This window comes from Theropithecus gelada, chromosome 2 (genome assembly GCF_003255815.1).
Source record: "Theropithecus gelada isolate Dixy chromosome 2, Tgel_1.0, whole genome shotgun sequence".
NCBI classification, from domain to species: Eukaryota; Metazoa; Chordata; class Mammalia; order Primates; family Cercopithecidae; genus Theropithecus; species Theropithecus gelada.
Genome location: NC_037669.1, coordinates 39,477,173 through 39,547,823, shown reverse-complemented (window position 1 = coordinate 39,547,823; position 70,651 = coordinate 39,477,173). Strand labels below are relative to the sequence as shown.

General features: G+C 44.7%; 3 protein-coding genes and 1 pseudogene across 9 annotated transcripts in view; 2 read left to right on the top strand and 2 right to left on the bottom strand.

The window, feature by feature from the left end:
- Positions 1 to 2,701, top strand: part of POPDC2 (popeye domain containing 2) — a 35,816-nt gene extending 33,115 nt beyond the window's left edge. Inside the window, exon 7 of the mRNA XM_025377195.1 lies at positions 2,192 to 2,701. Within this exon, the coding sequence (XP_025232980.1) occupies positions 2,192 to 2,277 (86 nt within the window). The 3' untranslated portion in view covers positions 2,278 to 2,701. The remainder of the gene's footprint in view (positions 1 to 2,191) is intronic.
- A 3,192-nt stretch (positions 2,702 to 5,893) lies between these two features.
- Positions 5,894 to 8,027, top strand: LOC112618456 (annotated as a pseudogene).
- A 5,688-nt stretch (positions 8,028 to 13,715) lies between these two features.
- PLA1A (phospholipase A1 member A) lies at positions 13,716 to 46,598 on the bottom strand. Of its 5 annotated transcripts, none has more exons than XR_003118105.1 (11): positions 46,460 to 46,598; positions 37,498 to 37,699; positions 35,503 to 35,680; positions 34,874 to 34,982; positions 31,335 to 31,436; positions 28,330 to 28,419; positions 26,239 to 26,406; positions 24,651 to 24,740; positions 18,652 to 18,764; positions 14,651 to 14,815; positions 13,716 to 14,133 (listed from the first exon to the last, which is right to left on the bottom strand). XR_003118105.1 is itself a non-coding variant. In XM_025375873.1 (11 exons), exons 1-11 carry the CDS (start codon positions 46,530 to 46,532, stop codon positions 14,049 to 14,051), a joined length of 1,371 nt encoding a protein of 456 aa, XP_025231658.1. In that variant the 5' UTR covers positions 46,533 to 46,598; the 3' UTR covers positions 13,716 to 14,048. The 5 variants fall into 5 exon arrangements, 4 of the variants coding, with proteins under 4 accessions (XP_025231658.1, XP_025231659.1, XP_025231661.1 ...); XM_025375873.1 differs by having other exon boundaries at positions 18,656 to 18,764; XM_025375874.1 differs by having other exon boundaries at positions 18,656 to 18,764; positions 35,551 to 35,680; positions 46,460 to 46,592.
- A 7,827-nt stretch (positions 46,599 to 54,425) lies between these two features.
- On the bottom strand, positions 54,426 to 65,257 carry ADPRH (ADP-ribosylarginine hydrolase). Of its 3 annotated transcripts, XM_025377835.1 has the most exons (5): positions 64,633 to 65,051; positions 63,873 to 63,958; positions 62,026 to 62,359; positions 57,711 to 58,071; positions 54,426 to 56,886 (listed from the first exon to the last, which is right to left on the bottom strand). In XM_025377835.1, the coding sequence occupies exons 3-5, from the start codon at positions 62,321 to 62,323 to the stop codon at positions 56,472 to 56,474; spliced, it is 1,074 nt and encodes a 357-aa protein (XP_025233620.1). In that variant the 5' UTR covers positions 62,324 to 62,359; positions 63,873 to 63,958; positions 64,633 to 65,051; the 3' UTR covers positions 54,426 to 56,471. The 3 variants fall into 3 exon arrangements, with proteins under 3 accessions (XP_025233620.1, XP_025233619.1, XP_025233621.1); XM_025377834.1 differs by lacking the exon at positions 63,873 to 63,958 and having other exon boundaries at positions 64,633 to 65,257; XM_025377836.1 differs by lacking the exon at positions 64,633 to 65,051 and having other exon boundaries at positions 63,873 to 64,015.
- Between the last annotated feature and the right edge of the window lie 5,394 nt (positions 65,258 to 70,651).

The following is a 70,651-nucleotide window of genomic DNA, read 5'->3' as shown; positions in this document are numbered from 1 at the left end:
CATCCCATCACAGCACTTATATGAGAGGCATGAAGCTGGCTGAATTCTGCATCATTAGGGATGACACAGTCTCCTTACATTGATACCAGCGCTTGTCTCTCACACCAATCCAAATTAAGACCAACTGAAAATAGCCAAAGTTTCCTCTTGAACTCCTTGTTGAAGACACATATGTGTTTTAGTCTGGTGGTACCCAAAATTGAACAAAAAAATGGGTGCTGCTTCTCTTAACAGTCAAAATTATGCTGCAGGATAATGTATTCATGCAGGGTCTTCCAGTCAGACCCCAAATTATCACTGCCTTCACTAGAATTTTTCTGTTTAATTCTATGGCCACTCTCCACAGGAATCCATTCTGTGTCTTACTTATAGGAGATGCTCAGTGAATGAAGGATTTATCTTCTAGAAATGCAGCTCCGATGTAGTCTGTTGAGTGAAATAATGAATCCATTATCACAGACTAAATTGAAAGATGTCTGACATCTGGAGGATTTTAATTTTGTTTCACATTGTTCTGAAAACTCTGTGGCCTGGAAAGCGAAAACTGTACTGTTTCTTTTCTCCCTATTATTTAAATAAACAAATGATGAACAGATTACAAAATGGAGGACGCTCGAGGTAAGGGAAGGAGCCCCTCGACAGGAGGATCAGGACATAGTACCAAGGGCCAGAGAAATGATTCGATAAACACTTACTATTTACCATATATTTCAGGCATGGTTCTAGGTAATCACGTGATAAGTAGTTGAAAGAACTGAAAATGTTTAATCTGCAAGAAAAGGGCAAATGTAATATCTTCAAATTTTGAAAAGAATGTGAATTAGAACTTGACTTAATTTGGTGTAGTTTTTGTGGGCAGAAATTGAATGGCTGAAAGTTACAAGAAGGATTTTAGCTTAGTATTGATACTGGATTGTTCATGGGTAGTGAGAGTTACTCATCACTGGAAGAGTTCAAGCAGGGGCCAAAAGAAATCTCAGAGATTTTATAAGGTGATTCACGCTCTGGGGAAAGGATGCCTTGGATTATTGCTGTTAGAGTACCTTCTAACTCTAGGATTCTGTGGTTCTAAGATCTGGACTCTAGCCTTGCCATTCACCTGCCATCAAGAGCAGGTTCCTCATCTGAAGGACAGGACCAAGATGTCTCTGTCTACCTTACCGGGTTGCTGTGAGGAGCGATTGTGATAAAATACATAAAGGCAGTTTTTAAGCTGTGAAGCACTAGTTAAATGTGTAGCGTATTTTAAGATTCTGTTGTATGTACAATTATTTAGCAGTCTCTCTCTCTCTTTCTCTTTCTTTTATCAGAGATAGATGATTTTCCCTCTTATTTCCCCCAGTTTGGCTTTTCAGGGAAGGTGGCAGCTGGCAGAATCCCCTGACAACAAAAGGTACAGCAAAAAGTGGAGGCCTAAAGAAAACATGTGCTAGCCCCTTAGCCTCTGAATAACGAAGTCACACCCCAGTCTGCTCTCCTTCATCTGTTTGGGAGGAGGCAGATTAGAGTCATCAGGCTCTTCCCCTCAGAAGCAGCTGTAAGGTATTTGGTAGCTGTCAGTGCTAGCAAACAGCACTTTTCTCACAGAACTACTGGAAAGAGTCCTGGCACAGAAAACTTGCTCTTGAAAGTGACACGGCCAGAGCAGTGGTCTCTAGAGGGTTGTGCCACCTCTACCTGCCACAGGTTCCATTGTCAGTCAAGTAAGTTAGAGGCAGCAGGTCCTCACCTGCCCTCTGGATCACAGCAGCCTGGGGCTGCTCCCAACTCATGTTTCCACTTCTGCCTTACAGGCCTCATTTTCCTACCCATCTTTCTGTAAAAATGAAAGTCAGGAGTCTTATGAAACTTACCATTATTCAATACAGGCTTTTGGTTTTTTTCTTTAAATTAGATAGGGTTAGGTAAGAAGTAGAGTTCTGTAGAATGTTCATAGGAAGCAACAAAAGTTGATCTCTTGATCTCTACAATAGGAGAGGATTGGGCTAGATAACTTCAAAGCTGACTTGCCCTAATATTCTAGTACGAAATGATTCAAAGGTACACCTGCCCCTCTCATGTCAGGCAGTGAGTACAGCTAAAACACTGGGAATTGATAGAGGAAAAGAAAAAAATTGAAAAGAACCCTTTGAAGTTAGACAAACGGTCCAGAGACATAGTGCTAAAATCCTCCCGCTTTTTCTTTCCACAGCTTCTAGAATTCCTCTCCAGAGCTACTCTCCAGTTATATCCAGGGGACAGGCCCCTTTGGCTCCAACCCACACGCCTGAACTTTAAGGATCATTGGACTATCTTCTCTGTGGCCGGCACAGCTCCCTTCTGTGTTCACAGAATGGCCACTGATAGGCACGCCTCTTTCCCCACCCACTGGAAGGCTCACAGGCAAGGTGAGAGAGGACACAGAAGGTGCCAACACTGTCGCTATAGTAAGGACCTTGAGTGACTTTGAGAAATTCACCCTCACAAGCCTTCCTTCAGGAGCAGGCATTGGAAGTGCAGAGGCGCAGATTCCATTCTTTACCAGCTGCAGAATCTTGGGCAAGTTGCACGGCCTCTGTGAGCCTCATCGGTAAACAGTGAGGGTAATGAAACCCACCTCACAGGGTTGTTGTGAGGATCCGATGAGTTGATTTAGGTCAGCACCTAGCACATGGCGTGGCACCAAGTAAGCACTCAATAAATCACTCAATTCCTTTCCCTATGTTGTTTCTTTGCATTGTCTGAAAGGATCAGTGGAGTCAAAGATCCAGCTTTTCACTGGTGATTATTTTTTATTTTTCAATTAAGATTCAAATTTATGGAAGTCGAAATTTAAAAACCTCGTTTTCCCTTAGACTGTGACATTTAACTTATATCTCTTTTTCTATTGATGAACCTAGTATTAAACAATAGTTTTTAGAGGAACTTCTACAAACTTAGTTTATTAGGTTTTCTTAAACATCTTAAAGTAGGTTTATAAATTTAATATATTCTATTTTCCTTTTTCTTTAAACACTTCAACAATATTTCAGTTATCTATTGCTGTGTAATATCAATTCCTAAAATAGTGACTTAAAATAGTCCTAATAATTTGTTGTGCCCATGAGTGTGGGGCCTGACTGGGCTCAGCTAGGCGGTTCTCACTCAGGGTTTCTCATGTTGTTTCAGTCAGATGGTGGTTCAGTCTAGAATCATCTCTAAGGCTTCTTCACTCACCTGTCTGGGAAGACTCAAACAGCTGAGAGCTGAAACAGCTGGGAATCCTTGGACATCTCTCCCTCTCAGTAGCTTTTTCGTTTTTGTTGCTGTGTACTTTTTGTATCACTATACCACAATTTATTTATCCAATCTACAATTGATGGGCATTTGGATAGTTTCCAGCTTGGGGCAATTACAAATAGTGCTGCTATGAACATTCTTGTACATGTCTTTCGGTATACATGTGTATACATATCTTGGATATATACCTAGGAATGGAATTACTCAGGCATTGGGTAACCCTAGAGGGCTGTTGTGGAGAGTAACCAAAGCAATAAACAAACAACAAAAAAGTACACTGGGCCAGGTGCAGTGGCTCACACCTATAGACCCAGCACTTTGGGAGACCGAGGCAGGTGGCTCACTTGAGGTCAGGAGTTCAAGACCAGCCTGACCAACACGGTGAAACCCCGTCTGTACTAAAAAAATACAAAAGGTAGCTGGGCGCGGTGGCAGGCACCTATAATCCCAGTTACTTGGGAGGCTGAGGCAGGAGAATTGCTTGAATAAGCTGAGAGGCAGAGGTTGCAGTGAGCCAAGATTTGCACCATTGCACTCCAGCCTGGGCAACAGAGCAAGACTCCGTTTCAAAAAAAAAGTACACTGTACACTGTAAATTGAGAGTCAACATAACCTGGATGTGGTGCCACTGCCCAACCTGGAGGATCACCAAGGCAGGGCTGTCATTACACACCTATGGCATATAGCAGTGGTTTCTCAAGATGAGGACCTCTTTAATCCCTTTTCTCCGCCAAAGAATCAGACCTTACATTGTCGAAGTTGTGCTTTTATTATCTAATGGTGTATGTAAGGCAAAAGACATTTGGATTTCAGTAGGATTTTTAGATAAATTTACAGGTTTTAAAAATTCGCCACAACAGTCTCTTTATATATTTGAAAAATAGCATTACATATAAGTATAAAGCAAAAACCCGTGAGAGACCATGGGGAGAAGAATTGCCTGGAGGGGGAAACTAAGTCCATCTCCAATGTTCAGTACCTCTTCTCTTTCTGTTTTTCTTTTTTTGAGACGGAGTCTTGCTCTGTTGCCCAGGCTGGAGTACAGTGGCACAATCTTGGCTCACTACAAGCTCTGCCTCCTGGGTTCACGCCATTCTCCTGCCTCAGCCTCCTGAGTAGCTGGGACTACAGGCACCCACCACCACATCTGGCTAATTTTTTGTATTTTTTAGTAGAGACGGGGTTTCACCGTGTTAGCCAGGATGGTCTTAATCTCCTGACCTGGTGATCCGCCCGCCTCGGCCTCCCAAAGTGCTGGGATTACAGGCGTGAGCCACCGCGCCCGGCCGCACCTCTTCTCTTTCTATTTTTGACACCCTGGTTTTCTGTAGACACCCATACAAATCTTGAGGTAGAAGTGAAAACAATACTGTCAGCAGTTTTATGTCTGTCGTTGTCTTTGATTTCATGCACTGACATGTGCCTCCTACTCGGAAATTTATCTGGTGATTATACTTTATTTCACTGTGGTTCACTTCTGTGATATCATCCTTCCTGAAAGTGTCTTCACCCAGCACATGATCACCAACTGTCACATGATTGCGTCACTGCCACAGGGGAGCCCAGGACACAGCACAGAAATCAGCTTAGTCCAGCCTGTAAACTGAGCCTTTGCTTAATAGCCTGGAATTGCCCTCCACCCCTCAGCCCTCAGGCTTGAAATCCTATTCACCCCTTAAACCTAATACACATGTCCTCTCCCTATGCACACTCTCCTGGCCTTCACCTCGCCCTCAGCATTGACCAATCCCCTTCAGGACTCGCAGAGTCCTCTGGGGCCACCCCCCTCAGCTCTCATCCCTTGCTAGGCACTTGAGGGCTGGGGAAGTCTTACTTATTTGCTGTGGCCCCAGCACTTCACACAGGGCCACTTGTGTGACATTTAGTTGGTAATGCTTAAATGTTGGTTAAACTCAGCTGTTAACTGCTAGTAGGACAATTCATGTGCGCATTTCGGCAAGGGTAAGGTTAACACTTGGAGTTTTAGAGATTTCTAGTTCCACTTTCCAGTTTTCTTTTCTTCTTTCCCTATTCAAACCAGCAGGAAAAGAGAGTAGTAGTTCAGGGGTTGGTGCCAAAATCCAGAGCCTTATCAGGGGGAATACACAAGAAGGGACAGATCTCAGATGCATTTTAAGATATTGAGAGACAGAGTCTGAGTATAAATTGGGGGAAGGAGGCAAACGGCTTTAAAAAAAATTTTTTTTTAGCACTGTGATGTTCTGAGTCAAAGATGACTCAGGCTTCAAGCCTGGATGATTGGATCGTGGTGGCAGCTATTACCATAAAAAGTGGAGGAATAACTGGGGAAGATGTTGATTTCCTTTTGGATGGATTGAGTTTTGACTCTTGTCAGGACACTAAGTGGACACAGAAATGCAAACAGTTGTTTTCATAGATGAGGGTAAATGCTAAGGATCAGAGAGGATTCCAAGGCCTTCTTAGGGCCTAGGAAGACTCAGGCACTGGATACTCTCATCACCCCCATGTTCTTCTTAAGGGTACGAAACCTACCTCCTCTGAGATGGTGGGGCAGGGGGGAGTTGTGATGGTCATCCCAGGGCTTGGGGTGTGCCCAAGAGTGAGATCAGATATGTGTTTGTGGCTGTGGGGAGCAGCATATGTCACTTTCAGAATGTCAGACTTGGGACCACTCAACCAGGAGATCAAGGGCTGGGTGAGAATTCAGCAATTACAGAAGATTTATGTTTCAATGTAATATCCTTTTTCCTACAGAGATTTAAAACTTTTAAAAGTTTACACATACAATTTTAAAACAAGATGAGTACATGAAGGCCATTCCTGACACTTATGAAAAGACATTAAGCCCTCCTTTAAAGTTAAGCCTCTCTGTGCCTGACTTTCTCTCCCTGCCTTTGTCTATACCACTAAGATTACTGCCTTTAATTCAATTCACGGAGCTTTTATTGTATGCTTACAATGAATTACAGTGTTTTGGGGACACAGCGAAAGAGAAAACATAGTCCCTGCTTTTAAAGACCTTACAATCTCATCATAGAGGCGTGACATACATGCAGTAAGCTATTAACCACCATTGCAAGGCAGCATAGTTACTGACTGATAGAACATATGGGTGACCAGGTTCCCTGGGGAAGATAGAAATGGAAGTGGACCCTGAATTATTGGTAGAATATAAAAGTGCGGGGGTGGGAAGGAGAAGGAACAAAAAGACATGGAGATGACATTGACCATAGTATGTTTTAGGGGAATACTGGCTTCAGCACACTGGGGAAAGTGGCAGATAATTTTAGTTAGGCAGAGTAGGGCCAGACTGAAGAACCCTATTGAGCTAATACATCTTGGTTGCAAGTGCTAGAAACCAACGTGAACAGGCTAAACTGTACAAAAACATGGTGGTTAGAGCTCAGATTCTGAAGTCAGATGGCCTTGATGTGAATCCTGATTTTATCCATTGCTAACTATAGTGGACAAGTTACTTAATTTCCTTGTCCCTGTTTCCTCATATGTAAAATGAAGTAATACATAGATTTATTGGGAATATTAAATAAGATAATTTGTGTAAGCTAACTGAAACTTTACCTAGCATATACTAACTGCTCAGGAAGTTTTATCTTTTTTGTTGATAATGTTGACGATGTTGATAATTATGATGACGAAGCGAAGGAGAACTTAAAAGGACACGGGGGTGCCTTATAGAATTCAAAGACAGAAATGCCTCCAGATTTTAATATGGGACTAGATCAGAAAGCCATCAGGGAAAGCAGAAGCCGTCAGGGACCCAGTCACCATCTTCTGTTTCTGTTTCTCTTAGGAGAACTGCAACATGTTTCTGTTTTCCAACAGAGCAGTCTTTCCTGTTTCTCTGTTCTCACAGTGGAATATGTTCGCCCTCAGCTCCTGAGTTCATATGGAACAATTCCAACTACCAGAAGACAAGTATGGCAGCCTCTTAGTTGTAATTTCAGACTTTCAGGAAGGAAATCTACCTTGTCCAGATTCAGTCATGTGTCTACTTCTGGTCCACTCACCTGGGCCTGAGGACCAGGTCATGCAGTACAATTGGGGCTGCCCATCTTCTAGATGGAGGTCAGTTCTTAGAGAAAGGAATGACTCTTAAGTTCAAAAGACGCTCAAGCTCTTTCCCTTCGGCGTGCCACTGAAGATTCTGGTGTCACCATGGGCCGCCGCCCCACTGGTGTTATCATTATTGTAAGAACAACCCAAAGCCTCTCTTCTCGCGAGGTATTCCTGATGCCAAAATTCTCATCTTTGACCTGGGGCAGAAGAGGGCAAAAGTGGTTGAGTTTCCACTCTGTGGCCACATGGTATCAGATGAATGGAGCCCTGGAGGCTGCCCGAATTTGTGCCAATAAGTACATGATAAAAAGTTGTGGCAAAGATGGCTTTCACATCTGAGTGCGGCTCCACCCCTTCCATGTTATGCACATCAACAAGACGTTGTCCTGTGCTGGGCTGACAGGCTCCAAACAGGTATATGAGGTACCTCTGAAAAGCCCCAGGGCACTGTGGCCAGGGTTCACACTGGTCAAGTCATCGAGTCAATCAGCACCAAGCTGCAGAACAAGGAGTATGCGATTGAGGCCCTGCACAGGGCCAAGGCCGAGCTCCCTGGCCACCAGAGGATCCACATCTCAAAGAAGTGGGGCATTACCAAGTTCAATGTGAATGAATGTGAAGACATGGTGGCTGAGAAACAGCTCATTCCAGATGACTGCGGAGTCAAGTACATCCCCAATCGTGGCCCTCTGAACAAGTGGTGGGCCTGAACTCATGAGGGCTTCCACTATGCTGCCCCTCCTAATGCCCAACAATAAATCCTACTTTCTGTCCACCTGAAAAAAAAAAAAAAAAAGACACCTCAAACTGACTAGGTATCTACTACTCAGTGGTCTCCAACCTTTTTGGCACCAGGGACTGGTTTTGTGGAAGACAGTTTTTCCACAGACCAGTGCAGTGCGGGGACGGTGGGGAGGGGGATGGTTTCAGGATGAAACTGTTCCACCTCAGATCATCAGGCATTAGTTAGGTTCTCATAAGGAAAGCACAATCTGGATCCCTTGCATGAGCAATTCCTAGAATCCAGTGCCACAGCTGACCTGACAGGAGATGGAGCTCCCGTGGTAATGTTCACTCACCCAGGGGTTGAGGACTCCTGTACTAGAGCACTCTAGCCTTCTGACCTGAGGAACATGATTTTTAAGATAATGTTATTCATTTAGGAATTCCAATGTCTGATAAATGACCACCGAGGTCTCAGGATCTGAGTGAGAAAATGAGTATATTCTGTACTTCAGGCTCTATTGAGGATAATGTTAAGGAAAATTCCATTCCAAATTTGTCTCTGAAATAGATCTTTGTGGTCCAAGAGTGAAGATAAGTTAGGCATATGTAGCAGAACATCTTTTTGATATAGTAACCAATGTAAATTTTTCCAAGAATTGCCTGTGATCCTATGACGCTATCCTTTTTGGGCAATAGATCATGAAAGATCTGGTGCCTCAAGGAAGACTGACAGAGCAGAAGCAAAAACAAAAGGGTCAAGGCAGATTTGTGGCTTTAGCTATTTTTCAAAGTGATGTGGAATAATATCTAATCGAGAAAGACAATAAAGATTAGAGTAGCAATTATCACACTAGAGAATAGAAAACCAAAGTTGATTCCTTGAAAAGATCAATGAAATTGTCAAATCTTTATCTAGACTTACCAAGAAAAAAAGAGAGAAGACTTAAATTACTAAAATCAGGAATAAGAGAGAAGACATCATTACTGACCTTATAGAAATAAAAAGAATCACAAGAGAATACAGCAAACAATTGTGTACCAACAAATTAGATAAATAAAATGGACAATTTTTACAAAGGTACAAATTACTGAAATAGACTCAAGAGAAAAAGAAAATCTGAATACATCTATAACAAGTGAAGAGATTAAATTATTGAAAAACTACTCGGCAAGAAAAGCCAACACTGAGATAGCTTCACTGGTGAATTCTGCCAATAATGAAGCCTTAGACATGAAAATACTTCCTGGGACCACTTATTTATTCATTTTCTAACAAATATTTGAGAACTTACTGTATGCTAGGGACTTGGAGTACAACAGTAGACAAGACAAAGTCCCTGCTGCCCAAGGGCTTGATTTGTCATGAGAAGAGTTTTAATCAAGGCACAGTTTGTGAGCTACAAGGGAAACTATTGTGAACTCACGGAGTCTGCATAGGACTTTATGGAATGCTGGGTTTGTGTGCAAACAACTGTTTATCTGACTGCAGTCACCTCTATCCATGCTTCCATATCCTCTCTCCTCTCCCCTATCCTTCTGCTCCCACCTTTTTCTCCCTCTGTTGAAGCAGCCAGCCCTGCTATTCAGAAGTGAGTACACATGTCTTCTTTGCTGTTAACCACTCTGCAGTTGCTAGACAATCTCACCTGTAGACACAGGAGTGGAAGGTCTTTCCTACGTCTATTCTCAAAGTGTGGATCATCAGACCTCGAAAGAGGATAGGAAGTCATTTTCTCCCTTATCAACCCATCCCAATCTCTCCCTGGCATCTTGTGCTCCAGATGTTGGGGACAGCATTCCAAAATGCTGCTGGAGATGGGCTCTCTCCTACATGTCACCAAGCCGTGCAGTGGAAACCAAGCTCCCACAGCCTCTAGTGTAGAGGAACCTTAAATAACATTCATCTGAAAATCTAGTGATGGTTAATACAGGAACGTCCCCTGTATTATTTTTTTCTTTTCTTTTTTTCTTTTTTTTTTTTTGAGATAGAGTTTCACTCTTGTTGCCCAGGCTGGAGTGCAATGGCACAGTCTCGGCCCAGTGCAACCTCTACCTCTCAGGTTCAAGCGATTCTCCTGCCTCAGCCTCCCAAGTAGCTAGGATTACAGGTGCTCACCACCATGCCTGGCTAATTTTTGTATTTTTAGTAGAGACAGGGTTTCACCATGTTGGCCAAGCTGGTCTCGAACTCCTGACCTCAGGTAATCTGCCCGCCTCAGCCTCCCAAAATGCTGGGATTACAGGCATGAGCCGCCGCGCCCGACCGGGGCTGAATATTTTCTGTAAGAAACGCTAGCACCCCTCTCAAAGGCCCTATAACCTTTTTTTCATCCTTCACAACTTTCTTCCTTAGCCACCTGGGGTTTGTCTGAGTTCACAGTCAGCGGCACTACACAAGCTCGGCTGGAATGCCTGGCTCTGGGGATTGACAGTGTGGCTCACCTGGCTGCAGGGCTGGCTTCCTGGGCATGCGACCTGTACACTTGGGCACAGGGCTCCACTCAGGCCCCACACTTGGTTTCATGCTCTGCTGTCACCATCTTGAAATTCTCAACTTTTTAAATAAGGAGGCCGCATTTTTATCTTGCACTGGACCCTGCGAATTATGTATCCAGTCCCACAGGGTTGCACTTTGGACCTTCAGGGGGGACTTCTCTGTCGTGTTTCTGAGTCTGGTTAGAGTGGTGATTAATCACCTGGCTCTGGGGCGGACAGCTGGCATTTGAATCCTGGCTCCTTTACTTACTAGACCCGTGATCTTGAAAGTTCCTCAGCCTCTTGATTTCTTTATCAGTAAAGTAGGATAATAATAGCATGTATCTCATAGGCTCGCTGAGAGGATAAAATATGTTAATACATATGACACACTCAGAATGGTGCCTGGAACATAGTAAAAAGCTGTGCAATGTTGGATGTTTTTGTTGCGCGGCTATTCCAAGGTCACGTTGCTCTGTATCTTTCAGCAGTGTATCTCGCACTTCGTGGTGAATCTGCCTGTTGGATTTAATTAGCTCTGTAATAGTCTCTGTTCATGAAAAGACTGCAGCAGAGTGCGCAAAGTGGGTGTGGAAGGGAGACCCAAGCTCTGCTTTTGCTCTGCCATGGAGCAGAATTCCATGTTAGCTCTCCCTTTTCCTGACCCCACAGACATCCCATCTACTTAAAGCCATGTTTCCCAAAGTGTGGGCCACGTACCCGTGGACAGGATGATTTTAGGTACCACATAGACCCAGCATTAAACAACATTCCATCTCATAGACAATTATACATTTCTTATATCCTTTCCATCCGGTGATTATATATAGAAAAATGTCTCCACTCAGTGTTAATACTTTTTTTTTTGGAGACAGAGTTTTGCTCTTGTTGCCCAGGCTGGAGTGCAATGGCTCGATCTCGGCTCACTGCAACCTCCGCCCCCTAGGTTCAAGCGATTCTTCTGCCTCAGCCTCCTGAGTAGTTGGGATTACAGGCGCCTGCCACCATGCCCGGCTAATGTTTTGTATTTTTAGTAGAGACAGGGTTTCACCATGTTGGCCAGGCTTGTCTTGAACTCCAGACCTCAGGTGATCCACCTGCCTCGGCCTCCCAAAGTGCTGGGATTACAGGCATGAGCCGCCGCAGCTGGCCAGTGTTGATAAATTTTTAACATCTCTCACATACTTGCAAATTTTCCCTTTTTAGTAAAGAAAAAATTTTGTCTCCTGAACATGAAAGGAAAAAAAAAAAAAGGAAAAAACTGGCCCGGGACTTTGAGCCTGCATCGGACCACAGTATCTAGTTGGAATGTTAAACATTATAATGTTCTCATTATATTTCTTTCTAGGATTAATTTATGAGTAGAGAAACTGGTTTTTCCATGTAAGGTAGTAATCCAAAGTTTCTAACTAGGGGCAAAATAACATGTGAGAAAGTCTAACAGTGTTTAAAAATAAGAAAATATTCCCAAAGAAACCCAGGGCTATGGCCAAAAGCAGAATGAAAGTGTGAGGCCACTGCAGAACAGATTGAGTCAGTTTAACACCAGTTAGCATCAACATCACAAAACATGATTTGTTGTTGTTATTGTTGTTTTTGAGACGGAGTCTCACTCTGTCTGTTAGGCTGGAGTACAGTGGCATGATCTCAGCTCACTGCAACCGCTGCTTCCTGGGTTGAAGCAATTCTTGTGCCTTGGCCTCCTGAGTAGCTGGAATTACAGGAGTGTGCCACCATACTAATTTACAGCTAATTTTTTTTTTTTTTTTTTTGTATTTTTAGTAGAGATGGGATTTCATCATGTTGGTCAGGCTGGTCTTGAACTCCTGACCTCAAGTGATCCACCCGGCTTGGCCTCCCAAAGTGCTGGGATTATAGATGTGAACCACCGTGCCCGGCCCACAATATGATTTTCATCACAGAAATGTAATACACATTTGGAAATGAAGCAACGAGCAGTGGGGAAAACTAAGGAAGAAGTATGTGCTAAGCAGTGTCTCCCAGGATGGCAAATGGAAGTGCAGCGTAATACAGCTCAGGGTAAGACTGTCTCCAGGGAGGAACCTGCGTGGAGTAAAGAGAGGGAAAAGGAAAGGAGGGTTTTTGGTTTGAGGAAAAATAGAAAATTGAAAGCCTACGCAGTAGGGAACATGTGTATTCTTTAGACATGACTGTGATCATGCAGACAGTTAAACATCTTTGTGAGCCTCACCTGTCCTTTTGGTGGCATTTCCAAGGCCTGGACGAAGGCCGAAGCTCTCAGTGCCCTGGCTGACTTGGCCCAGATGGAGTAATTGCAGCCTGTTGCTTCCATCATTCTCCCAGTCTTTCTTGTGGAGAGCAAATCAGCAAGTCAGCAGTTTCCTTTTAAAGCTCATTTATTTATGTTTTTAAAAAAGTGAATTTAAAGAATAAAAGAATCCAGGGGAAACCTGGATTTAGGAAAGTGGTGAGGGCGTGTGCCATATCTGTTAGTTCCCCACCCCCTTCCCATCCACTCTGCACCCTTCTCTGTCCTGCTGTATATGCCCCAGGCCTGTTTAGGCCATGTCAATGTGTTATTTGCCCTCTGGCTTCTGTTGGGGGTCCTTAATGGGGAGCACTAGTAGGAAAATGGGGGAGGAGGAACAGTGAAGTCAGAGAATCTGCTCCTGCTCCCTCCCTGCGGGGTTGCTGCTGGCTGACTGTGTCCCTGTACTGCAGGTCTGCAGCCCCCGGTGCTTCCCCTCCTCTGGCCTCTTCAAGGGTAGCGTAGTAGCAGCTTCTACTGCCAGTAGCTTCAGGGAACTACATTATCCCTGTGGTTTCCCCACAAAAGACTACGGCAAATAGTCCTTTTCTTAAATTCTCCCAACACAGATTGAGCGCACCATCTGTTTTTGGCTGGGCTGCGGCTGATACAAGGTTATTTACAAAGATCAAAGTTTGGGAAACAGTAACCCAGAGGAAATCCACCTGTATTCCCCAAGATCTCTCTGATCCCTCAAACCTTCCAGATATCCAAAGGAGGTAATGGTAAGGGTTAGTAAATGGTGCCATCTTCCTCCCCACCCTTCATCCCCTCTCTTGTTCCAAGTACTTCTTTTAGTTGCTATTTTAATACAGATAATGCAATACTATTTTCTGCAATCCTACGGAGTATAAATCTCAACTTTTTGTAGGTAACAGAATTCCATTCAAGTAAAACAGTTCAATGATTCAGGTACTCCATGAAGTTTTATTTTTAAAAAATTGTTTACTCTGTACATGTTTCTATTGAATCCTAAGTACAGATATACAAGGAGCTAAAGCAAGTGCAGTTAAGTATGCATGGGAGAGTTAAAATGGGTATGTACATAAGATCAGCAGCAGAAACCAAGCTCTGTAAAATGAGTTCTCCCTCCCCTCCAGGGTGGCTCATTATGGAGAAAATAAGAGCTTTGCCTTTCTCCGTAGCAGTAATGGTCTACAATAAGCTGCACACACACATCCCTCATCACACCTCCCTCCAAAAAAAAAAATGCAGGGAGATGTGTCCTGCCCAGGTTAAACTATACGCAGGCTATCTTCAGGTCATGAGAAGCAGTCACACTTGCTTGTAAGTTCACCGGTTCGGGTAAGCAGATCACCTTTTCTCTGGAAGAGAAGAGCAATAAGAGAGCAGTGGCTGGTGAGCAGACAGGGCTTGGCATTCTGTGGCTTTTGAATTTCCATGATGTCTGATGAAAGAAGTCTGCAGTCACCTACAATTAAGAGCCAGTTCATGTGGTCCAAGGGCCGGGGGTGGTAAGGTTAATGACATAAATGCCTTTAGAGGAAGGGAAAGGGGATGTGGATTCTGGATCCACACCCATGAATGTGACCCATGATATGTTTGGAGTGGAGGCCACAGAGGAGAAAATATGCAATGAGAAAACTTTGTTCTAATGAAATCTTACATAGAAACTAAATATGTAGAACAAACACAGTCGAATTTCCCCAACCCAAGATGGTCCCACAGGAGGTTCTGGAAAGCTGGGTCTCTGTCATTTCTGCTTCTAAGATGGTAATCACTATGATGAGCTTGAATCTCAACAGGCAGCACATCTAAGGCCAGGACTGATCTTTGATGTGTGTGTGCGTCTGGCGGGGGGAAGTGGATACTGGGGCTTACCTGTGATTGACAGGCAAAAGGGCAGTGCAGAACTTCCCAATAATAGTAGTCCGGTCTTTTTTCCAAACTCGGTTGGAAGACTGAAACTTGAATTTCACTTGCTTTATCTGGCACTGTGGGGTGGCATGAGCTATGATTCCTTTCCCGTGAAGTTGCCGCTTAGGTCTGCAAGGAAAGGGGCAAGGGAAAGTAAAGGACTGCAGCCCTTATGGCCTGTACTTTCCCTTTGGCTCCAATCAGGCTCTGCTGGTGGCACTGGTTGGCTGTCATGCACCAAGGGGTTAGCTCCTTACCACAGTCCTTTGTGTCACCCTCACCAGCCCCTCTGCCCACACCTCCAGCTTTGAATATGACCAAGAAAGTAGTTGTTGATTTTTTAGAGTGAACAAGTGGACACTGCAACAAAATAGTAGCTCCTGGATTTTCATATCTGGAAAAACTGTTCCTCATTCTTGGATTCCCAGCTGGAGGAGACCTTCACCTTCACATCCAATTACCCAGAAGTAGAAACCCTCTTTTAGAACATTCCTTTTCAAAGAATTCTGTGTAAGGACTTTTCTGTTTTAGGCTAAGTATGAATGTGTGGGTGGGAACAGCGACAAGAAAACAGATCATGAGGCACAGACAGAGCTGGGTGGAACCCAGGTTTTGTCTTCCCAGCTGTGTGGCTTTGGAAAAGTTACCTAACCTGGCAAGGTGGCTGTGGAGTCACTAGCAACTAGGTGTAAGTCCCAGCTTCCCTACATGCTGCTATGAACTTGAACCACAGGGTTTGGTTCATACTGACTTAGGCCTAGGAGGCTCAGAGTGAAAACAGTATCCAGTTCTGTCTTAACCCACCCTCTTGGCTTTGCCCCTCAGATTCCCTATCTGTTTAAAGATTCAAGCACCACTTTGGACTGAGACAAAGATGAGGGAGGAGTATGAAGTGATCAACCTAGCAGCGTGCTTCCAAAAGGGCTGTGGTACCCCCTAGGTACTAGGTACTGGAGACAAAAGCAAAAAATCGTGAGATTCAATGAGGACAGTCTTCATGCTGAGTGCAAGGCACAGCCCAGCCAGCAGAGCCTGAGGGTGGTGAGCAGGGGATCAGGGAGAGCGCCCAGCAGGGCTGCACCACCCAACTAGGGAAGGAATTTGATTTGTGGGGCCCTTTGTGATCCTCCCTGGCCTCTGAGGGGAACTCTGAGAAAGAGGAAAGAAGGAGGGCGCTGCGTTCCTCTCGGCGGGGGGCGGGGGCCAGGGGCCAGGGGGTGTGGGGAGCCACCCCTGCCAACTGGGTTTCCTGTTCGTTTCTGGCCTTCACAGAGTGATGACAAGGCTTCTTTGTGTTCTTTTTGGTCCAGGGTTAGTCATATATCTTGTTTTTTCCTTCTAAGAGAAGATCATTATAATTTTGTTTAAAAACCAGTCCCTCTTTTTTTTAATTCACAAGTCTTTTGAAATACCTCAGAGGAAAAAATAAGATTGTTTCCTTTAAGAAACAGCTTAGATTGAAGAGTTTGTAAAATTCAAGGAATATGAAAAATCTTTTAAGTGAGTGATTTGGGGACTTGGCCCAGGTTAATTCTCCAATTAGAAGAAAATCTTAGAGTTGCGTAAAGCTATAGAAATTTGGAGAAAGACCACACGTAACCTTTTCCCCATTTTTCCCCCAGTTTCTGATCTGCAAGAAGTGAATCATGTTCTGGTGCCTTCTTCAAAAGAGTTATGTGAACCCGCTCGGGGAGGAAGAAGCGCTAATCTGTGGATGTTGACTGGAACTCTTCGGGGAGCTTTTGAAGTGTAGCTGTGGAGCCTGTGCCCAGAGACCCTGATGTGATTGTTCTGGGGTGGGGGGCTTGGCATCAATTTTTTTTTTTTTTTTTTTTTTTTTTTTTTTTGAGACAGAGTTTCACTCTGTCCCCCAGGCTGGAGTGCAGTAACGCAATCTCGGCTCACTGCAAGCTCCACCTCCCGGGTTTACGCCATTCTCCTGCCTCAGCCTCCCGAGTAGCTAGGACTACAGGCCCCCGCCACCTCGCCCGGCTAATTTTTTTTTTTCGTATTTTTTTAGTAGAGGGAGGGTTTCACCGTGTTAGCCAGGATGGTCTCGATCTCCTGACCTCGTGATCGGCCCGTCTCGGCCTCCCAAAGTGCTGGGATTATAGGCTTGAGCCACCGCTCCCGGCCGGCATCAATATTTTTTAAAGCTCTCCAGGTGATTCTAATGTGCAGCCAGAGGTGTGGGTCATTTTCATGACTCCTGCCAGTGTTTTTGGACCTACCAATGGGCTAGAAGATGATGAAAACACCCTTCTAGAAGTAGCACAACCTTGAGCGGGTCTAATGAAAGGTATTTGACTTACTGATACATAGCCACAGTCTGCAAGGCCCTGTGGGCACCTGCAGGCCTGTGTTGGAATCCTGATGGCTGTATGTAGCTGTGTGACCTTGGGTGAGCCAGAAGGAACACCAGCTAGTGGCCAGGGATTTGGGAGCGAAGAAGTGCGCTCCTTCCAGCAGAAACTTGTAGTGCCTCTTAGCAGAGTTCACGTCCAACATCCCAGCCTGAGAAACATCTCCAAACTCACATCTGATCTCATCACTGTCCTGTTTAAAACTCCCAGTGGCTCTCCAAACTATCTCAGGATAAAAAAACTTGTCCTTCAAGGCCTGGCAGGGTCTGACCCTGACTTGCCTCTCCAGCCCCACACCATCCCCGTAACCCTAAATCTGTGCTCCATACACATCAGAAGTGTCACTTTCTCCCTAAGCCTGGCCTGGGTAGCTCCTGGAAAGCCTCCAAATCTCTGCTCATCATTTCCTTAGACTCGGTCAGGCTCCGTCTTCCATGCTTTCACTCTCAGGGCATTGCTGACACATTTAAGTGTGTATGCACCGGTCATTTCCCTGTTTGCTCTGGATTGATCTGTTCCCCTGCAGGTTCCCCCACCAGCAGGTTCCAGTGAGGTCTAACCCAGTGGAAGCACGCTCAGGTGGGTGGCTGCTTTGGGCAGGGATTCCAGACGGGCTGCACTTCCCATGGGTTCAGCTCCTGCCAAGCAGCCTTCCCTGTGGACCCAGCTTTGCCAGTGCCACTCCTGCTTTGTCTCTCTAGCTTAGGTGGTAGTGGCTCCTGTTGTGAGTAATCTCTGCATTGTGTCCCCATCTCTCAGTTTTTCAGCTCATCCAACACACTTGTAATGAGTTCGCCGTGCTAAATTCCTTCTCTTGGACCTCCTCTGTTTTCCTGACCGGACTCTGACTGAGACAGTGACATTATCTGACAGTCTGTCTGCCACTGGCTTGTGAACAACGAACCAGTTGCTTTTTAAAGAAGTATGCACCATGGCTGCTGCTTTCCTATCCCCTGCAGGCTGTGGCTCCCTACAGTTGGGGTTCTTTACCCTCTCACTTCAAGCGTAGTTCCACCAGCCCCCAAACCCAAGTCTGCCCCAACAAAGGAAGGGAATGATTAGCCCCAGTTCCAGGAATCATCAAGCCCTCCTGGCCGCCAGTCTAGCCCTCAGCTTGCACTCCTTTGCTGACTGACCCTGTGCCTCAGATTCCATTCTGATAACTAACCTAGAACTGCTCTCCTTTCCCAGGAGTGGGTGCTCTCCAGGCTCTGGCTAGCCCTCCCTGGGCTGGTGACTGAGGCCCTCCTCCCTACTGACATCCCTGATACCCGCACTGCCTGGATTCCAGAGTACTGTTTCCTCTCAGGGACCTGATTCCTAGGTCCTCTCCACCATGTTGGCATGGCATGTTGCGACATGCCGTCCCTGCTGCCTGCCTGCCCTGCCTGCTCTCACCTGAATCTGTTATACTTGGACCCACTACTGAGCAGCTCCCCAGCCTGTGTCTGTGGCTGGATCTAGAGTAGGTGCTGCCCCCAGCCGAGCTGGCTGGGCCCCGGAATCAGCAATCACACAGTACCTGACCTGGGTTGTCCATGTGTGTAAAATGAAAAAGTAACCAGCTCCTAAGGGAAGGGGTCAACCAGGTGGGACACTTACGTACATGGTGATCTTAGATGAGAAGGTGACGTTACTGCTAAGGAAAGTAACCTCGATGTTGGTGTCCTTTCTTCTCAGTTGCTTCAAGTGAAACTCCACGAGGCTGTGATGCACTAGGAAACCAAAGCACAACAGAGACTGGGCCAGAGGGCAGAAGGTGCAATGAGCAAAAACCCCAGAGAGCAGCAGTGTGGTTGGGAATCTTGGCTCTATCTCTTAGTAGTTGTGTGCCCAGGAGGAGATTACCTATAATCTCAGATCCTCAGTTTCCTCAAGTGTAAATTGAGGATAATAAAAATAGACACTTGGCCGGGCGCAGTGGCTCATGCCTGTACTCCCAGCACTTTGGGAGGCCGAGGTGGGTGGATCACCTGAGGTCAGGAGTTTGAGACCAGCCTGACCAACATGGTGAAACCCCATCTCTACTAAAAATACAAAAATTAGCTGGGTGTGGTGGTGCACATCTGTAATCCCAGCTACTCAGGAGGCTGAGACAGGAGAATCGCTTGAACTCAGGAGGCGGAGCTTGCAGCGAGCAGAAATCGCACCACTGCACTCCAGCCTGGGCGGCAGAGCAAGACTCCGTCTCAAAAAAATGAAAAAAAAAGTAGACACCCTAGGCCTGAGATAAATAGGTTAATATGTATGAAGTCCTCAGGCCAGTGCCTGTGCCTAGGAAGCATTCAGTAATGTTGGTTTTTGTTATTTTGTAATACTACTGTTTTACTTCCCCTTGTTTGCTCACATTTTCATGGTGGGATGATCTTGAATGAACCAAATGCATCTGTCATATATGGCTATCCTTTGAATGTTTGTGTCCCCTCCAAATTCATGTTTAAACTGAATGCTTTGTGCAACAGTATTGAGAGGTGGGGCCTTTGGGGGAAGGGATTACATCATGGGGGCTCTACTATCATGAATGAAATAGTGCCTTATACAAGGGCTCAAGGGAATTGGCAAGGCCCTTTTTTGACGTCTTGCCTTCTGCTGTGTGTGAACGCAGTATCTGTCCCCTCTGGAGAACGCAACAGCAAAGCACCTTCTTGGAAGCAGAGAGTGCAACCCTTATAGACATGGAATGCCGGCGCCTTGATCTGGGACTTCCCAGGCTCCAGAGCTGTGGGAAAATAAATTTCTGAGCTTTGTAAGTTACCCAGTCTCAGGTACGGTGTCATAGTAGCACAAATAGACTAAGACATAAACTAAAGATTTAACTCGTAAGGTCAGGCACGGTGGCTCACGCCTGTAATCCCAGCACTTTGGGAGGCCGAGGCGGGCGGATCACCTGAGGTCAGGAGTTCGAGACCAGCCTGGCCAACACGGTGAAACCCTGTCTCTACTAAAAATATAAAAATTAGCCGGACATGATGGTGGGCATCTGTAATCCCAGCTACTCAGGAAGCTGAGGCAGGAGAAGCACTTGAACCCGGGAGGCAGAGGTTGCAGTGAGCCGAGATGGCGCCATTGCACTCCAGCCTGGGCGACAAGAGTGAAACTCTGTCTCAAAAAAAAAAAAAAAAAAGAGAGAGAGAGAGAATTAACTCATAAAATATAGCAACGGCCCTGCTTCCTCTCCACACACCCAGCGTCAGGAAAGGAGGCTGTGTGTATAGGAGACTGCTCCTCGCCCTGCGGCCACTGGTTGCCTATGTGGCATCTGGACTCTCCTTTGAGCAGCGTGGATGCTGGAATTCTCAAGGTGAGTGTCGCCAACGTAGACTGGATGTAAAACGTGGGCCACGGTGATATCCCTGGGACCTGTTGTCCCTCTGACAAGAGAAGGTAAGAAAGATTACAGGCCAGGCATGGTGGCTCACACCTGAAATCCTGGTACTTTGGGAGGCCAAGGTGGGCAGATAACTTGAGCCCAGGAGTTCAAGACCAGCCTGGGCCACATAGCAAGACCCAGTCTCTACACAAAAACAAAAACAAAAAATTAGCTGGGCATGTAGTATGTGCCTATAGTCCCAGCTACTTGGGAGGCTGAGATGGGAGGATCACCTGAGCCAGGGAGGTTGTGGCTACAGTGAACCGTGACTGTGCCACCACACTCCAGTCTGGGTGACAGTGGGAGACCCTGTCTCAAAAAAAAAAAAAAAAAAAGAATTAAAAAATTTAAGAAAAGCCAGTCGCAGTGGCTCACGCCTGTAATCCCAACACTTTGGGAGGCTCAGGCGGGCAGATCACCTGAGGTCAAGAGTTCGAGACTAGCCTGGCCAACATGGTGAAACCCTGTCTCTACTAAAAATACAAAAAAAGTAGCCAGTCATGGTGGTGGATGCCTGTAATCCCAGCTACTCAGGAGGCTGAGGCAAAAGAATTGCTTGAACCCAAGAGGCAGAGGTTGCAGTCAGCCGAGATCGTGCCACTGCTCTCCAGCCTGGGTGACAAAGTAAGGCTCTGTCTCTAAATAAATAAATAAATAAATAAATAAATAAATAAATAAGAAAAGAAAGATTACAGTTTCCCTAACACACTGTCCCTTTTTTTATTAAGGGGTAGGTGCACCTGGTGGCATTTTGCAATCGCTTTAGTCTCAGGGAATTTTCCCAGGCTCCTTTGGTGATGGAGATACAGCTAGAGATGCAATCCTTCACCTCTACTCTACCTGTACTTTTTCATTTGCCATATTTTATGGGCTAACATTGGGGAGGGGAACATAAACTGGATGCAGGTGAACTCAGCACTAAGTTGGAGGAGTGCTATGGCCCATCTGGGCTCCCTGGGGTAACAGGGCTCACCAAAAGGTGCCAAGATGCCAAGAATCCACGAGAAAAAAAGAGCCTTGACTGTTTCCCCTCCACAGAGGAGGACATCTGACACCACACCCCATCTGTTTCTCCTTCTCAGATGTTACTATGGGATATCAATTGTTATGGGGACAGGCAAGGGCTGAACTGGAATGGATGATATTTGCAATGTGGAAAAAATAACTAACTTACATAAACTTTAGGAATTTAATTCTCAGGGCTGAGTTTGCTATATTATATTATTAATACTTCTTCCTTTGCTAGCAGGTATCATTGATTAAGAAAGTTTTCTAAGATTCTGTTTCTTCTTCTTTTTTTTTTTTTTTTTTTTTAAAGAAACAGGTTCTTGCTCTGTTGCCCAGGCTGGAATGCAGTAGCATAACCAGCTCACTGCAGCCTCCAACTCCTGGGCTCAAGCAATCCTCCCACCTCAGCCTCCCTAGTAGCAAGGACTACAGGTGAGCACCATCATGCCTGGCTAATTGTAAACAATTTTAGGAGAGACTGGGTCTCATTATGTTACCCAGGCTGGTCTCAAACTCCTGTCCTCAAGCGACCCTTCCACCTCTGCCTCCCAAAGTGCTGGGATTACAGATGTGAGCCACTACGCCTGGCCTGCTTCTTTCTTCACTAAATTACCCTGGAGGCCCCAAGGGAGCCAGGCCTAATGTTGGGTGGGTGGGAATTAGTGGAATCAAATGTGCACAGGAACATGTCTCATGTCATACAACATAGAGTCCTGGGTGGTGGGTCAGGAGGCCTGGATCCAAGCCCCAACCCTGCTGCTTACAAGCCATGCTGCCTTGCCTAAGACACTGAGCCTCTCCATGCTTCAGTTCCCTCATCTGCAACCAATAGCCCCCAACTTATCACACAGAACATGGTAAGGATGGGGTGAAGTAACGGAGAGAAGGTACACTATGTGAAAAACTGTTCTATGAGGGAATATATTGTATAAAAGTTATTTGTTAGAAGATCCTTTGCCCATACTGGTGCATGCCTGGCACAGGTCAACATTGCTGAAGTCAAAGCAGGCCAACGGTGCTAGGCATGGGAACCCAGTGCCATGATGGCCTAAGAGTAGCTGGAGAGCTGCTTCTCCCTACCCACTCCTGAACAAACCCATATCTGTCCAGGGAGAGCAGGGAGGATCCAGCTTCCATCCCTAGAAGTGACAGCTTACGGCAGAGCATGCAGGCAGGCATGCCTGTTTCTGTACCCCTCTGTGGTTTTGGAACCAACATGGCTATGCTTCTGGAGGCATGGGGAGGTGGTCTCACAACAAATATGAAACAGTCAGAAAAAGTATGGCTCTGTGAACCCCCTCAGCAGGGACCTTAACATGCTTTTAACCTCCAGGCATTCCCCAAACTTTCCTGCCAGGTGTATTCTTAGCTGCACAGACATAGAGGCGCCAGCTCAGGTTGCTGTGAATCTGCCCAGCAGCTGGAATTAAAAGCCAGGACATCTGGTCCTGGCAGCACCGCGTCCACCACCAGACAAAACATCCTCCCACATGCCAGCTCTGATGGGGTGGCGCTGACAGAAGGGGAGCTGAGACATACGGCCTGCAGACAGCAGGTTTTCAGAAGATGGAACCATGGTCGTGGCGAGGAAGGAGTATAGATTTTAGAGTCAGAAGACCTGGAATTGAGTTCTGACCTTTTCACCCAGCTGTGGAGCCTTAGGCATGCCACTTGGTCTCTCAGAGCTTCCCTTTCCCTACGTCTCCCAGTGGGTTGTCAAATGAGCTGTTAAGGATGTGAAAAGCCACAGTTGACTCTGTAGTCCACTTTGTTCCTAAGAGGTAGCCATAAATTTTCTCTGGCATGAAGGTAGAAACACCCTAACTATTCCTCTCCCAAATTCTCCGATTGACTAAGGGAAGGAAATTATTACTGATTGGGTTCCAGTCCCTGTACTAGTGACCTCCTGTGTCCATTTTATTTTATACTCACAATTGATTCTTTTTTTTTTTTTTTTTTTTTTTTGAGACAGAGTCTCGCGCTGTGTCACCCAGGCTGGAGTGCAATGGCGCGATCTCGGCTCACTGCAAGCTCCGCCTCTCAGGTTCACGCCATTCTCCTGCCTCAGCCTCCGAGTAGCTGGGACTACAGGCGCCCGCCACCACGCCCGGCTAGTTTTTTGTATTTTTAGTAGAGACAGGGTTTCACCATGTTAGCCAGGATGGTCTCGATCTCCTGACCTCGTGATCCACCCGCCTCGGCCTCCCAAAGTGCTGGGATTACAGGCTTGAGCCACCGCGCCTGGCCCACAATTGATTCTTTAAAGTAGGTACTGTTATGGTTCCTGTATTCACATAAGGATATAGAGTTCAGAGAGTTTAAATAACCTGCTCCTGATCACACAGCTGGTAAATAGAGAAGCTGAGATTCAAATCCAGGTCTAGGTGAGCACAGAGTCTGAGCTCTGAGCTCCATATCACATGGTACCAGGCCTTCTAGTACCAGGAAGATATTGTCACAAAGATCCCTCCACTGACCCGACACGAACTGACCAGAAAATCAGTTAAAATTGGGTGGCATACAGTTTATATCCAAACCAGCATGCTTTATCCTGTACACATGATAAAGCAGACAGGATCCCAGGATAACCAGCATAAACCAGGAAATATAGTCACCCTAGTTAAGATGCACATAATATAGAGAAGGATGATGGTTCAGCTTGTAATGTATTTCATGGATTCTGGACACACTTTTCTTTCACATTTAACATTGTTACAACCATTAGCATCCTAGCTTCAAAGAAATGCCATGGTTAGGAGTAACAGTGGGAAGCCGGAATGCATCTGTGAAGGGGAAGGAGAGCAGAGGGAAAGGTTCAGTATTTCCCAGGGACCCCCACCTTGGAGGCTGCCAGGGTGAGAAACACATAGGGTGGGCACCAAGAAGTGGGAAATGAGAGAGCAGAAAGGAGATGGCCAGAGGACACTCCTAAACACCACTCTAGAGAAGACCCACTGGAGGATAAATTTGGAGGGTCGGAGGAAATAGGACCAGTAGATAGACGGTAAGAAACCCCAAGTCCTCATCTGAAGAGCAATCGGTTGGACTCTGAAAGTTTTGGTTCAGACCAGGGGCTGTTGTCCCACCTCCGGTGTTGCCTTTGCCCTTATCATTCATTCCCACCCAGACTAACACACTGGGCTGGGCACAGCCCAAGCCGAAGCCCTGGACTCTTCCAGTGGCACCCTGGCAGAGCTGAGCTCATGCATTTCCCCCTACTCACTGCAGTACGGAGCACTGGAAGTAGTCAGGAGGTAGACTTTCACTTCCTTGGGAAGTGGCTCTATCTTGACACCGCTGTGTTCCACCAGGCCTGAAAATAAAGAAGCAAAGAAGCAGAGTCCTGAGAAGGCTATCTTAGGGTCCCACAGCACCCAGCCACATGTTTATTAATTCACGCACCCATTTATTCCACAGACATCTACACTCCACACGCACTATGAGAGCGCAGAAAGGAGGATGCAGAAAGGAGACAGCCAGAGGACACTCCTAAACACCACTCTAGAGAGAAAACCCACTGGAGGGTAAATTTGGAGGGTAGGAGGAAATACGATCAGTAGATAGACGGTAAGAAGCCCCAAGTCCTCATGCTGTATTCTGAGGTGAGTCCTGGGATCCCAGCAACTTGGTCCAGTGGGCAGTAAACATACACATAAATGGCACTATGCTTTTTAGATCATCTGACTCATTCTTGGCAGATAATTATAAGAAATCTGAAACTGCATCTCTAACTTGCAAAACCAATCTCCTATAGCAGTTGTTTTCATGACACTTACATCCCGTGCAGTGGGAGCACGGTGAAGCATGAAGTGTTTGACCTGAAGACTAGTGGATGACAGGTGGGGAGAGCGCATTCTGGGAAGAGAGTATGGTTACGACCAAGGCACACAGGTGAGGAAGCCTGATGTACACTTGGAAGTACAAGTAGTTAGCACCATCCGGTGTTCAGTGCAAGGGAAAGTGCAGTGAGACATGAGGCTGGGCAGACAGTGTGAAGCGGCTGTTATGTCTGTGGGTCCATGGCATGTAGGGGAAACTGACATATGCACAATGAGTAGGAAATAATGTTGACTTGTTCTATCATGGGAAGCTACCCTACTTTACTATTTTGTCAAGCTGGTACCCATTTCACTCATATAAGCAGTAGCAAGCTGCTACAGTTGAGTGGCAGCCAGGGGTAGCGGGAAGCAAGAGAGTGTGGGAAGGAGAGAAACCGTTTCCACTGCCCAGGAGTTTTTCCTGGAGCTCTTCATCCTGGATAACCACAAGATATTCATAGCAATGGTCTACACAAGTGAGTTAGAGGCCAGATCCTGCAGCCTTCCTGGCATCCTTTCCCCAGACTGGCCTGGATCATCCAAGAAGGTACCCAAGCCCCCCAGCAATTAGGCATCCCCCCAGCTGCCATGAGACCACCAGAATCTCAGACCTCTAATGTGGGTCTTGTGTTCCACTCTTAGGGATTTCCCACCACACAGAGAATTAGGGTCTATGAAGAACTGGAGAATGGCAAGAAGTGAGAAAGATCTATAAGCAGCATCTGGTCCGAGAGTGGGGGGACCTGTATGTGGGAAGGGTGTGTGTGGAGCAAGGATGGCCATAGGGAACACTATAGAGGGTGAGGGTTGGGGCACGAGAACCAACCATCCATCTCCAAGTAAGAACAGGCTGAGCACCTCATTGCTTAATTTTCTTTTCCCCAATTGGATAGAATTCTTGACCACAGGAGATCAGGACATTAAGAGGGGACAAGTAGTAGGGCTTGAACTTTCCTTGCATTGTCAAAGGAAGTCAAAGGGGAAGCACTTTACCTATCCTTGGGCAGGAAAGCAGAAAAGGGTTAAAACAATCCAGACAGTGTCCGGCAAGGAAGGCCGTGTAGCTGTCACAGGGAAAGGCCATCAGTGGACAGGAATTCTCCAGGGCGCTGATGTAGAGGTGCACGGCTCTCATGTGATCACAGATCAGATAACTATAACCTGAACAGAGAAAAAACACAACCAAAGTTTCAGTCAAGACAAATGGAATTCCCTCTGTGCTGCTCACCGAAACTCTATTGAATTTTATATTCCAGCAAGCTGTAAATAAATGCATGTGAGTCCCCTCAAATCACTTTTTCAAAATATTAGTGTACATGGTTACTACATTCTACTTTTTCATTTTACTTTTCCTGAGATACATAAGCATAATCCATCAAGAAAATTGCTTGATTTGAGATGCATTCTTTCTTTTCTTTTCTTTTCTTTTTTTCTTTTGAGACAGAATCTCACTCTGTTGCCCAGGCTGGAGTGTAATGGCATGATCTCGGTCCACTGCAACCTCTGCCTCCTGGGTTTAAGTAATTTTTCTGCCTCAGTCTCCTGAGTAGCTGGGCTAACAGGTGCACACCATCACACTTCACAAATTTTTGCATTTTTCATAGAAACAGGGTTTTGCCATGTTGGCCAGGCTGGTCTCGAACTCCTGACCTCAGGTGATCCACCTGCCTCAACCTCCCAGAATGCTAAGATTACAGGTGTGAGCCACCATGCCCTGGCCTTGAGATGGATTCTTATATGATCATGCAAACTCTCCTTCATAAAATGGGAATATATAGAGAGTTGATGATGCTGCCCCACTTCTCAAAATGGGTATTTGTGCATATTTTTACTTTCTTCATCATCACCCATACAACAAATTTTTTACAACCTCATTATACCCAACCCAGCAGTGAGACTGCTGCATCAGCCGCAGTTTATGATCGATCACTCTCTACAGCCAATGTGCTGAGGTTCACCCGGCCAAATGACTGATATGCTGAATTTGTCAAATATCCCAGTTTACCAAAACTTAGTTTCATTGTTATTTACTATTTAAGTTTGCAGCATTCGACATTGGTTAAATTGGCTGGAACTAAGAAGTATGTGGTGAGCTACAACTCCAGGGTCCTGGGGTCTTCAAACTCTCCCTACACCTTGAGACCTCGTTGCTGAGACCTGCAACCAAAGCCAAGCAGAATTTTGACTTTCCTTTCCCCTGTGGTTGGGACACTCTCTATGGTCAAGCTCTTTCCAGCTGCAACAGGGAACTGGGGCAGAGACAAACTAAACCCTTCTCAAATTGTGTTATGGAGAAAAAGTGAAAAGTGGCCAATTGAAATGCCACCAAATCTTCAAAAGCCATTGAAACCAAACTCCTATTTTATCAGAATTGCTGAGAAATTCACAAATTGCAAAAAGAAGCATGTTTTTGGAAAACTAATAAATTTGGTAAAATCAATGAGTAGTTATTCAATAAGATTGTCAAAGGAATCCTTAAAATGTTAAAAATTTGGTAAAGCAAGACAAGACTAAAAACATAGTAAACAGAACTCAGCATTTAAAATTTTTATATGAAATGCTGATATATTGGCTATATTCATAAGATATAAGAAAACCAAATAATTATTGATCTTAGCTTTTGACACATTTAGTATGCTAAGAATATATCAATAAATATATTAAAAAGAACATTCCAGAAGGCTATATTTAAAGAGAGGAAATGTACGGTCATTGAGTGTGTTCAAAAAGATCATCTTGAAAACAATTTTAGAGAACTGTTAGAGTTGGTAAATGTGGTGAAATGACTGGGCAGTGAATTGATCCTTCTGCTCACCAGCTTTGGGCAGGATGGCTTGCTTCTGCCAAAGCAAGGCTCTGTAGAGGATGCAGTTGGTGTGGACTGTGCCACACCCTCCCCTCAAATGCCTGGGCTCTGAAGACTTCCATCCTTGAATACACTCTGAGTAAGGCATTATGGGACATAGCAAAGGACACTTGTCAAGCAGACCCTCTGTGGGCCATTCTGGCTGACTCAACACAACAGCTGTTGGTGAATTCCAATCTCTGGGGTCGCCAAATACCAACTTTTACTGGATTTCTGACCTGCATAAAAGTAGGTGGGGCAGCCGGGTTGGTCTTGGCCTCCATTGACAAAGTAGTCCACGTGTCCAACGGGAATCCGAATACCGAAATCTGAAAGGAGACAGAACTCCATTAACTTCTTTGCTTCAGGGAGTTGGCTGGCAGCAGACCTCAAACTCTGACCTCAGGAGCCCACCCACTGTCTGCCCCGTCACTTCTAAGTGCTGTGAGACTTCACAGGATGAGCCCTCAGACAGATTTTCCTTTCCTTTCCTTTCCTTTCCTTTTCTTTTCTTTCTTTTTTTTTTTTTTTTTTGAGACAGAGTTTCACTCTTGTCACCCAGGCTGGAGTGCAGTGGTGCGATCTCTCACTGCAACCTCTGCCTCCTGGATTCAACGATTCTCCTGCCTCAGCCTCCGAGTACCTGGGATTACAGGCTCATGCCACCACACCTGGCTAATTTTTGTGTTTTTTTTTTTTTTTAGTAGACACAGGGTTTCACCAGGTTAGTCAGGCTGGTCTCAAACTCTTGACCTCAGTTGATCCACCCACCTCAGCCTCTCAGTTTTCTAAAGGGATTTTTCATGCTAAAAGGAACCAAAGAGATTCAGTTGGTAAGATGCTCATATTTGCCTAAGAAAATCAAGAAAAATATCCTGTAACACAAGGTTTTGTAACTCAGTAAATGTTATAAACTTGGTAAATTTCCTCATTGAGTAGTATCAGTTTCCTTTTGGGTAATAGTTCAGGTAAACATGTTTGGGGTCACATTTCCACAGTCCCCCCTAAAACATATCTTTGTGCTCTCCTGAGTGGAAATAGGACACGGCTCCAGAGCTGAGGTAAGAGAGCATCTTCTGCCCTCATTCTGTCCCTTTGACCAACTCCTGGATGCTCCACTGTGGCAGACTTGAGCCCTCAGACTGGCTCAGGCCCAGCTGCTGAAGACCCCGACTTTCTCCTTCCTATCACCTGTCACTATTGGAAGAAAATGATTGTGTATTATTTGCTTACTGCCATCGACCTGGAGGTTAAGCAATGACCTAGAAGCCACCCTTGAGTCTTGCCTTTCCCTCATACCCCACATGCAGCCCTTCACGAGTCTAGTCAACTCTACTTCCAAAACATATTTTGAATCTGTCTACTTCTCTCTGTCTTTACTGCCACCACCTTTACCCAAGTCACCATCATCTCTCACCCGGACCCCTACTGCAGACACTCTCTAATGGGCGTCCGGGCTTCCCTTGGTGACTCCTATGGTCCATGTAGCCTGTAAGCTCCATGTAGGCAGGGACCTCATTCAATGTGTTGATCATTGCTAAATTCTCAGCACCTGCCATGCAGCTTAATAAATAGTGATTGAATAAATATAATTTTTTCTTTTTAAGTCACATCAGGGAGAGGCTCCAACTTTGAAGGGGCCTGAGAGGCCTCGCTTAGATAAATGGGTACCTAATAAGTCACATATTTAGCAAATTTAAGGATAGAAAGGATTCACTTTTTTTTTTTTTTTTTTTTGAGACGGAATCTCGCTCTGTCGGCCAGGCTGGAGTGTAGTGGCCGGATCTCTGCTCACTGCAAGGTCCACCTCCTGGGTTCACGCCATTCTCCTGCCTCAGCCTCCCGAGTAGCTGGGACTACAGGCGCCTGCCACCACACCCGGCTAAATTTTTGAATTTTTTTTTAGTAGAGACTGGGTTTCACTGTGTTAGCCAGGATGGTCTCGGTTTCCTGACCTCGTGATCTGCCCGCCTCAGCTTCCCAAAGTGCTGGACTTACAGGCGTGAGCCACTGTGCCTGGCCAGGATTCACTTTTTAAATGAACAAGCTTAACTCACCTAATATAGCTAGGATGAGGCCTGTGCGCTTTGGTTTCCTATCTGTGAAATAAAGGTGGGAAGAAGGGTTGGACAATATAACTGTGTGTGTTTCTTTCAGAATCATGAGTCTTAAATGCCAAAAAGAGACTTCTGACCACAGGAAAAGAGACGTGAACATCTCTCACTTGAGCTGCAAGCTCCTCTGGTCAGGGACAGATGTTATTTCTCCCTGCACCCACCACACTAAGCACAGACCTCATGGGCATTGGCTGCGGAGCAGAAATGAAGAGGAATGCCCCCGCCTTTCCCAACTGGTCAGAAGAACTTAAGTTGGTCAAAACGGGTTGAGAGTTGGAGAATCTTTCCTGTGCCTGTCACTACTGGAAGAGGGATTCTTTTTCTTTTTCTTTTTCTTTCTTTCTTTTTTTTTTTTTTTTTGAGACAGACTCTCGCTCTGTCCAGGCTGGAGTGCAGTGGTGCGATCTCGGCTCACTGCAAACTCCACCTCCTGGGTTCACGCCATTCTCCTGTCTCAACCTCCCGAGCAGCTGGGACTACAGGTGCCTGCCACCATGCCTGGCTAAGTTTTTGCATTTTTAGTGGAGATGGGGTTTCACTGTGTGAGCCAGGATGGTCTTGATCTCCTGACTTCATGATCCACCCACCTCGGCCTCCCAAAATGCTGGGATTACAGGCGTGAGCCACAGCGCCCTGCCCAGAAGAGGGATTCTTATTCTCCACTGGACTGAAGGGCCAAGCTTGTCATCTGGGGACGAGGGAAGTTGTGACACGCCTGCCTGCCTGCGGGGGCCCAATCCCTTGGGACCAGGCACACCCATCCTAAAAAAGCTTCATGACTTTCCCATAAGTCAGCCAGACAGCAATGCCCTACCCAGTACTGCTTAGCACACTGTTGTTGCTGCATTTGTTTGAATCAGAAAGTGAGACTCATAACCAAGTACTTTTGGTCTGTGAGTGAGAATCCTCCTGCCTATGGTGGCTAAAAACACAACCATTCACCTCAGTGGTCACAGAGACAGAGCCAGAAGAGACTTTCAATATCATTTTGGTAAACTCCTCACTGTGCAGCAGAATCTCAGAGAGGGGGCAGAGCATCTCTGCCCAGGGTCACACAGCTAGATGCCAGCCTCCTAGGCGCTGCCTTGAGCTCATTCCCTCACCCCAGGAAGGTCACCCCAGCTCACTGTCAGTGTCTGTGTGGATGGCTTCCACGAAGAGGGCATCTCCGGCATCCAAGCGCTCCTCCACACTGGCGCTGGTGTACTCAGGTCCAGCGGGGTCCAGGCCTGTGAGAAGAGACTGATATGAGGGACCACTTTCCTCTCAGCTGCAGGAACATTCATGGACCCACCACACACCCACCACTTCCAGTGCAGATCATAGAGCCTCCCTGAAAAGACCCAAGGGTTGGGAGAATTAGCTGAGGACCATCTTCCTCAGGAAACCCCACTCTCTGTTGTCTCTCTAGAGGTAACCTCTCAATGACCCAGTTTCTCTGGCTCTAAGATGAGCTTGAGGCTGCGCGTGGTGGCTAATGCCTGTAATCCCAGCACTCTGTGAGGCCGAGGCTGGCAGATCACGAGGTCAGGAGATCGAGACCATCCTGGCTCACATGGCGAAACCCCGTCTCTACTAAAAATACAAAAAATTAGCCGGGCGTGGTGGCGGGCGCCTGTAGTCCTAGCTACTAGGGAGGCTAAGGCAGGAGAATGGCATGAACCCTGGGAGGCAGAGGTTGCAGTGAGCCGAGATCATGCCACTGCACTCCAACCTGGGCAACAGAGCAAGACTCCATCTCAAAAAAAAAAAAAAAAAAAAAAAGAGCTTGATAACACCAATTATTTGATAGAAGTTAATATAATGTAAAGCTTGTTACTGCCTTCATGTAGTAACAGCAATAGCTACAATTTCTTCGAGCAGTAACTATGGACCAGGCTTTATGCCAGGCAGTTTTACACACTGTAGTCCTCACCATAACACAGTGATTACTGTGAATACTACTATTCCCATGTCTCAGTTTGGGTCTCTTCCCTTCCCCTACAAAAAGCAGACCCTGCCACAAGAGTTCAAGGTAGATTTGGGAGAAAGTCTCGGAAAGCATGGTGAGGGAGTGGGAAAGCAGGGCAGGAAATAAAGGAAAATAGTAGTGAGTAGGATATCCCCATGGGCTTTCACCCCACTGGAGTGCCTCTGTGAGATTCTGTAAAACAAGACCCAGAATTGTCCCACTGAAAGGCCAGGAAGCTAAGGGTTTTTGCCATACAACTCCAGTCCCTTATTAACTGAGAGTGGCTCTGGAAGCATAAAGTCCTCCACACTTTTACATGTATATAGCAAAACTGTGTAAAGTTTATTTCCACAGTGGGCCAAGGAGATGTGGGCTGTTACCACTATTTTACAGATGTAGAAACTGAGGCTCAGAAAGAAATAGAAGGGGAAGTGCTTGCCAGAGCAATCAGGCAAGAGAAAGAAATAAAAGGCATCTAAATAGGAAAAGAGGAAGTCAAATTGTCTCTCTTCATCAATGAAGAGAACCCTAAATGTTTGACCAAAAGACTTCTAGACCTGAAAAACAACTCCAGCAAAGTCTCAGGACACAAAATCAATGTACAAAAGTCAGTTGCATTTCTATGCACTAAGAACATTCAATCTGAGAGCCCAATCAAGAATGCAATCTCATTTATGATAGTCACACACAAAAATAAAGTACCTAGAAGCACACCTAACCAAAAGAGCGAAAGATCTGTACAAGGAGAACTCTAAAACCCTGCTAAAAAAAAAAAAAAAATCACAGGTGACACAAACAAATGCAAAAATATTCTATGCTTTTGCATAATATTTGCCAAAGTATTCTGTATTCTATGCAGGGTTGGAAGAATAAATATCATTAAAATATCCATTTTGCCCAAAGCCATCCACAGATTCAATCCCTACCAAATTACCAATGTCATTTTTCACAGAATTATAAAAATCTATTCTAAAATTTATATGGCACAAAAAAAGAGCCCAAATAGCCAAGGCAATCCTGAGCAAAAAGAATAAAGCTGGATGCATCACACTACCCAATTTCAAACTATACTATAAGCCTACAGTAAGCAAAACAGTATGGTACTGGTACAAAAATAGATACATAGGCCAATGGAACAGAATAGAGATCACTGAAATAAAGAAGCACACCTATAACCATCAGACATTTGACAAAGTTGACAAAAATTAACACTTTTTTTTAGAGAAAAAGATACCCTATTTGATAAATGGTGTGGGAAAATTGGCTGACCATATGCAGGAGAATGATTCTGGACCCATAGCTCTCACCATATACAAAACTTACTCAAGAAGGATTAAAGACTTAAATGTAAGACCTCAAACTATAAAAATCCTAGAAGAAAATCTGGGAAATACTCTCCTGAATATTAGCCTTAGGCAAAGCATTTATGACCAAGTCCTCAAAAGCAAATGAAACAAAAACAAAAATTGGCAAGTGAGGCTTAAACTAAAGACCTTCTGCACAGCAAAAGAAACAACCAATGGAGTAAACAGACAACCTACAGAATGGGGGAAAATATTCACAAACTATGCATCTGACAAAGGACTAATATCCAGAATCTATAAGGAACTTGAACAAATCAACAAGAAAAAACAACCCTATTAAAATGAGGGTGAAGGACATGAAAAGAGACTTCTTGAAAGAAGACATACAAGTGGCTAACAAACATATGAAAAAATGCTCACCATCACTAATCATCACACCATGATATACCATCTCACACCAGTCAGAATTGCCACTATTAAAAAGTAGAAAATAAATAAATAGATGTTGGCAAGGCTGCAGAGAAAAGGGAATAGTTATACACTGTTGGTGGGCATGTAAATAAGTTCAGCCAGTGTGGAAAGCAATCTGAAGATTCCTGAAAGAACTAAAAATAAAATCACCATTTGACCCAGCAATCTCGTTGCTAGATATATACCCAAACAAAAAGAATTTCTTCTACCAAAAGGATACCTGCACTAGTATGTTCATTGCAACACTATTCATAATAGCAAAGACATGGAATCAACCCAGGTGCCCACCAATGGCAGACTGGATAGAGAAACTGTGGTCCACATACCCTATGGAATTCTACACAGCTATAAAAAAGAATGAAATTATGTCCTCTGCAGCAACATGAATGTAGCTGGAGGTCATTTTCCTAAGCCAATTAATGCAGAAACAGAAAACCAAATACTGCATGTTCTCACTTACAAGTGGGAACTAAACATTGGGTGCACATGGACACAAAGATGGGAACGATTGGCACTGGGGATTCCAAAAGGAGGAGGAAAAGCAAGGGGAAAGGGTGGAATAACTGCCTATCAAGTACTGATTGCTACTTGGGCAACGAGATCATTAGAAGCCCAAAGTTCAGCATTGCATGCTATACCCATGTAATAAACCTGCACACGTAAACCCTGAATCTAAAATAAAATTTTTTAAATAAGAAATTTAAAAATAAAAAGTGGAAAAAGAAATACATGGCCTCTCACATTGATATTAGAAATCATGCAATAATAACACACACCATTTTATACAAAAGAACCACAATAAATAAATTTTAGTGGTAATAGGTGACTTGATTGTAAGAACAAAGGCTCCGTACTCCCCTCTGCTTGCCTTAGAAGAGACATTTTCAGGGAAAGCTTTTCTATCTCTAAAGCCTGGAGGATGGGCAGGGATGAATGTTACCTGTGATCTGTCCCAGCTGGCCTCCGAAGAGCTGTCCCACCATGCCCCCAACGTGGGCCCCCAGGCTAACACCAATGATGTGGATTGAGGATTCCGACACACCCAGCACCTAGAAGAGCAGGGGCAGTGAGCTCCCTGTGGGCCACAGAGTCTGCTGCCTTCGCAGTGGCAGGCTTTCCCCGAAAGCTTCAGAAGCCGAGGCCCTGGGCATGACAGAACCACCACACTTACTTTGGAGGGAAAATGGACAGCACTCTCATCATTAATCACTTCTTCTCTTCCTGGGCTTCCCACCCTGACAACCCACTCACTCTCCTTTTGGTGCCCAAAGTATGTGAGTAATGACCACGGCCATTCTCTCTTGAGGGACAACTAAGTGCCAGGCCATCTGCATTCGCTGTCCAATGTGCCATGACACATTTTACAGAGGAGCAGCGGGAAGCTCAGAATGTTCAATAACCTGCCTAAGGTCAGTGCTGTGAGTGGCAAAGTCAAGATTTGAACCCAAGACCACCAAGCTACCCGGTGACTCTGTTTCCACCCTAAGCCTCCTCAGGCAGTGCTTTTGTCTTTCTGACCCTCTCTCCTTATACGCAGCCCAAACTCACCTGAAGCTCTTCTGCACCTACCAGGAGTTTATTGAGGAAAAGGCAGATCTTGAGGCTCAACTTAATCACATTTTTCACAGCTAAGAAGTAGATCCCTGTAGACCCATAAATCCAGTCCACGACAATCACATTAGCATTCGTTGCACGCAGAAGAGTTCTAATGAATTTATCAATCCAGGAAGGCTTTGTTCCTAAAACCCTAGAGAGGGGCCCAAAAACGGATGGAGAAATTACCCACCAAGTGGATATTCATTGTCATGTAAAACCTCTATTAATCCCAAACCCAGAAAAGAAGTCAAAACTAGAGGAGTTTATTACACAGCACTTGGAGCATAGGGAGGACACAATTCCAAAGTTGTCAGCCCTTCCGCCAGCACATATGCAGTCTTCGTGTAAATTACAAAACTTTGCCTTTTGTTCCAGGTAGAGGCAGCCTCATGCCAGGGTTCAGAACTCAGGTTGGATTTCAGCCCCATCAGCCTTTTGTCAGGCACCTTTGCACAATGCATAAACCACATAAACTGTATACATTGCATCGCTCCATTTGTGTTATTTGTGGAAAGCAAAAGATAGCTTTGTGCCCTAGAGTTAAGATTTGCAATCTTAATTCTCATTCTAAAATATAGGCTCTTTCTCTGTGGACATTTTCTTTTTTTCTTCTTTCTTTCTCTTTCTTTCTTTCTTTCTTTCTTTCTTTCTTTCTTTCTTTCTTTCTGTCTCTCTCTCTCTCTCTCTCTCTCCCTTCCTCCCTTCCTTCCTTTCCTTTCCCTTCCTTTCCTTTCTTTTCTTCTTTTCTCTTTCCTTCTTTTTCCTTCCTTCTTTGTTTCTTTCTCTCATTCACCCATCGATTTATTCAACAAACATTTATTGAGTATCTATGGGCCAGGCAGTATGCTAGGTGCTTTCCAAAAAATAAAGACAAATAAGATATCGTCCCTATCCTTCTGGAACTTACAGTATAATGGGAGTTTTCCAGGAAAAGGAAAATGATAGAAAAATGTTTAGAAATCTTTCCCAACAGATTGGGATCAGGAAATAAGTTTTTTGATGGCTCCCAGTATAGAAGCAAAGAGAGCACGCTCATACGGGCAGAGGAGTGCGGACTGGGTGTGTGCCAGAGAATGGGGTTGCGGGATTTAAGAGCAGACAGAGTGCCTCGCCTGACGAGCTCTCCACCTCTATTAGCTATCCCTGGGTTGGAGGTACACACTCAGCCTTGGAAAGTGGTCGAATGTAAGCTTTGCTAGAGGAGAGGCTTTGGCACAAGAGCAAGGAAGCAAGAAGAGAAGCCTAAGGAAACGTGGCTGAGTCCTTGGAGTCCAGGGATCTGAGAGGCAGAGACAGGCCAGAGATCAGGAAATGGTGGTCCTTTGTGCATGGCCTTTGTGTCTACCTTTTCATTGGGTGCCCCGAACTCTACTTGCTCCATGGTGCTGTTACTTTACCATATTCTCTCCCTCTTTCCTCCCATAAACCTTTCTCTATTTCTGGGCTTATTGATGGGCTTTGGAGAAAAGCTGTTCAAAGAAAGGATGGTGATTGGAATTGAGACTCAGTGACTGTATATTACAACAAAATGTGGACTGGAGAGTGTCAGAGAAATTGAAGAAGAGAACTACATAGCTCCATCACACCCATAACCTCTGGGTATGATGGAAGTGGCACCCACAAATGGAAGTTTCTTAGGTCATAAAACCAGGGAAGAAGTGAAGAAGGGGAAATACAACCCTGGGTAATAAAGGCTCTGTGTATGGAGATTTGTCCAGAGTCACAGACATGTACTGTTTGTGAGTATGTAGACAAGACTGGCTGGGGAAGTACGATACATGACCAATAAGAATGAACACCATGTGTGCATGTTGACATGAGACCCATCAAAGACAGCAGGACATGAGGGATGGAACATGTGACCTTTGGTAAACTCATTCTTCCTCTTGTTCCCCACTAACTTCTTATGGTATTATGGTTACTTGATCATTCGTAGCTGAGAGGTCCTGTTGGTTAGTTAACTCCCACCTGAATCCATGGATAATTAGTTTGGTTCCCAGAGTGGCATTGAACCCAGAGTTTTGGAGGTCACTGCTTCCTTCTAATAGCTTCCCACAGTTAGGATTCGAAGGGACAAAGAGGAGAAACTGGACTTTGAGATCGGAGCCTTCAAAAAGGTTGGCGCTCTGGAAGTCAGCGCACTTTGGCTGTGGGGTAGGAGGTGCATCCCCTGGAGGAAAATAAAACAAACGAGAAACATCCAAAGGTGAGGTCATCTGTTCTTAGAAGGAAGAAAGACAACCTTGGAAGGAAACAAGAAACAGGGGCCTGCAGTCATGGGGTTTATTATACATCACTTAGTGCAATAATCACTCATTTATTACAGCCTGCATCACTTCTGTAATGAAACTCTGTGAATATTTTTCATGCCTGAGGACAAAATAGCAAGAGAAGAGATATTGCTCAACTAGATGAGCTTAAAGGCCATGGTGAAATGGCTGTTGTTCTGGGCTGAACTGAGTCTCATCCCCCAAAATTCATATGTTGAAATCTTAACCCCCAATACTTCAGAATGTGACAGTATTTGGAGGTAGGGTCTTTACAAAGGTTAAAAGGAGTGCAACAGAGTGGGCCTAAATCAATATGACTATTGTCTTTATATAAAGAGGAAATTTGGACACAGACAGAGGAAAGACAATGTAAAGACACAGGGAGACAGTGGCCATCTACAAGCTAAGGGCAGGGGCCTGGAACAGATCCTTTGCTCATTGCCCTGAAGGAACTAACACTGCCAACATCTTGATCTCAGACTTCCAGCCTCCAGAACTGTGAGGCAATACATTTCCATTGTTCAAGCCACCCAGTCCACAGCACTTCATAATGGCATCCCTAGCAAACTAGTAGAGAAGTCTAAATAGAACCCTGGTCAGCCAAATGAACAGTTGCCCTGGGGACTAGCCTCACTCTAGTCTGAACACTCTGTCCCAGAAGGATTTCCAACCCCTTAACCCCGCCTAATCACTTCTTGTCCTTATGAGCAGTCAAGAGCCCTGCCATAGCCTTCCAGTGCCCAGCCCATGGCCTAGAGAGATGGTAGAGAAGAGCCTTAACAAGCCCCATCTACTTCACAGCACCTTACAATAGATACCTTTACAATGGAAATTCTCTGGCCAAGATAACTGCAGGCCTTTAAAAAACACTGAACAGAAAAGGCAACGTGAAACTCCTGCTTCCCAGGGAGCTGAAAATCTGGCCCATTTTCAATACCTAGCATCCCACCCTGATCCCCACTTCTGTGATGCAGAGGTGTGGTCCCTGACTTCCATGCATCCCACAGGGAGACTAGCAGGAGCAGCAGGGTGCACGCTGACCCACAGAACAGAGCCCCACACAGCATTGCTGCCACCAGACAAAGTGATTCACAGAATCAGAGGTTCAGAGGAGAGGTCCGGATTGCAGACTTTGGTTTGTGTGGGCCCCTTTGTCAAAGAAGACGTAACTTTAGGTTTCTGGAGTGATCATCTGCTATCAGAGATAACTGGGAGCCCATATACAACCGGGGTGTGGATCTGGGATGCTCTGGTATATGGTGCTGTGAGTGTGGAGAATACCTCAAGCCACGAGGCCTTCTGGAGCATCGCTGAGGTAGACTAGAGGTTTCCCCATCACTGCTTCTGAGCCCCAAACTTTATCCCCAATCCCCTTGCAGAGCCAGACCAAGCAGACAGGTTTGGAGGCTCCTGGGAAGAAGCCCACTCTGAGAGTGCGAGCCCTAAGCTCTTCAGCCTGCGGTTTGAACTCCCACAGCACATGAGAGAGCTAATACCTGACTCCATCCTTTTATCAGCCTCCCCCAGCGTTTGGCTCTTTAAAGAAAAGATGAAAGGACTGTGCTTCAGCATGAGACGTGAACCACATTAATGAGTCAATCTGCTCTGTTGTTCACATAGGGAAGCCTTCATCCATCAGAGAGTCTGAGTCCTTTTAAATAACCATAATATGTCACAAAGCAGGCCCAAATAATCACCAAAGAATCAATATCATCTAAATAAAATGTAATAAAACTAGAAATCAATAACAAAAATTATTTTAATATACATTTGGAAATGTAAAAACACCCCCTCCCATTTTTTCCAATAAGACAAGCCCATCCCATGTGCCTGTGGTATTTTTACCAGCCCACACAAAGAGAAGCTCCTGGGCACAGTTCCTCATGGACATATATTGCTGAAACTTGTTCAAGATTTTTAAACATTTTTTATATTCAGGTAAAAAAATATATAAATTATCATCTTTACCTTTTTTAAGTGTACAGTTCAGTGATAATAAATATACATATATTCTTTTCTCCCCTTCATTCCCAACTTCTCTCCCCTTCTCAGCCTCTGGGAGCCACAATCTACTACTCTCTATCATCATGAATCCACCTTTTTAGCTCCTGCATATGTGTGAAAACGTGATATTTGTCTTTCTGTTCTTGGTTTATTTCACTTAACATAATGGCCTCCAGTTCCATCCATGTTGCTGCAAATGACGGGATTTCCTTCTTTTTAAAGGCTGAATAGTATTCCTTTGTGTATATATACCACATCTTCTTTTTTTTATTCATTCATCTGTTGATGGGTTCTTAGGTTGGTTGGTTCTATATCTTGGCTATTGTGAACAGTGCTGAAATAAACATGAAAGTGCAGATATCTCTTTGATATACTGACTTCCTTTCCTTTCTTTTGGATATATACCCAGTAGTGGAATTGCTGGATCATATGGAAATTCTATCTTTAGTTTTCTGAGGAGCCTCCATCCTATTCTCCATAGTGGCTATACTAATTTACACTCCTACCCACAGAAAAACACCCTTTTAACCTTTTAAGGAATGTACGGGTTAAAGAATAATCACAATGAAAACTATAGAATGTTAAAAACTAAATGACAATAAAATCAACACATATCACAACTTGCAAAGAGTGGCTAAAACAGCACTTGGGTTGTTAAAATAATTACTTGGGAAGCCATTAGACTGAGGCAGCTCTAGTGCTTGAGTTCCTATAGAAGCTCACCAAACCTCAACTCATAGTGAACAGCTATGTCCTATGAGGCTTAAGCTTTAGCACTCAGAAGCTGCCAACTAACCTAGGGACCTTAAGGTACTGCTCCACCTTAATCAATCAAATATTTTCTTTGCCTTGCTCCATAGGCACCTTATAAAATTTCTTCCTCATACCCCTTTGGTGGAGCCCTGAGCCACTTGCAATGTGAAGCTGCCCAAACCATGAATCACTGTTTGTTCAAATAATCTCTTTAAAATTTTAATGCGCCTAAGTTTACCTTTTAATAGGGAAAAATGTATAACCTTACATGCAAATGTTAGGGGGGAAAAGGGAAAGACTTAGATTAAATAAGTTAATATTTTAACTCAGAAAAGAATACCACAGTAATCCCAAATAAAATATAGGGAAAGAAATATAAAGGTAATAGTTGAAATGGAAGAAATAGAAAATAAGGAAATATGAGCAACATTGGTAGCAACTAGTCATTACAATTTCTCAGGCTTTGCAAAGTTGCCTGGGATGTCTTTGACTCTTCCCTGTCCCTCACTTCCCACATACAATTGGTAAGTTCTGTTAGCTTGAACATCAGAATGAAATATTCGGAATCTAACCCTTCTCACCACCTTGGTCCAAGCCATCATCATCTCTCACAACCACTGCCATAGCCTGCAACTGCGTTTCTTGCCCTCTCTTTTGGCCCCTTCAGTCTATTTGCAACACAGCAGTCAAGATTTTTCTTTAAGTCAGTTGAGTCACGTTACATCTCTGTGCAAAAGTGTCCAAGCCTTTTCACTCAGATAGAAACCAGAAGTCCTAACAATGGACTGTAAGGCCCTAACTGAGCTAATCCACCCCACTCCAAGAGTCCTTTGCCTTATGCTAAAATCACTCACTTTTGCAGCCAGTTATTCTCCTGGCCCTTCCTCACTCTAGATGGCTTCCTGCCTGAGGGTCTTTGCCCGGCCATTCCTTCTGCCTGTAATGCACTTCCCTTATGTATCTACATGGCAGTTCCTTCCCCTCCTTCAAGTCTTTGCTTGTCAAGTGCTCTCTTCTCTATTCTCACATCCTATTTCAGTTGTAACCTGCTTGTGTTCCTCACCTCATTTCTCTCAATCTTCCTTACCCTGGTCTATTTGTTAGCAATCATCACCTTCTAATCTACTATGGAATTTGCCAAGTTATTATACTATTGTCTATTGGTGGTCAGTCCACATTAGAATGTACTTTTGAACAAAGCAGGGATTTTTAAAATCCATTTTATTCACTCTACTGCCTAAAGAAGTAGCTGTCACACACGAAGAGCCAGTACTCAAAACTGGCTCTTGAAAAAGAATAATGAGCTAGATGTACTTTTGATAAGACAGAATAAGAGAAAAAAGGGAAGGTACAAGTAAACAATATCAGGAATAAAAAGGGGATATAAATACAGACAGTAGATTTCCTTAAACCATAAAAAAGTTTATATGTACCCCAAAACTGAAAATACTGATATTTTGCTAGAAAATGGATAATTTCCTAGAAAAATGTAACTTACCAAAACTTAGTCAAGAAAGGAAAAACAGAAAATCCAATGTAAAACTATAGCATAAAGGAATTGAAACACTAGTTTCAAAACTATCCCTCAAAAAAGTCTAAGAAGCCTGAGAGTTTTACAGAGGAATTCTCTAAATCCAGCAATCCCTAGCTTACACATGCTGTTCCAGGAATAGAAAATGGGAGACAGGATTCCAGTTCATTCTATGAGAATATCCAACATACCAAAACTGCACAAGGACAGGCGAGAAGAAAAACTAAAGGCTACTTTCATGTATGAACATAAACAGAAATCTAAGATAAGATATCAGCAAATCTAAATCCATCCGGGATAACAAGACCACAAAGTATATCACGGCCCAGCAGGGTTTGCTGGGTCAATTCTTTGCAAAGAATTAAAGTTTATTTTAACATTAGAAAAAGTACTAATGCAATTCACATATGAACAAACTAAAGAAGAAAAATCATATGCTCATCTCAATGGATGAGCAGAAAAAAAGAACGCTTGACAAAATTCAACACTCTTTAACATAAGAAAGGATATCTACTAAAAGCCTATAGTAAAGATTAGATTTACTGGGAAACATTAGAAGTATTCCATCTAGAACTGGGAACAGATGAGAAATGTCTGCTACCACTGCTTCTGTTAAATATTGTGCTAGAGGTCCTAGTCCTAACCACTGAAACAAGACAATACAATGGGATAAAAGTTATAAAGTTTGAAAAGGGAGAGAAGAAAATTGCCAATATTTGAAACTGATAAAATAGGGAAGCAAATTCAGATACTGACTCTACCTAGCCACCACTCCAACCAAAGAACAGTGACAGCTGAGTATCTGGCCAGGCTGACCAGAGGTTTACAAACAATAGAAAGGAGGGGTGAAGAATGAAATACTGGCTTGTCCGAGTCTGAAAAGAGCCTATAGTTTTCTGTTCTTGAATCTTTGACACTGAAGAAGTGTTAGAGAAGGGTGAGTAAAGCCTGGTAACACCCATGTTACCATAATGGGAAGTGACTCTCAGGCATATATGACAGAGCTCCCTTCACCCTCCTGGGATGCTGGTGGTTCCCATGGGTGGCCTCTGTGATCTGTAAATGCTGAAAATGTGCTCTTCTACGCTGCCACCTGCACCTCTCTCAGCTGTGTTCTGTAGATTGGTATCCCCCATGTGCTTTTGTTTCATAGAAGTGTTATTTTGCTAAAACAGTTTTGATTGTGTGACCTGGACCAAGAACGGATGGGTGCTCTGGCAGTGACAGAGCTGGCACAAAACCATATCAGACACTTTATCAAATGTGGAGATGACAGAGGAACCACTGGTGCATGTGTCGGGAAGCGGGTGCCCTTCTCCAGGCTCCTCAGGAGGACACTGTAGGAGGGGAGGAGGGCGGAGGCCCTCTCCCAGTAGCTGACTTGAGAGTGGCTCTGCCATGCATGCAGGGTGCAGTACCACTTTCAGGTCCAGGCTGGCCTTGGAGAAGCTGGTGTCACAGGCTGCTTCTACTCAGCTGTCTCTGCCGCCAGCTCAGCACTACGGGCCCCTGAACTTCCTGCCACCCCCTTGAGCTCCGGGCTCCCCACAGACAGAGCTGTGCTATCAGATGACCTGTGGATTGAGGCATCAGCAGCCAGGAGTGTCTTTGAAATGGGCCAACCTCTGGAACCCTTCTTTGGCTGAATTGTTTCAGGATGAGTGTCATTTAATCAATCTGCCCTAATGTCAGGAAGTAGAGATGAGGACTGCAGCCCGCTCAATTTCTTTCTTCTCAGTTGCCAAGACCTTTGGCTTATTGAATGTGTCCTGTGTGTCAGGGCCTAGGTGAGGCTCTGGGGATTCCAGGATGAAGAAGACGCCAGCCATAACTGTCCTTTGGGAGCTCAAAGTCTAGCGGAGAAGGGGAAAATAAGCCAGAAGCCCCACAGCAAATAGGGATGTAAGATCTGTGACCAGGAAACATAGGTACTGAGAGAACACACAGAAAGGCCATCTACCCCAGATGGAGGAAGACTTGTGCACCCATCTGGAGGAGAGGACGCCTGAGCCGGCCTGGAAGCTCAAGGGCCAGGTTGATCAAGGAGCTCAACAATCGCAAGCTCCATAGTCCAAGGAAAAGCTGGGTGTGACTGGGGTTGCCATGAAAGATTGTGTGGGCACACAGTCAGGAAAGTGAGTGGAGGCTGAACTTCCAAGAGGCCCATGTGGGTCAGCTACTGCCCTTGTGTGACAGCAGGCACCTGGATACCTCCTGAACCTCCTCCCTCCCGATCATTTGAGCTCTTCCTTTCCTTTACCTTGAGCTCTCTGCATCCGGCATCCTCTTTATTTCCACCTACTTCATCTAGGCTGTCTGAAGACAATTATATCCTTTTTCCTTTTCCCTTTGGCATATTTCTATCCCTGCCAGCCACACACACGCACACACACACACACACACACACACACACAGACACACTGCCTATCCATCAACTTACTTACTTTCTGAGATAGCACTGCTAAAAGTAAGAATAAGGAACATTAACTAAATAAATATTGTTGCTGTTGACAGTGGGAAAGGAAGAGAAGCAGATGGGAAATAGAGAATACTTCACTGGGTAAGTGTGAAAAGAAAGACACGAGAGACAAAGGCAAGAGGACAGGGCAAGGAAATACCCAGGTCCTGCTAACATGTTTTCATAAGCCCACTTCCTGCCCAGAGCATCTAGAGTGGTTCCCACATATGTGGTTGGAACCTGATCAGCTTCTGCCCTGATCCTAACCCTGCTACCTGGTTCCGAATTTCTGAGCTTCTCTTATTTGTGTGACAGAGACCCCAGGCTTACCGACAGGTGAGCTTCCAAAAAGAGATTGATGCCAATTTACTATTAGTCCTCCCACTCCTCAACCTTCAAACCGGGACAACTAGTAAATGCCTTCCAGCCCCTAAGGAGGCCTGGGGCTCCTGAGCAGGGACAAAGTGGGCCTGCCAAGCCCACTTCTCAGAATGGGACCCACAGCTCTCCTAGGCGATACCTCCCACCTTCTCTCCAAGGTGGCTCATGACAGCCCTGCTCCCTCCACTTCCATCAGCCTAGACAACCATTTGCTAATAGTAAAATCGTAAGGGAATAAGCAACTGCAAAAGTCAGACCCTGTGCACAGATGATCTCATTCAGTCCTTACAACATTCCTATCTGGTAAGGATCATCTCCAACTACAGGTAAAGAAAGCCACTTCCTCAAGGTCACATAGCTACAAAGAAACAGAGCCAGGATTCCAGTCAGGGTTAGCCTGACCCAGACAGAGCCTACTTCCCATCAGCTCAACCCATTGCCTCCTCTAAGCAGCAATGCAGCAACATTCACTGGACATCTGCGGTATACAGAGCACAGCACTAAGTATGCTAAAAGAGACAGAAACCTCAAATCCTCGCCTTTTAGGAACAAATAATTGAGGCAGGAGAAAGCACATACAGAGCTCAACAGCACCTCTGAGAAACCAGCCATGAGTGCAAGGAGAGCATGCAGTCACCTAAGTGGAACTTTGTAGCAGGGAGGGGTGTTGAGCAGAAAAATAATGAATACAAGGGAGATAGGAATACAGAAGCCCCCTTGGAAGATGCAAAGAACAGAAATCAATCCAAAGGTGATGTGAGCAACTCCAGGCAGAAGCAATGACATATTCTAGAGCCAGGGAATGAGAATTAAATGTCCGGCAGAGAAGAAAGAAAAGCAGCCTGCTGTTGGGAGCAGAGGGAGGGGATTTTTCTAAGGGTGAGGTCACCACCAGAGTGAGAAGAAGTCTCCTGAGAACTTCTGAGAACCCAAAGCAGAGCAGGTTAATTTGCTATGTTAGGCAAGTGGGATCAGTGCGTCAGTTCTTTACTGGGGAAAGATAAATGCAGATTGGCATCTGAGGGAAGTTTTCCTAGGGGCATCTGGGGTTAGCAGGGACTAGTTCCCATCACCCAGCGGGGATGACGAACCACTTGAGTTAGGTTGCCGGATTAGAAAGGGCATCTAACAATCTCAGTGACAAAATCGTTATTAGTTTGGAAAACCTAAATTTTAAAATTAAATATATCTTAGAATGGTGGATATTTATGGGATGAAAAATGAATATCTTAGAATTAACCAAATTTTATTTTCTTACAGTGAGTCCTGGCTTGTGCAAGGTGAAAGGGGTTTTTTATGTGGGTTTTAGAAAAAATGAATCGGATAACCAGGGAAAGTTCAGGTTCTGTGACCTGTTTACCATCATTCTGATTATGATAAAAGGGTTTTTTCCCCCCCTACTCTTTTAAATTCACCTCAGAAGAGGCAAAAGGCTTTTAGGGGACCTTCCAAAAGTTGGTACTGCGTAAGTAGTTGGAGATATATGATCATTGACTGAAATAAGTTCCTCCCAAGGCCTGAGCCCTGGCTTACCTGAACTTCCAACGCTGAGCCACAAAAGTAGGCCCCCCACCCAGAAGCGGCTTTTCCAGGGACCTGGGGGCATTGCTGAGCTGGAAATCTCAGAGCTGGTATGGAGTAATTCCCTAAAGCCACAGAGATCACATAACCCAGCCTCTCAGAAAACACCCACGTGGATTTCACTAATCATTAACTAGCCTCATGACCTGAAAAGGAAAAATAAATTCTTCCTTATTTATTTAAATGCCAGAGTTTTCGGTTTCTTCTTCTCAATGAAAATAAATACACTTTCTTTTTTGTTAACCAGAGTGCATTGAAACACACTGTCCTTCCTCTTTGAGCCAAACATGATCAGGAAACTATTTCCTGTACCTCTCCCACTTCCCATGATAGGATGTTACTAATAACCAAGGCAGAAGTCCTTCATCTCTGGGTGACCAGAAACCCCTCATCGTGTTGGAATTATCTGCGGACATGTGTGTCTCCCTAGAAGATTCTGAGTGACTTGAGAGCAAAGGCTTTCTCTTTTCATTTTTTAATCCGCAGTGCCTAGCACAGGACTAAAATAATAATATATTTTAAGTGTCCATTTAATAGACAGAAAGGAAGAAGATAAAGTTTCCCTCTGGAGAGTACTATCATTTTGTAGAATCTTGGGGCTAGAAGTCAAGTCCAGCTTTGGAGATGTTCAACTTCCTGAATTCACAAAGAAACTGAATATTAGAAAAGAAAATGACCTATAGAGATCACATTGGTGGAAGTGGCAGAGCCGGGCCTGGAACCAAGGTGGTTCCAGCACCATATGGCCTCTCCACCCAAAGGAGTGGCAGAAACCACAGAACTATTTCTAGGCACGTCAGTGGGGCTGGGGCGGAGGGCGGGGCACTTGTCTGCCATTCCCTAAATCATAACACATTGCTGTTAGGCAGACAGCCCACCAGCAGGGCCAGGATCATCTTTTCTGAACAATAACTCTCTGAGGTGAGTATTAATAACTACTGTATTGAGTACAAATTACTTAACTGTGATAATTACACAGTTAATAATCACAGATAAGTACAAATTACTTCTCTGTGACAGAAGTTAAGTAATGTATATTAAGTACAAACATTTGTGTTTTACACAGCTGGTAGGGCACAGAGAATTTAAGTCATTTGCCTGAGATCATGCAGAGCTGTGATTTAAAGCAGGATGAGCCAGCCTCAGAATCCATGCTCTGAGCAATGATACTGTACAGCAACAACTCCTGAAGAGGCACTGGGACCATGCCATCATGGCTGAACACAGGATACGATTATTTTGGAGGGGCTAGCCCTTACTTCCCCTTGTGTGCACGATCTCACTGCTCAAGTGTTGCTGCAACCAGGCAGGAGTGTGACAATAAGTAGGGCACAGCAGAGGTCACTACTGAAAGCAGTCTTGATGTTAGAGATGAAGCCGAGTGTATGAGTTCAGGTCCTCGGAGAAGAAGATGCCAAGATAAGACAAGATATACAAGAGATTTATCGGACTAACACCTGTAAAGAATAAAAGGTGCTAGAGAAGGCAGGAAGAGCCTTTAGGTTGTGGTGCACATCTGACACCTGTGAAAGAGAACGGGCAGGAAACAGAGGATTACATAGGAAGAATCTCGTGCTGCAGGACAGTTTCTAGAATATTCTGATCAGGCCAATGGGGACTCCTCAGGCCAAAGTCTTTTGTGACAGCAGATCTGTGTTTTGTAGAAATGAGCCTGCATTAGCAGCCACATCCTGCTTAGTCATTAGCTGGGGTCAACCTCAGCACAAAGACAGAGGTAGATTCAGAAGGCAGCAGCTGGAGCTGTCAGTCAATCATTTTCCCTACAGCAGGAGACCTGAGGGCTGTTTTCCTGGCCGCCCACACCGTGGCCAGAGATAGTTAATCCCAGGTGCCCTTGTGCCTGGCATGAACACAGCTGACACTGAGAGAGCACTTTCACTTTCTTTCACATCCAACACCTAGCACAGTGCTCTCCGAGCGGGATCAGAGTGGTCCCTTCCAGAACCACCTGCCTCACAACCTTCCAATTGACTTGGGACAGATTGCTGGACCCACTCCAGACACACAGAATGAGAATCTTTGGAACAGGGCCCAGGACTCTGCAGCTCCAGCAGGCTCCTCGGGTGATTGCTAGAACCGCTAGTCTTCTGTTAATACTTACAACAGCCATGTCCATTTCACCAGTGGAGAAACTGAAGCTCAGATAGGCCAGGGGCCTAGGGACACTGCCTGAGAGGGCCAAGGCGAAACAAGATATGCAAGAGTTTTACTGGACTAAACCTCGTCCTTCTGAAAAGTGAGATCACATGTTTTAGAAGGTGAGGATGAGACCCTTCTACCTGGAGACACTGAGAGAGCCACAGTTCATATTCAGTGTATGCTGTCTGTCTCCCCCAAGGAGAACGTCAGCCTCAGAAGGGCAGTGTCCTGGCCTGTTTTGCTCACTGAGATATCCCAGTACCTAACACAGTACTTGCTACACAGTCAGTGGTCAATAAATATTTGCTAGGGGAAGGCATTGTTCAACTGGTAGGGTGTGCTGGTCAGTCCCCACCCCTCTTTTAGAGAGGGGGTCCTACTCACCCATTTTAAAGTGGAGTCCGATGGTTCTATTTGCCTAGGATCCAGGCACACAAGGAGCAAGTGACCAGGGAATCAATGTTCAAAATTCTGAAATGCAGTGGTGTGATAATGGCTCACCACAGCCTCAACCTCTTGAGCTCAAGCAGTCCTCCTGCCTTGGACTCCTGAGTAGCTGAGACTACAGGTGCACACTACCACACCCAGCTAATTTTATTTATTTATTTATTTGTTTGTTTGTTTGTTTGTTTTTGAGACAGGGTCTTGCTCTATCACCCAGGCTGGAGTGTAGTGGTATAATCTCAGCTCACTGCAGCCTCAACCTCCTGGCCTCAAGTGATCCTCCCACCTCAGCCTCTCAAATAGCCTGGAGTACAGGCGCCTACCACCATTCCTGGCTAATTTTTAAAAATCTTTTTGTAGAGATAGAGGTCTCGCTGTATTGCTCACGCTGATCTCAAACCTCTGGTCTCAAGCAATCTTCCCATCTCAACTTCAAAGCATTGAGATTAGAGGTGTGAGCCACCATACCTGGCCTAACATGCATTTTTTAATAGCTCTACACGTATACACTTTTTAAAAAAATACAAAAACACGGTTAAAAATAAATCTCCATCTCCTTCCCCCAGGTTTCCCAGATCCTACAGAAATCAGGCAATGTCACTGTTTCCTTGCACATTCTCCTAAAGATATTCTATCTCAGGCTTTTTAGATTTTTACACCCTTCTTTTGACCTACTACTTTTTTTTTTCTTTTTTGACAGTGTCTTGCTCTGTCACCCAGGCTGAAGTGTAGCAGTGCAATCATGGCTCACTGCAGCCTTGGCTTCCTGAGCTCAAGTAATTCTCCCACCTTGGCCTCCCAGGTGGCTGGTACAGGCACACACCACCATGGCCACCTAATTTTTCTTTCTTTCTTTCTTTCCTTCTTTTTTTTTTTTTTTTTTTTTTCGTAGAGACAGGGTTTTGCCATGTTGCCCAGGCTGGTCTTGAACTCCTGGGCTTAAGTCATCTTCCCGCTTTTGCCTCCCAAAGTGCTCAGACTCTAGGTGTAAGCCACCACGCCTATTCTTACACAAACTCTTTTGAACCTTGAGTTTCACACTAAACCAAATACTTTGGAATTGCCTCATCCTTCTTTTAAGGTTGCACAGAATTCCATCAGATAGAATGTGTCATGAAATTTTAGTGCTCAACCCAAAATGGCTGAAGCCCTTATCCTACCTGATTTTCAGAAAGTCCAATCTTTTGCCAGATTCTCATTTGAGGTGAAGAGCACGATTATGGAGTCTCTCCACTCCTGCTGTCCTATATGCCCTGCATGTGAACATGGGTACATGCACGCACGCACACACACACACATGCACCTTCTCAGAACAAGTCATAAAATACAAGTATAGTGAAGGACAGTTTTCAAGGTCTTGGACTGGGCCCAGTTCTTTCAGTTTTCTGGCTTATAGTTCTCAAGAATAACTGTAGAATGTGCTGGGAATCCAACATCCTGGGACCTGTTCCAGTCCCCCCACTACACGATATCCTTCAATGCTTTAGCTCAGTGATTCTTGTTTCCCTTGAGTATAAAACCCAGGATGGGCTGCCTTCCTGGGGGTCCTCAGCTGTGGTGCAAGTGGGCATGTGCAGATGAGGCTCTGTGTGCCCCAGGCAGCTTTCCTAAGCCTTGGGAGACTGGCTCACATGAATTTCAGGCTTCTGTGGTCTGCTGCCTAGCTGTAAGTAACAAGCCAGATTCCTGTAACTTATTGTGTGCATAGGTATTCTGTCTCCCAAGACTCAGACAAATCACAGTGAACCTGCTTTTCACACAGGACAGTCTAAAACCTTACGGAGAAAGAGAACATTTCATGCCCCTAATACGCCAAGCCTTCATTTTAAAACATCTATATTCTGTCTCTGTTTTTCCAGAAAGAATAAGTAGAGACCGGCTTTACATTAGCCCAGACAAAAAGGTCACTTGTGGTTTTGCCAGAACAGAGAAGCTGTGTACCCTGCCGGTGATGCCAAGCTTGCAACTGTTGAGAGGGCTGAAAATTATTTGTAGCTTTAAAATGACAGTTTGATACTAAAATTCAATGGTTTCGTGTTTATTCTCTGAGATCACTTAAGTTCAAAGTAAAATTGTGAACTTTAAGGGCTTATCTTTGGGTGTGCATTATGGCAAGGGAGTATTGTGAGAAGGTTGAAGGGAAAGAAGGCCCTGTGAGCACCCGGGGTTGTGTCAAAAGTTTCCCACATGACAGAAGAAACTGGCTGGAGGTGGTTGTCTGGGAATTTCCCTGGGTTTCTCATTTCATGACAGCTTGGTAAAAAGAAGACCCTAGATACACTTTTTAAAAGCCACCAGTAATATGTAGATAGTATATGTTAACATATCTTTTTCCATTTTTTGTTTAACTGCTTATTATATGCTAGATACTATGCTGTGTAAAATGTACAACAATCCCACAAGGTAGATACTATTATTAACTCCATTTTCCATGTGCAGAAACAGGCAGTGCAAGGTTTAATAACTTGCCCAAGGCTGCACAAAGTGGCATAGCATGGATTTGAATTTGAAAAACTACCACCAGCAACAGGTCCTTATCCTTTCTGCTGAATTCATGCTACCTACTCTCATTCTCACCATACTCTCAAGGTGGGCATTATTAGCCTCAACTTACATTAGTCCTGAGCAACCTGAGGCTTGGAGGCATCTGGTGGCAGAGCCAGGTTTCAATGGTGGCTCTCTGGAAAAGATCACAGAGCATGCCTTTTCTTAGTCCTAATTACATAGCAATTACCATGTTCCTGCAACAAGGAAAAAATTCACACCTTCAGAGCACCCTCCTCTTAGGTCTCCTGGATTCAGGGCTGGTGGAATAAGGGACAGTAGAGAGTCCACCTCACCCCAGAATGTCACCTCCACTAGAGCAGTCTCCAATAGAAAGTGTATTTTAGAAGGAAGATATAGTAAGAAGACACAGCCAGCCCCTGAAGTGGGCCGACAGATGGACTGTGTCACTTTCACCTGCTGACATTGACAATGGGGAGGAGGGCTGTCCATATACCAGCCAAAATGATGAGAAACACCGCTTTGAAGCATGGCTCTCTATTAGTAAGTACATGTTTCTATCCACAACTCTGTAGATTGGGAGACCAAAAGATTCTTTCTTTGCTCTTATCTCCAAGTCAGACAACCCCATTTTAGACTCATGTTCTCTGGGTGTTAGTATTGGAAGTCCAGGGGCTCCAAGCTCAAATACCCTGAAAGGGGTCACTTGCCTGAGGCCACCAGTTGGTAGAGACAATGACCTCAAGGCCCACAAAAGTGAAGGACCTTGGCAAGTGGAGACAGATATAACCAATCACAGTGTGAACAGATAAGTCTAGATCATGTCCAAAGCATTGGGTGGGGTCTCCACTGTGGCTAAGGGGCAAAATGAGTGCAGAGGTGGGGGAACTGCCTGAGAAGGGGAAAAAGCCTGAGAGGAGAGTGAAGATTCTCTGCCCACTTCACAATTTTTCCTGGGTTCACTCTGTCCCTTCCCTACCCCTGCTGCCAAATGTGGATCTCAAACCCACACCTAGTCTTTCCTCTTGACATCACCACTTAATTGTAGGAAGGTGAAGACAGCACAGGCTTACACTGTCACCATATTATACCATTTTGACCTAAGGGATGATTTTCTAATACTTAAACAGCTAACAATTAGAATGTAGTAAAATGTGTACAAAGAAAATGGGCTTTAAAGACTGTGCTATGATGACATAGTAAGAAATATGTATTTGGTCTCTACCCCTGAGTTTCTGATGCAGAGCTGCTAAAACCCTTGTAGATAGGGGTGCTAATCTTTTGTTCAAATATTTAGTCTTTGACCCTGGTTCCTGGCACAGAACTCTTAAATCCCTTGATATTTCCCGAGTGAGAGGAGCATCTTTTGTTCTAGTGAGAGGACTTTTCGGTGGGCTCCTGGATAGCCTCTGGATGGGGACTTGTTGCCAGGGGGATCAATCATGTGATTAGAGGGTTGCAACTGTTGTCCCCACCCACCTCATGACCCGCAGGGAGGGGTGGGGGCTTAAAGGCTGAGTTGATTCCGAATGGCCAATGGTTTAGTCAATCATGCCAACACAATAAACCTCTATAAAAACCTAAAAGAACTGGGTTTGGACAGCTGAACCCATGGAGCTTCCTAAAGGGTGGTATACCTGGAGAGGTCACCGAAGCTCCACACCCCTTCCCACATGCTTTGCCCTGTGCATCTCTTCCAACTGGCTAGACATTTGTAGCCTTTGTAATATCTTTTAACAAACCAGTAAACTAAGTGTTTTCCTGAGTTCTGTGAGCCACTCCATCAAATTAATCAAACCTGAGTAGGGTTTTGTGGGAACTCTGATTTACAGCTGGTTGGTCAGAAGCACAGGCCAGAACCTGGGACTTGTGGTCAACATCTGAAGCAGTGGTATGGGTGAGAAGGGGCAGTCTTGTGCCTTAAATTGTGGAATCTGATGCTATCATCCAGAAGATACCATCAGAATTGAATTAGAGGACACCCACTTGGCGTCTGTTAGACACTTGCTTGGTGCGTGGAGAAACAACTCCCACACCTTTGGGTGTCAGAAGTGTGAGTGCTGCATGAGACTGAGAAAAGCACCTTGGTTTGGTTCCATCCTTTGTACGAGAAACAGACCTGGTTTTAAACCGCAGCTCCATCTCATCCTGAGTGACTTTGAACAGATGGCAACCTCTCTAAGCCCAATTTCTTCATCTATTCATGGGTTGTTGTGAATGATCTGACACACAGCAATATTCTCTTCCTCTCTTCTTTATCCTTCCCCAAATGGAAAGAGCCTCCCCTACTCCCTAGGAGTTACTCTTTCCAACCCCCAAGCCCAAAGAGTAAAACAAATGATGGTAGGCTGCCCTCCAGTCCCATCTAAATAACCTGTGGGTCCTCAGCCTGACCCCAGGCAGCCATTGTTGAGGAGCTGGCCCGGGAGGCCGGTTGGATTGTGAAGTTAGTCCCCATTCCTTCCCCTCAATGTCCTAGTAGCTCAGTGGCTGTTTTAAAAAGATGCAAGTTTACTCACTCCAGAGAGGTACAGAAAGAAGAATAAATGAAGAATGTTGTTGGAGAATCTTGAAGAAGGGTGAATGAGGTCAATGCTAATTTTGTAGATCTAAAACAACAAACAAACAAGCAAACAAAAAACAACTATTGCCAAGACTTCTAGACAACATGTAGCAATCTTGGCTAACAAAGAAAGCAAATGAAACAGGCATCACACAGCAGGTCCAAAAACTATCATTTGAAAGGTCACATATGACCTCCTCTGTTGTGCAATACACATAGATTAACTTGATAAGAATGGCAAATTCATACAATGTGTCAGACCATCTTTATTGATTTACCCTAACGTTATGCATAAAGTTCATCTCTTTCCCCCATTCATTTTCATCCTCCCTTCTCTCTCTCTCTCTTTCTCTGACACACACACACACACAAGGAAGCAAAGTCACCAGCTGAGAGTGAAGTTTGGGTGGAGGTTTTGAGGTTTGAGAAAAAAGAAGTCTGAAAGTCTAACCTCTTTTTGAAATGTGCCTGTAAGGAAGAGTGACAATCGGCAAAGCAAATCTAATAGGATCCCTAAAGAGCGTTTTCCTCTTGTTTACAATTGTGGCTAAAGCCCTGCACTAGAAAACAACAAATGCTAAGATCCTCCCTGCATCCCCTAACCCCTACCCCCTGCGACACACACAACCCTCCTCCACCACATTCTAAAAAGACTGGAAGGACCTGGAAAAACATTCCTATGGGACAAACCAGAAGGTGGCAGGACAGCTATCATCAGACCTCATTTCCCCACCACTCCCAGCTGAAAACCAGGGATTTCACAAAGGAAAAATCATGAGTCATAGTTTTGTGGTTTTCTCAAAAGGAGAAGGAGGAGACGCTCTTCCTTCCCACCCCTGAGAATAGGCCAAATGAGAGTAAGCCCACTGGCTGGACTGAGGGTGACCAAATGAACGTGATGATGGCATCTCATTTCCCAGGTGGACATCTGCTGGGCAGCCTGTGCCTAGGACTGACTCAGAAGACACACAGCACCACACAACAGGATTGATGCAGTGACAAGGCCAGGACAGAAGGTTGTGGGAGGAGTGAAGAGAAGGTGGCCAAGTGCCTGAACAATCAGAGCAGGTTTCACCCAGGAAGCTCTATCTATCTGAGTTGGGTCTTGAAGGACAAGTAAGAATTTATTATCAGGTAGACAAGGATTGGGAAGAGCATCCAGAAATGAAGAACATGATTAGACCATGATTAGTTTAGCATGGTCAATTTATTATTTGTAAACATAACTCTGGAGGGTAATGAGGGAAGCACAAGCTAGGAGGCTAGTTCATAACACTCAATAGATACTGATTAATGCCTATTGGCTGCCCAAGCACTGTGCTAGGTTCTGTCTAGAAATAATACAAACAAGCAAATAGATAATAACAAAATTGGTAACGTGTTAACTGCCATGATGAGGAGAGTACTGAGAGCAGCTCAGAGCAGCATGTCCCAGACTTGAGTAGCTTGGCTTGCAGAAATCCAGCTGAAAAATCCTCAGGGCAAGAAGGTAATAGAGGTGATAGATTTAGAGTATATTTAGGAGGTAGACCGGCCTAGCAGATATTGTTAGGACCCCACATATACCCTCACTGTTCCCATGCCCCTTACAGCTTGCCCCTGCAAGTATCTCTGAGTCTTTACCTGAAGACACTCAGGTTTGGTTTGTTCAAAGGGCAAGCCAAGAAGTACCAGGGATTAGCACCCCTGGCAGTGGTCCTCAAGCAGTGTCAGATGGAAGTCAGTGGATAGATACCCCAGGTTTGCTTGCTCTTCAAATGGGATAGTTCTGAGGACTGCTTTAGGCAGAAGACTCAGATGGCAGAGTGCCAACTGCTCACAGTGGAAACCTGCTCATTGACATACCCGGTACTAGCTCCCTTCCCTTCCTGGTTTCATTTCCCCATTCTCATATCGGTATTTCCTGGAATCATCTCCCAGATAAACTGCTTGCATTCTGATCTTTGTCTCAAAGTCCACTTTGTGGGAACCCAACTTGAGACAAACAGAAAAAACTTTTAGAACAAGTACATGATGAAAATGAAGACTCAAATATGAGGTTATGAGATTTTTTGGTTGGGAGACACTGACTCCATCAACTGAGTGAAAAGACTCTTCAGTGTAAGAACAGGGATAGATTCTGGAAGAAAAGGATGAGCCTGAAAACACTGAGCTCAAGGTGCCCAAGGGACTTGTTATCTCAAAATTCCCTGAGTACAAGGTTAAGACTCTTGACTTTGGAAAAAGTGAAAAGAAATAGCAGAAAAGGAAATACACAAAAGAAGAATCCATCAGAAATGAACATCACATCTCCTAAAGGGAAATTACAGTGTCTTCTTTTGCCCCGAGGGAATATAAAGCCCTAGCTGTCTCTTCCAGCCGGTTTCTGTATTCTAGTTTCTCATAGTTGGAGGGACTCACTCCTTTAAAACCATACATAACTCCCCACCAGCAGCCAGCAATGGCAGCTGTAGAATCACTGTCTCCACCATGGAAAAAGGCTCGGTGGGCAAGCTCCTTCCAGGAGTCTCCCGCGGCAAGGACAGCATCGTAGGCAATCATGGGGGCATCGTGCCCACTGCTGCCACCCCAGCCAGAGTAGCTCAGGGAGGTGTAGAACTGATCCCTCTCCTTCACACCGAAGGGCTCGGGGAAGGTAGGGGCTGATTCTCCATCCAAAATCCCTCTAAGTTTTAGGTAATTTTCCCATTTGGTTTGGAAGTAGGACCTGTAGAAAGGAAAAAATCTAGAGTCAGTTGAAAAAAATAAGGTGAAAAGTCATAACAAAAAGCACCAGATGGATGTGTGAACAGAGGAAAATCCAACATAACTTCGACTTCTTGCAGTAATATCTTAAACTATTTAAACATTAAAATTATTTCTATATAAGTACCATTCATTCAATACATTTCTCATAAGGATCTACATAAATAAGGCACTGATCCTGTTGCTAAATAAAGAGATACATATCATGTTAAAGGGTAGGAAATAAAGGTTTGTTTTTCCTGGGAGGGTCGAGAGCAATGACCTTTCAAGGGGGAACTTCAGGACATCACAACTGTGGGTGACTTCAGCAGAAAGCCTCTTTTTATTCTAAGAAAGAGAGTGTGAAGTGAATTCACAAGAAGGGGAAGATGTGGCCTTACCACTTATTAGTGAGCTAGTGGAAAAACCTGTCTCTGGCATTTTAACCAAGGATTTCAAAATATTATTTGTGTATGTATCAAGACAACACTGAAAAAGCAAATTCCAGGAAAGTAGGAAATAGGCATGAAAATTCATGGCAGCATAGGATAGCCATAAAAACGACAGGATCCCTGTGTAAGAAGGAAACACCACAGCTGCCCTATTCATTGAGGTACCCACTTGGCTACTTTGTACAATCATTACTGGAAAGGACCTTGAAATCCTTAGCAGATTGGTAGAAAGGGGGCTGGGTGGTGAAAACCATGAGGGTTGCTGTGATCTCTGAATACAAGATATATATGTGCAGGTGGATGTGCACACACAGATTCAACCATGTTTGAGCAGGGCATGCACCTACAGACTCACCAGTGTTGAAGATTTTCCTCTACGAAGTAGCCTGATTGGACAATGTACTTTTTAGCTTCTGGTAGCAGCTCCATCAGTCCTTTTCCCCACTGCAAGGGTGGTCTGGCATTCACAGCATAGGCTGTAAAAAGAGCGGACGCAAGGGCCCCCAGGTAGCCTGTTGGGTGGTGGTGGGTCATCCGACCGCTCTCGATGCTCACTTGGATCAGTGTGTCCAGCTGGCTATGGTGTGGGAACCTGAGACCGATGCACATGGCCCGCATGGCGGCCCCACAGCCGCCCTCATGGCTGTTGAAGGGAATTCTCCAGCCATTGGGCTTGCCAGGTTTCAGCTGCATGGCGTTGTGCATCGAGGCATTACCTGGGGAAGAGTCGGATAAGGGATGGGGGTTAGCATAACCAAAGCAAAGGCCCCAGCAGGAATAAATAACTAAACTCTGTCTCCAAGTATTTTTGATGGAGAGGGAGAGCCAAAAAATATGATGATGAATGCCCCAAAACTCCAAACCCCACCCAACAATGTGCCTTTCTTTACGTATAACCCTTGGCAAGAAAACGCTAATAAAAGCAACAGACTCATATAGGGACCCTTGGAATCTTTACCAGTCATTACTGAGACATCACAACAAATTTAAGAAATAAGTATATTATTCTCTTTTTTAAGTAAATAAGTCTTTTAAACTCAGAGCTTAAGAAACTTCTTCGAAATCACATAATCAGCTAGTTAATGGCTGGGTAAAATCCATCGGACTCCAAAGCCCAATCCCTTATGGAGTCCAATAAGAACGTTACAATTAGGCCGGGAGCAGTGGCTCATGCCTGTAATCCCAGCACTTTGGGAGATCAAGGCAGGCAGATCACAAGGTCAGCAGATTGAGACCATTCTGGCTAACACGGTGAAACTCCGTCTCTACTACAAATACAAAAAATTAGCCGGGCGTGGTGGCACGTGCCTGTAGTCCCAGCTATTTGGGAGGCTGAGGCAGGAAAATCGCTTGAACCTGGGAGGCAGAGGTTGCAGTGAGTCTAGATCGCGCCACTGCACCCCGGCCTGCGCAACAGAGTGAGACTCCATCTCAAAAGAAAAACCCAAAAAACAAAAAACAAAAACCTCACAACTGGAGTTCCTGAATATCAAAAAGAGAGAAAGAGGCCAAAAATTCTAGAGTGAAGCCCTGGGCTCAGATGAGGAGCAGTGGATTCAGGCAAACAATGTGTCTTTTGTGAGTCACTGAACCTCTGGGCCTCGGCTGTCCCCTCATGGCAGTGACGTAAGCAGGCTTGTCGCCCTGACCTGTCCTACTGGAGACCTGTGAATACGCATGCGAGCCAAGCGATGGCAGCAACATACGACGGAGTGTGGCACTGCTGTTCCTTTACTAGTCAGTGTATTCACAACAATGTTCATGGATGGCACAGGTGGACAAAAAAAAGTTTCCACTTGCTAAACTGATGAGCTATCGGATGCCAAGAAAGAATAAACAGAGATTGGCATCTCAAGCCAATCTTTGGGGTGACAAGGACCCCTTGGTACATCAGGAGGTGTTATGTGCTGAATTGAGTCCCCCCAATTCAAACACTATAGCTCTAAGTACCTCAATTTGGAGATAGGGCCGCCTTTAAAGAGGTGATTAAGCTAAAATGTGGCCTTTAGGGTAGGCCCTAATCTAATCTACCTGGTGTCCTTATATGAAGAGGAATGCGGACACACACAAACACTAGGGATGCATGCACACAGAGGAAAGACCATGTGAAGACACAGCGAGGAGGCAGCCGTCTGCAAGCCAAGGAGAGAGGCCTCAGAAGAAAGCAAGCCTGTCAATACCCTGACTTGGATTTCCAGCTTCCAGAGCTGTGAGAGATAAATTTCCATTGCTTCAGCCACTCAATCTATGCCATTTTGTTACGGCAGCCCTAGTAGCCTCAAATAGGAGAGGTAGGTCAGATGGGCCAGAGAAAATCACCTGGTGGCCCAAGTGGCTGTGACAAGTTGCCGAAGTGGGCAAGAACCACTTGTGAGCAAACCTGTGGCCAGAAGTCTCTAGAAAACCATTTGCATTTTTTTTTCTTTTTCTTGAGATGAGGTCTCACTCTGTAGCCCAGGCTGGAGTCCAATGGCGCCATCTTGGCTCACTGCAACCTCTGCCTCCAGGGTTCAAGCGATTCTCCTGCCTCAGCCTCCTGGGTAGCTGGGATTACAGGCGTGCACCATCACGCCCAGCTAATTTTTTTATTTTTAGTAGAGACGGAGTTTCACCACGTTGGTCAGGCTAGTCTCTCCTGACCTCAGGTGATCCGCTCGCCTTGGCCTCCCAAAGTGCTGGGATTACAGGCGTGAGCCACCGTGCCCAGCCGCATTTTTCTTTAAAAATAAAAAATACACATTTTTCTTTTCACTTATTCATCACAGAAAACTTAGAAATACAAATAAGTAAAAATAAAAAACTATAAATACTCCCATTACCCAAATATAATTAGTAATCTTTGTACATGTTCTTCAAGACCTTTCTCAACACAGAAATACATATCTATTTTAAAAAAAAATTTTTTTTTGGCCGGGCATGGTGACTCATGCCTGTAATCCCACCACTTCGGGAGGCTGAGGCAGATGGATCAACTGAGGTCAGGAGTTGGAGACCAGCCTGGCCAACGTGGTGAAACCCCACCTCTACTAAAAATACAAAAATTAGCCAGGCATGGTGGTGCATGCCTGTAATCCCAGCTACACGGGAGGCTGGGGCAGGAGAATCGCTTGAACCTGGGAGGCAGAGGTTGCAGTGAGCCGAGATTGTGCCACTGCACTCCAGCCTGGGCAACAAAGTGAGACTCCATCTCAAAAAAGAAAAAAATTTTTTTTAGAGACAGGGTCTTACTCACTCTGTCACCCAGGGTGGAGTGTAGTAGTACAATCATGGCTTACTGCAGCCTGGACCTCCTGGGTTCAAGCAAGCCTCCCATCTCAGCCTCCCAAGGAGCTGGGACTATGGGTGCCTGCTACTACAACTGGCCATTCAAAAAAAATTTTTTTTTAAGATGGGCTTTTGCTATGTTGACCAGGCTGGTCTCAAACTCCTGGACTCAAGCAATCCTCTCCCCTCGGCCTTTCAAAGTGTTGGGATTACAGGTGTAAGCCACAGCACATGGCCCCACAAGATCTATTTTTTAAAGGACGGTAGGTTCATAACATACATATTATTTTACAACCTATTGGTGTATAATAATACCTTTCAGTATTAGTAAATATTATTTGCAAATTTTAAATTTTTATTAATGTTAATTGACAAATCATAATTACATATATTTATTTGGTATAATGTGATGATTTGATATATGTAAACAACGTGGGATGATCAAATCAAGCTAATTAGCATATCTATTGCCTCACTTATTTTTTGTGGCGAGACATTTGAAATTTACTCTCTTGGTTATTTTGAAATATACAATACCTTGTTATTGACTACAGTCACCCTGAATAATTTTAAATGGTTCCAAATGTGTCAGCTTAATTAATTATGAGATATTTAGGTTCTTTCTATTTATTTCTTTATTTTTTAGAGTCAGGGTCTTGCTCTGTCACTTAGGCTGGAACGCAGTGGCATGATCCCAGCTCACTGCAGCCTCGACCTCCTGGGCTCAAGCAATCCTCTTACCTCAGCCTCCCAAGTAGCTGGGACTACAGGTATGTGCCACAACACCTGGCTAATGTTTTAAAATTTTTTTCTGGAGTGGTAGTCCCCAACCTTTTTGGCACCAGTGACCGGTTTTACAGAAGATAATTTTTCCATGGACGGGGTTGGTTGGGGGAGCTTTTGGGACGAAACTGTTCCCCCACAGATCATCAGACATTAGATTCTCATAAGAAGCCCACAATCTAGATCCCTCCCATGTGCAGTTCACAACAGGGTTCAGGCTCCTATAAGAATCTAATGCGCCACTGATCTGATGGAGGCAGAGCTCAGGTGATGATGCTCCTTCGCCCATCGCTCACTTCCTGCTGTGTGCCCCAGTTCCTAACAGGCCATGGACTAGTACCTGTCTCTAGAACAGGGATTGGCTACCCCATTCTAGAAACAGGGTCTCAGGATATTGCTCAGGCTGGTCTTGAACTCCTGGGCTCAAGTGATTCTCTCACCTTGGCTTCCCAAAGAGCTGGAATTACAGGTATGAGCCACCACCATGCTGTTGTTTCTATTTTTATCACATTTAGAAACACTATTGTTTCTTTGTTATTTAAATCTCCATCAACATTGTTAATGATTTCCTCGAGGCTGTTTTATTCTTTGCCTTCCTTGTACCTCCCACTGGCTGTGCTCACCTGGTGCCCGTCCATCCATGTCTTCCATGCAATCTTGGTAATGCTTAGCAAGGAGGTAATACAGTTGAGTCAACTTAGGGGCTTTCCCAGCTTCCACAAGAGCTTCTGCTGTGGCCAAGTGCATCACTGTGTCATCACTAACTCTCCACCTTCCCACATCTAGGGCATCCAAGCCGCCCAGCTGGGCCAACTGCCGGTGTATCTTCTCCCCATCCTGGAGGAACTCCCACTTCCCATTGTAGTACCCCAGGGAATCTCCAGCTGCACTTAGCACCATAGCAGCCACATACTTCTCCATCAGTCCTTCACACTTGCTGGGCTCTGGAGAGGGTGTCTTTGTGGGAAAATTAAGACAAAGGAAACAAGATGAGGAGGAAGAAGAATCAGAAAAAACAACGGCTCCAGCTATGTTTTATTGAGCACTCACTACTTGCAGGCATTGTATCAGGGGCATCTCATGTAATCCTCCTCACTGCTCTATGAAGAAAGTAAAGCCCAATTTATGTATGAGCAAGTGGAGGATCATGGAGATAACGCAGTTTCAGAAATGTTCAGTGACTTGTCTCAGGTCACAGAGCTAATAAGTGGCACGGCTGGGATCCTAACATAGGTTCATCTGACTCCAAAGTCTATCATTATAACTACAACTGTATCTCTTGCCTCTTGGTGAGTAGTAAGCCCATTAAATTCTGCAAGTCAAACCCAGCTCATCATTTTCTCTTCTTAGCTGGGATTTGGCCTTAGAAGTGCAAGGCTTTACACTTCCTATTGGTGTCACAATGTGTAGTTCACAAAGCACCTGCACATTCATTGTCTCACTAGTAGGGAGGGATTACAGTATGCATTTCACAGATAAGAAAATGAAGGCTCAGATAAGCTAAATTCACAAAACAAGAGGAGTGGAAGTACTGGAACCCAAATCTTCTGATTCCAGCCAAGCCAGGATGCTTGGCATCACGCCACTCAGCCTCAGCCCAGATTTTCTTACCTTGGGCAACCTCTGGGTACCTCAGCCTCCACATTTGTAAAATGGCACTGATTTTAAAAAGTAACAACCTCCTGGATTTGTTGTTAGGAATAAACAAATTAAATTTCATAAAGTTGGCTGGACACGGTGGCTCACGCCTGTAATCCCAGCACTTTGGGAGGCCGAGGTGGGTGGATCACCTGAGGTCAGGAGATTGAGACCAGCCTGGCCAACAGGGTGAAACCCTATCTCTACTAAAAATACAAAAATTAGCTGAGTATGGTGGTGCTTGCCTGTAACCCCAGCTACTAGGGAGGCTGAGGCAGGAGAATCACTTGAACCCAGGAGGCAGAGGCTGCAGTGAGCCGAGACCGCACCACTGCACTCTAGCCTGGGCAACAGAGCGAGACTCTGTCTCAAATAAATTAAAAAATAAATAAATAAATAAATAAGTTATTAGAGTGCTTGGCACATAGTAAGCTTGATTTTTGACGTATTTGTATTATTCATATACAACCAGGGAAAATGGGTGTTCTGTTTTAGAACTAGAACATTTTATCCCCACAACCTTTCCTTCGACAGCAATGTTTAAATATTGTTTCTCTTAGAAATGATCAGCTTCTAGAGAATTAGAATCTCGATTAATAATATACCCACCATGAATGAAATCCCTGGTAAAGCGCTGGCTTCCCTGTTGGTGCATTTCCTAAGAGCCCCCCTCTTTCAGCCAATTCCCCAGGGTTCCCTACTCCCTGTGGCTTTCAGGTCAAAGCCCTCCATCCCATCCAGGCCAATACTTTTATAAGGGTCCGGCAGACTAGCTCGTTCTCCCCTCAGGTGAAACTTTTCCCTCCCCTCCATTTATCTAAACCCTATTTACTCAAGGTCTAGTTCAAGTCACGGGGCTTCCAGAAGTGCTTCTGCAGCTGCACTGCTGTTGTCCATGGAATGCAGGCTAGGGAGCCCCTGGAGGAGTAAACGACGAAGACGGATGCGTTCTAGTACCCAGTTACTGGTAATGCTGTTTCTGCTCACAAAGGATATTTGTAAATGTTATTTACGTCGCTTATTATTTACAGTGAAGCCTAGGCACTGAGGTTCTGGGCTATTAGACCTGACTCTGCCGAGACAGAGTTGTGGGAGAACAGACACTCGGGACCGCGGTTTCCCCATCTGTAAATTGGAGGGGTAGTGGGGAGGTATAGGCTCCCTGAAGTTCCGTCCTGCGCTGTGATTTTCAGACACTAGCTCCGCTTCTTGGCTTCTGAAGACTAACTGTTAACCCCCCATACCCTCCATCTCAATGTCCTCATTGTACTTTCCGTAATTCCTTCTGGCTCCACCCTAATGTGTGTTTCGGTGAGTTGCAAGCTGGGATGGGGGAAGAAGACCGGCATCTTTTTTCGTTTGTAAATTGCCTTTAACGTTCGCTTTCAAAACGCTGTAATTCCTTAACTCCTCTGAACTTTCACGGGTCACATTCTCGTACCCGAACTATACATTCAGAACTAAGATCTGATCAGCTGCTTCCGGGGGGCGGTTGACAAGCTCTCGCGCTTTGCAAGACTGGGAATCCTCACGGCCCCGCCAGCCAGGGGCCGGGGAGGGGAGCGCGGGGCCGAGGGCCGGGGGCGCGGTACCTGCTCGTAGCCTGGACTGGAACGCGCGAGCGAAGGGCGCGGCGCGGGCTCCCGGGGCCAGGGAAGAGGCCTGGCTGCTGCCGGTGGGCGACGGCGAGGGCTGGGGCGGAGCCAGGTCCCCGGCTTCCGGGACTGTCCCCAGGTCTGCGTGGAGGCGGCGAGTGCCCCAGCACCTGCGCTCGGCTGCGCGGAGTTTGAGCTAATCTTGGAACTTCCAAGGCGGCTTCCCGGCACTGCCGCGCCCTTCTGCACCCAAGCGAGAGTGGACAGGACCTCCGTCGCCCGCCCCAAATGCTCTGAAGGGCCCGGAGCCTGGTCCCCGGAATGTGGCGGCACCGGAAAGCCGGCTCTCGCCCGGGTGTGGTCAGTGATTCCCGCGTAGACCCGGCTGACGCCTTCGCCCGTGCTCACGTCCGACTCTGTAGGGCTGTAGTGGACCGGGTGTGCCCAGATGCTTGGAAGAGCGTACTGAGTGCGCCGCCCTTGCCCGAGTTCTGGGCCTTCACGCATAAAGTGGGATAATAATATCTGCCTCTTAGAATGGTTGTTAAGGATCCAGTTAGTTAATTTTAACTCGTCTTTTATTTGGCAGCAGCGTAGAATTATTTTATCCTGATCGTAAATAAAAGCAAAGAAAAACGAAGATTATTTTCGTCTAAATACATTAATCATGCAACTTTTAAAGCAAATCAGGATCACCATATGCAAGTATTCTATGTATTTCTCCAAAGTTTTAAATTTGCTATGCCTGTTTTCTTGCTGTAATGACTAGCTTTGGTCTGAGAGCTTTTTAAAAAATTGATATCTAATTTATATATAATGAAATGCCCTTACACCATAATCAAAATATAGAATTTTCCATTACTTTAAAACATTCTCTTGAGGCCTTCCCAGTGAATCCCCATCACCATCTCCAACTCTAGCCTAAGTGACTTTTGAGTGTTTACAAAAATCAAGTTCACCAGTAAGGGAGGCAGAGATCACCCTCAACCCCCTACACCCTTTAGCTTTTAGTGGGCTAATCAGCTGCATCTAGAAGCCAAATTGACACTAGGCAGATTAACAAGAGAAAAGTATACAAATTTTATTAATTGTACATGTACACGGGGATGTTAAGAGACTGAATCCTGAAGAAAGTGGCCAAAGCAAGATGCTTTTATACTTTTTAGAAAAAGAGTGATAAATTAAAGAAGAAATGACAGGACAAAGAAAATCTGGCTAAGGTGGTAAAAATTTCTGGGGGAGCCCCTAGGAGATATATGGGGGGTGGGGTGTAAAACAGGTGGAAGATAATGGTTACTTTGCAAGAATGTTTATTCCAGTCCAAATGCCACCTCCAGTTCCAAATCTCTGGTGATAAGGGTTATTTTCTCACTCTGGCGTGGAGAACATACCTCTCCTAGAGGAATCTTTATTGCTGGCTACATGTAGGAAGAGACAGTTCAGCTCCTGTTAGGGAACCAGGTTCATTTGCCTTTCACACAGTATGCCAATCACTGAGGCGCATGAGTTTTGCAGTAGAGAAAGGGCGTATTCACAAGGCAACCAGGCCAGGAGACTGGAGAACAGGCCTCAAATCTGCCTTTCCAAAGATGGAATTTTAGGGATGCTTATAGGTTAGGGGAGGAAGGTGGTCCAAGGTGCCCAAAAAGATGAGGTAAGGAAAATAGGCAATCGGTAATCTGAGCAAGCATAGTCAAGCTTCATGGCTGTTCATAGAACACATGTTCACAAAATCACGATGTTAGCATGACCTGAGGGTGGAGTTTTGGGCCTTCTGATGTCAAAAGTTCACCCATTGGACACTCATGCAGGCCCAGATGAAGGGCTGGTGGCTTGAACTGGACAAGAACTGATTCTAAGTTCCTAAAAAATAACTTAAGCAATCATTTCCATGGTGTCCTATCAGAGAAGTTATCTCTAAGGAGGCAAGTGGAATTTAGTTATGTATTGTATAGCTACGTGACTTTTAGCTATGCAGGTTTTAAAATTGACTAGAAACAAGGGACTTAAAGCAAGTGAGGCAAATTAAGTGTCAGGCCTTATCAGGTCAGACCTCACTTTTACTCACCCTTTCTGAAACTATAATTTCTTTAATGTTTTCAACTCAAAATAATCAATATATTATATGGCATATTTGGGGATGACACATCCTTTGTTCCTTCAACTATCAAAGATTTTCAGCCTCTGAGGATGCAGTCGAAGCAAGTTCCGTAGTAAGAGACATTTCGAATAATAAGCATCCCGATACAACTCAACACAGTTTCAGCTTAAGATGTCTGCTGAGGATATTGTTCATATTATATAGTGATCTTTCTGTGAGAATCCATGGGAAAGGGTGATTTTTTGTTTTTGGTTTAAATGTAAAGAATAACTGGGGCTGGGCACAGTGGCTCATGCCTGTAATCCCAGCACTTTGGGAGGCCGAGGTGGACAGACTGCTTGAGACCAGGAGTTCGAGACCAGCCTGGGCAACATGGTGAAACCTGTTCTGTACAAAAAATACAAAAATTATCCAGGCATGCGCCTGTGGTCTGAGCTACTCAGGAGGCGGAGTTGGGAGGATTGCTTGAGCCCAGGAGGCAAAGGTTACAGTGAGCTGAGATTGTGCCACTGCACTCCAGCCTGGAAGACAAAGCAAGATCCTGTCTCAAAACACAAACAGACAAACAAACAAACAAAAACAAAACAGAAAAACTGGGGTTGTTAGCAATTAGTTTGCTCTGAACTTTATGGTGCCTGTGAACTTGTGACCATTAGCATAGACTCCTGACACATCCATGCTATCTGGTTTCAAATCCTTGTGATAACACTTGGGGGCCAGGCACAGTGGCTCACGCCTGTAATCCCAGCATTATGGGAGGCCAAGGCAGGTGGATCACAAGGTCAGGAGTTCGAGTCCAACCTGACTAACATGGTGAAACCCAGTCTCTACTAAAAACAAAAAATTAGCCGGGCATGGTGGTGGGTGCCTGTAATCCCAGCTACTCGGGAGGCTGAGGCAGGAGAATGACTTGAACCCCGGAGGTGGAGGTTGCAGTGAACCGAGATCGTACCACTGCACTCCAGCCTGGGCAACAGAGTGAGACTCCATCTCAAAAAAAATGAAACAAAACAAAAACAAACAACAACAACAAAAAACACTAGCTTGAGTAAGTGACTTTAGACAAGTCACTTCATCTTGCTAAGCTTCACTTTCTGTTGTAAAGTAGGAAAAATAATAGTACATATTTCATAAAGTTGGTTTGAAGATAGCATGAAATAATTAATTGAAAAATTTTAGCACAGTGCTTATCAATGTAGTAGTCATGCAAAAAAAAATTACTACCAGATCAGATACCTCTCTGTATTCCTAGTTCTCATCTCCATCACACACATGAGCCATTCTACCTTCTTTTCACATTAGTTAACACCTACTGACATCCTTTCTCCTCTGTCAAAATTAGAAAATGTTTCTGGGGCATCAAGGACATTGTCGTGTAAACCAACAGGATAATTCATCAGTTAGCATGTTTCTGGTTCCAAATAATGGCAAATAACATCACTCTTCCCCACCCCCAAAACACCACATACTCACCAGGCTTAAATAATAAGGACACTTATCTTATGTAACAAAATGTCTAAAGGTAAGAAGTCCCAGGGTTAATTCAGCAACTCAATACTATCATCAAAGGCCCTGTTCTTCTTATCTTTCTGACCTACTATCTTCAGTTATTTTTATTCCCAGACTGACGTTTTTAACTGGCACAAGATCACATTTTTCCCCATTTTAATTCATTTTATCAAATGTATATAGAGGTCCTATCCTTCGGTGTGTTTTTGTTTAAAGTATTTTGCTATTTTGTGTCTGCTAGTGAGTCCAAGAGGCCTTGCCTATTAACCACTTACTGTTAATTCCTTTGAAAATTTTTGTTTAGCTCTGATTATTTCAGATTATATATTTATGATTATATTGCAGTCAAGATAATGTGTATGCATAATAATGCATTGCAGTTGCAGTTATAGACAGTGTCCAGTGGAAAAAGAGAGTGTCTCTTCTTTCAAGATAAAGAAACTATTCTCAAAGATCCTCCAGAAGTCTAAACCAATTCCCGGCAGGCAAGTTGGATTATGATGTTTCCCTTAGATCAATGATAGACACGTCTTCCCTGAGAGATAGTGGTAGGTTCTTTTACAAAAACCAGTGTTTGTTTGCGAAGGAAACAGTGAATGTTGTTCTGCCAAAAAGAACAAATAGTTACTTGGCATCTTACTAGGTGCTAGGCATTAGCACAGGTCCTGGAAAGACAAATATATTGCATACTTGGTTCCTTGCTCTTAGTTTTATTGAGGAAGACACATCATAGGCATCTTCATTACTCACCGATACTGAATCAATTGCTATGTTGAGGCTCTTGCTGAGAAATAAACTTGTAGGCCTTGGACCTGATCTCTAAGATCCTTCAGACACTTCATGTATAAGGTAGGAACAATGACACTGTTCTTAACAAACTTGTCACTTACAAGAAAGATCTTTATACATTCTTCAGACATTAAACACCTGCTGTGTAAGTATGTGCTAGGCCCTGACAGCCCCTGCTCCTCTAGAGTACCCAAGTAATCTTATTTTTAGGCTGCTAACTATTTTTAAAATTACCAAAACAAGTGTTTATATGTTTTCTTAAATAACTTTATTGAGATATGACTGACATACAAAAAGCGGTACATATTTAGTGTATACAACTTGATGAGTTTGAAGATAAGTGCAGTAACTTTTTTATAATAAAAGTAATGTATAATTGTAGTCAAAATGTTCTAAAAGAAATACCCACACACATTCACAAATATAAATGTTTCTGGATGTTCTGCACAAAATGTTCCCAATGGCAGAAAATTGGAAATATCCTCAATATCTATCTACAGGGGAGTATTCATTTCCTTCCCCTATATTGTGACATAACTATTCATGGAAAAACTATGGAGCTGCTTAAAACCGTGAGGTAGACATAGACATGCTCACATGGGAAGAGCTTAGAGATACTTAACTGAAAAAAACAAAATTTTAGGCTGGGCGTGGTGGCTCACACCTGTAATCCCAGCACTTTAGGAGACCAAGGTGGGTGAATCACCTAAGGTCAGAAGTTCAAGACCAGCCTGGCCAACATGGTAAAACCCTGTCTCTACTAAAACCACAAAAATTAGCCAGGCATGGTGGTGCAGGCCTGTAGTCCCAGCTACTCAGGAGGCTGAGGCAGGAGAATCACTGAACCCCAGAGGCAGAGGCTGCAGTGAGCCAAGATCGCGCCACTGCACTCCAGCGTGGGCAACAGAGCAAGACTCCATCTCAAAACAAACAAACAAAAAATTTAAAAGATTTAAAAAGATGAATATATATGGCCTTATTTATATTTGTGAGAAAAGCTCTGTGTGTGTGCATGTGCAAATGCACGTATATGTGTATAAAATGGATAGAAGGATAAATATCAAATTACTAATAATGATTACAGTTATCTCTGAGGATGGGGATGAGAGAGTTGTCAGGGAGTAGGAAGAGAGAGAAAGGGAAGCTTAATGCTTGCAATAAGCATTTTTGTATATTATGTGTATGAAGAAATTTTAGAAAACATAGACAAAATAGAAACCATCCACAGTTCATGATTCAGGTTGTATATATTTACAGTCTTTATTTTATGTACATATTTTTTGAACAAAAATGGAATAATTTTGTGTATGCAGTTTTATATCCTGTAAATAAAACTACTTACTTTTACATTATAAGTGTGTCTGTCTCATTTGCAATAGTATTATGACCGTAATTGATTCTAAATGTTCAGATAAGGTCATGCTTTTAGAATAAACTCCCTTCCAATTTGACACAAAAAAGTCTAAGGCCCTAGTGGTCAGCTCCTCTACCACACCGTGGCTAAAACTGCTTCAACAGAAGGCAAATGGAAGCACAGAATCAAAAAACAGGAATTAACTCTTTGCCACTTTGGGGCCTGAATATGTGGATTATACATACATGACTGCCTAGCTGAAT

Excerpts from the sequence above, each read along its gene's own strand:
- PLA1A (XM_025375873.1), bottom strand. The coding sequence starts at position 46,532 with ATGCCCCCAGGTCCCTGGAAAAGCCGCTTCTGGGTGGGGGGCCTACTT. Across the intron at positions 31,437-34,873 it reads CCAGCTGGGACAGATCACAG|GCCTGGACCCCGCTGGACCT; the intron begins GTAACATTCATC and ends CTCTTCTCACAG. Across the intron at positions 24,741-26,238 it reads GCTTTCCTGCCCAAGGATAG|GCCTGGTGGAACACAGCGGT; the intron begins GTAAAGTGCTTC and ends CTTTATTTTCAG.
- ADPRH (XM_025377834.1), bottom strand. The coding sequence starts at position 65,142 with ATGCGTGAAGGCCCAGAACTCGGGCAAGGGCGGCGCACTCAGTACGCT. Across the intron at positions 62,360-64,632 it reads CCAGTCCAGGCTACGAGCAG|ACACCCTCTCCAGAGCCCAG; the intron begins GTACCGCGCCCC and ends TTTCCCACAAAG. Across the intron at positions 58,072-62,025 it reads CATGGATGGACGGGCACCAG|GTAATGCCTCGATGCACAAC; the intron begins GTGAGCACAGCC and ends ACTCTTCCCCAG.